This window comes from Pipistrellus kuhlii, unplaced genomic scaffold (assembly GCF_014108245.1).
Source record: "Pipistrellus kuhlii isolate mPipKuh1 unplaced genomic scaffold, mPipKuh1.p scaffold_m20_p_8, whole genome shotgun sequence".
Taxonomy (NCBI): Eukaryota; Metazoa; Chordata; class Mammalia; order Chiroptera; family Vespertilionidae; genus Pipistrellus; species Pipistrellus kuhlii.
The window spans coordinates 39,323,373-39,395,461 of NW_023425584.1; positions in this window are offsets into that span (position 1 = coordinate 39,323,373).

The following is a 72,089-nucleotide window of genomic DNA, read 5'->3' on the forward strand; positions in this document are numbered from 1 at the left end:
CACTAACCATCTGTTAAAATAAGGCAGACTGTATTTAAGACTATTATAATAGGAGTAAAAACTATTGCAACAGGGAGAGAGATTAAACTCAACTGAAAGGAACTTGAAGGCCTTCTTGGTCAGCAAGGCAATGAGCTTAATAACTTGATTTGCAGAAATAACGTGGTTGTAAGTATTTAGACATAGCATGTACTTTGGCGAAAGTAGAAAACTAGGTGGCATACATATGAGTAATAGCAGCAGCAACAACAGCAATAGTAATAGTAGCAGCAGCAGCAGCAGCAGTAGGAAGATATCTCTTTGATGATATCTAGAACTCATATTATATTAGAGATCATATCCTAAAAATCTATGTAATAATAAACTTCCATATATTATATTAGTCCTTTCCCAGTTGTTCAGGGTTATATATTATGCATTACACTGTAGGAGAATCCAACTCTTGGAAACTAACACACTTTATAAGAAGCCAAGTGGGAAAGTGACTATGGTGTGCATCCCACAAGTAAAGTAACAATTCAATTTTTACATGTTTTGGGAGCTTTTCACACATTTTTTTTTAATGTTCTAGATTTACAAGCAACAACATAGATTTTCAGAAATGTCAGACTACTCATATAAGTTCAAGTATGGAAGTTTAAATTTAAACTATTTAAAAAATAAAATTTATGGTTACATTTTGAGTCAAGTTATATTTAGATGTGAATTTTCCAACCTTCAGTGCAAGTGTAATGTAAAGGGTGAGTTACAGCACAGCAAGAAGAAGCTGGAAGCATGACCATGCTTCCCAGGGCTGTGGTGTGATGGAGGAATAGATTCTCATAATTGCTTTTGGTGAAAGTCAGTGGTCTGGCAATGCACAAACCAGAAGTTAGGATGGAAAGAAACAACAAATAGAAACTTAAAATGTCTGTAGTTAATTAATATCCTTTTGCTGGTCAATTTGTTGGATTTGTAGTTTTGCTTCAGTCTGCATAACTTAATGAGCTACATGTTTTACTACCGTTGGCAAAAACAAAGTTCAGATAGAGCTTTAAGAGCTCAAAAAAAAAGAAAGTAAATAAATAAAAGCTTTGCATCTAATTAAAATATGCCATAGGAGAAGCCTTCTTAAAAAAACCCCAATGATGTGAACTGTCATAAAATTGTGACTGTAGGTGGGGAGAGTGTGGTGGTGGTAGGTAAATCATGGTAATTTATCAAGTACAGCATTTATGTTCCTTGTTATTTTGCGAAATGATGAGTTTTAATTCCAGATGAAGTCTGAGCATCAGGTAGTCTGTCTCATTTTGTAGAAGTAAATGCTGCATAGGACTCGAACTATGTACATAATCTCACTGAATTGGCATTTTAGCTATTTTTAACCTTATTAAAAATGTCATAATGATCTGATTTCCACATAAATAATAATCTAAATATCAAGATATTAATATAATTATAGAAATATGTGTGCATGATTTCCTACCTGCATATAATATATATTAAGATATTTTATACAGTTCCTATGAAAAATTGATGTCACATCTCTTTAGTGATTCACATTATCTCTTTAATGACATAGATTACAACATTATATTCACTTATAATAAGTGGGGGAAAAAGTAAACTATGAAAACTCATTTAAAAATTATATAGCCATATTGAGCTGTGGGAAGTACTATTGGAGATAAGTTATCTTGATAATAGAATAGTGTTTCCATTTGGTTGCATGCATGTGCGTAAAACTGTGGGTCACTAAGGTAGAATCTGTGTATACAGGTAAATATTCATTGGGCTAAAATCAAAACACAAAGTAGAAAATCTAACATATCAAAATATCTCAGTGAGACTTAAATCCAGAATAACCTTCTATATTAAAAAAATAACTACAGATGTTCTCAATGTTAACTTAATGTCATGTTATATAGCTTTAGTGTTTGATGCCCTGATAGCTAAGTGATGACTTTTTCTCATCTCAATTTCTTGATTTGGTTCTTTTCTTTTTTTCTCCTCCTATTTCCTGTCTCCTCTTCTTATTCAAAGAGTGAACATAATATTATATCTGTGTATACTTCTGATTATAGGATTTTCCCAATTTTTATTTTATTTCATGTCTACTTAAATATCATTAAGAAGGGAAAGAAAATTCTCTTTCTGAAGGACAAGGGAAGAAGCATTATATTTTAAAGTTTTAACTGGTATTCAGCATATTTCCATTTTCATTTCAGCATTTATTATTCTCTGATACATAAACTTGTCAAATCTCAATATTGAACAATAGAGTGTACTGTGTTTTGGGGTTTAAACTGGCATCAAATAAGTAAGTGAAAAAACACACACAAATACATAAAAGGAATTTGTATTCCTTTTATGTATTTGGAATACACACACATAAAAGGAATGAGGAAGGGAGAAGAATTGCATTGGTAATGCATACACTCTCATTGTCATGGAAATAAATTAAGGGATCATTATTTGCTCAATTAAAAATACTTCACTAGTTTATGGATTCTATGCAATATTATTGGAGTTTTGGATAACATGCACATAAATTAGTACTGAATTATAGTTGCCCCATTTTCATGAATTATCTGTGAACTTTAATGATCTGAACTAGAATCCATCTATGAAAATGGTTTCACATCCTGTCTGTAGTACAACGTGTGCCTGGGCTTGCACGGACACATGTATGTATGTCTAGGAACATAGACCAAATCACTGACTGAGTGTAATTGATCCTAAATGTGCATGTGTTTTGCACAGTTTTATAAGATGAAGACATTGATTACATATTAAAAGTGGGTCATTATAAGAATGAAAACTAAGAAACAAAATAGTTAACCCAGAAAAAAAGCATTATTTTTAATAATGATTTAAGCATAATTTGTAAAAAGTAGAAAGTGTGAGCTCAGAGGTTTTAAATTTCAGTCCCTATGATACATTCCTGATATGAATCATTTTCTAAAATTAATTTATTAATTACAGCAGTTAAGTGTAATTACTCTACCTATTCAAGATTTTTATTATTACTTTTGAACAGCAAGATAAATTCAGTGGAGGGTAATTACCATAACAATAATTCAGCACGCATTTTCCGATCTGCTCGGTTTAACAATGTTCTCAGGAGTGCCAGCTTCCACATTAATCAGTCATTCAGGAACCCACCTGCCTGTTCGCTGAGGCCTTCTAGAAGCAATTTAAAGGATGATAATTTTTTCTAACGGGAGCTGGCGGAGGAGATGTCCTTGTCCTGATTTCTATTTTGGGTTTAATAAAAGCATTAAGTAAATTAAGGGGGGAAAAGGAGGAATGGAAAAACAAGGAAAAAAAGTTTAACAAATAAGCCCGCATGGCAAACACACTCACACACAAAATAAAAAATCAAACTTTCATGTTAGAAAAGACTCAGAAACCATGCATCTTCTCGAGCAAGAAGCCTCAAGTCAAGGCAGATACCTTTATTACACACCTTTACCCAAAAATGTTGGCGCGCCACTGCCAGCTTCCCGTGCAGTTAGCGCTGTGCTGGGCACCTGTGATCCCAGGTCAAAGCACAACATTGGCTGCGATCCCAGCACAGCAGATCCCGCTGGCTGTGTTTCAGGAGCAGTGTGAGATCCTCTGTATTCAGATCGCACCGATGCAATTCTGGACAGAGTTTTTAAACATTTGGAGATTGTAACTATCCCTGAGTCTGATGAAGTAATAGGCACTAATCCCACTAATCTTAATGTCCATATATATATATATATATATATATATATATATATATATACATATATATATATATATATTTTTTTTTTTTAAAGCAGATTATTTTACTGGTGCTTATGTACAAACTATAAGTTAAAACTTTATGCCTTAACCTGTCCGGCGTGGCTCAGTGGTTGAGCATAGACCTATGAACCAGGAAGTCAGGGTTCGATTCCTCATCAGGGCACATGCCTGGGTTGCAGGCTCAGTCCCCAGTGTGGGCATGCAGGATGTGGCCAATCAATGGTTCTCTCTCATTATAGATGTTTCTATCTCTCTCTTTTTCCCTTTCTCTCTGAAATCAATATATATATATATATATATATATATATATATATATATATATATATATATATATATAATTTAAAAAAACTTGATGCCCTGCAATTTCTAGAGATAATTTTTTCCTATCATTTTGCAAGCATATGACTGATTAAGACAACCAGAGAAGCAATTGACTTAAAAATTGTTAATATCTTTAATGAAATTATGATTCTGCTTTTCCATTGAATTTAAATTCAATTGGAAGAGTGAGGGCATTGCACACCTAGTTGTGCACAGCTGTTCTGGTTCCTCTCCCTGGCACCTGGATTGTATGAAACAGGCATAGAGCATGTGCTCAATTTTTACGACCTCTCTCCAGACACACTTGTCCATGCCAGCCTTTTTTTTATGATGCATTTGGCTGTTTTCTAATACCCAGGTTTTGTGCTTGTTGTGAATTGACTTGGATGAAATTTTGCCACTCATGTAAAGGAAATATAAAGACTACTTCAATGTTAAAATGATTGAGGGGATTTAGCGTACATGATACTTTCTTGAAATAAATACTTGACTTTTAAATCCAACCAAATAAATGATGAATAAAAATAAATAATTCAGGAGCTGAGTGCCTGAGTGTCAAAATCTCATTTTTGATGGGTACCGAGTCTATTTCTGTGTTGAACTAAAACTGAACAGAATGAATATATTAAATATTAAGAAATTAATATTGTAATTGTATTAAAACAAATTAAGTGCTTAGAGAGAAAATGAATGAAAATGAAAATGTCAGCACTAACATCTCTAAAATCTTCAGCAAGGAGTCATAATACTGTCTAAAGTTGGAAAAAAAAAGAAATAGAGGTTTGAAAGGAATGTATACATTTAGAAAATATGAGAATATCTAAACATGGGAGAAACATCATCAATATTAAAATACAAAAACATTCATAGAGAAGAATGTAAAATATAATAAGGACGTGACATGGTTATTAAATATCAAATTTACATGTCCAATATAAAATAAAATAAAATTGCATAATACTAAATAGGTCTGACAATAAATATAAATGTGATAACTGAAGAAAAGTATCATTTTTTAAATTAAATGCACTATATATTGATAATAATATCATACAGTACTGAAGAACTGAAAACAGTAAAATATTTCTCAATAGAAATAAATTAATGATTGTTAACCCATACATTGAATTTGTTAACATTTAATAAATAAATTCTCAGCCCAAATTGGCAGCATAAACTGCTCTTTCCTTCTTTTTTTCTTCCTCCCCTCACACCCTTCCTTCCTTTTCTCTTCCTTCATCCCACTTCAGGAACTGATAACTGATTGTATCACTGTACAGGATTCTCTGAGCAGGTTTCAGCAGTCTCCCTTTCTTTTTACTGAAATTCACTTCCATTCAAGAAAGCTTTGAATGCATCTCCCTTGGCTCTCGGGAGCCACAATGTCATTTCTGCGTCCCCTGCTCATGCTCCTTGAGGCTGAGAAAAGTTTCATTGGGCATAACTGAGTCTGACCTGCCAGATCCCAGGAGGCTTCCCTTTCTCCAACAGGCATTTCTTCAGGGCAAGCAGAGACGGAAAAAGTGAGTGGCCGGCACAACTGAAAGACAGTATATTCATATCCTTGCCAGGGATCATTCAATGCAACTGATGGGGCAACAGAATTGAGCTACCAGGGTTTTTGAAATGACCAGTTGCTGTCATAAAGGCAGCTGTGTGCAATGGTCACATGAAACACTCCTGAACCATATGATCCAGTCCACTAAAATTGCCTCTGTTCTAAACATCCTCCTATATTTTCTTAAAAACACACATACAGGAAGAACAGGAGGTCACTGATAAACCCTCTCTCTGGTCTGTCTCCCTGCCCACACTCCTCTGGCTTTTCCATGCTTTGGCCTCAAAGACTCAATGTATTTTTTCCTTGATTTGCTGAATTTTTTTCTCTTTTTATTGTAGTTTTTTTTTTTTTTTTTTTTCTTTAAATAAAGTACTTTATGTTCTCCCCTTTTATCTGTTTAGTGGTTGCTAATCTAGAGCAAAGTTCTTAACCTCACCATTACTGATATTTTGGCTGAATAATTCTTCATTGTGGGGAGTCTGACCTGTGCTTTGTAGAATTAAAGTAGATAAGTTGAGAGGGAGAAACAGAAAAATATTGTGAGCAGCAATATTACAAAATATTTACTTCTGTAAACTATTTTTCTTAGGAAACAAACAAATGGGGCATTTCAGATGTTGCTGAGGGATCTATTATATTCAATGCCATGGGTAAAAAGCTTATATAGTGAAAATTAAATAAATTTATAATATATAAATCAGGGGATTGTTTGTCAATCACAATCAGTAATTTCTAACCATGATTCAGATAAATTTCTTACAATATATACATTTGTCAAGATTTTTGTGAGCGAATATGAATATTTGAAATATCCATATTCACCCACAAAAATCTTGACAAATGTATATATACTAAGAAATATATCCTATATAATAAAAGTCTAATATGCAAATAGACCTATGTAATAAAAGTCTAATATGCAAATAGACCAAATGGCAGAACAACCAAACAGCCACCTATGACGTGCACAGACCACCAGGGGGTGTACGCAGAACATGGCGGGTGTCAGCTGCAGAGGGATGGTGGAGCAGGTGAGCAGGGGCACAGACCAAGGTGGAGTGCCGGTTGCTGTCATCAGGGAGAGCCTCTGGTGGTTACTGAAAGTTCTTTGCTCCCATGGGCTGTGGTCTCACCCGGTGCTTACACCTGCGGCTGGTACTGGCCCTGCTCATGCCAGTGTCTGAGCCACCACTCTCACCCACTACCAGGTACCAGTCCCAATCACTCAGCACTCACAGCGGGTATGAGTAGCAGCTGCTGGCCCTGATCACCCGTGAGGGCTTCTCCACCTGCCTTGGCTCCTGAGGGGAGATTGGGACAGCAGCTGCTGCTCACTGACTGCACCAGCCCCACTTACACCCCCTGCCAGCCCCAATTGCTTTGTGCCTTCAGCAGGTGTGAGTGGTAGCAGCAGGAGTGAGGCTGCTGACAGGTGACCAGAGGCTATGGTGGTAGGTGCCCAACAAGGGTTCAGAGGATGGGCCAAGACCTGCCCTGTGTCTACTGCAGCCTCATGGCCCACCGTTCCTTTCAAGGTGCATGAATTTGTGCACCGGGGCCCTAGTTTCTATGTAAGAACTAGGGGCCGGTGCACAAATTTGTGGACAGGTGGGGTCCAGCCACCTGCCCCCAATTGGGGTGGGTGGTGGACAATCAGGAGTGTGGCTGCCCAGGGGGAGTTATTAGTGTCAAAGATCTTTGCAGGGTGTATACACATTTGCTGTTTCCTTTCAGATGAGTTGAATCTTCTAAGGCACTTTAGGGTCAGGGACACTTACAGCTTCCATTTCTAAGCCTCTCCCTACACAGATGATGCAGTTTAGTTCCCTGCTGGCAAACCCTTTAAAGAGAGCTGTGGTATGATGTGGCTGCCCTCTTTGGTAGTAAGCAGTGGAGAGAGAACACAGGAAGATGGTGATTGTGCTGGGCACCCCTCCTGGACACCTGACTGATGGTCCAGACTGTAAGAGGGTTTTCCTCCTGATCATTGGCCATTCAGGTTCCTGGTCTAGAAGGCTGGAGAGTGTTTACAATCACTTCAGTGATTGGAGTGGGGAGAGTGATTGGAGTGGAGCCAGGAGGGGGGAGAGGCCTTGAGTGGTTGACTTGATAGTTATGCCTCCAGTTAGGTTGGTTAGACACAACAGTGCACAACATAGACACCAGTTGTTCTGGTCGTTGTGGTCATTCAAACTTTTGGTCACTTGGCTTTTATACACATAGATATGTCTCTGTAAAGTGCTAAAGAAAAGAAGCAAAGTAGGATTAAATTATAGTAGTTTACATTCTAAAAATGTATTCTACCTTTACTTTCGTGGTAATCCACCCAAGAATCTATGCTAATTATAAGGCACTAATTATTTTTCCCAAAGAAATGAAGCTGTTAAAATATTCAAAATGATTTCTTTTTTTTTTTTTTAAAGTTCCATTTGCACTGACATTTTACCAGGAGGAAATGACAGAAGCATGTGTTCTGGGCCATCAATCCTGGTTGTCTACAAAGGAATTAATCACCTCATTGGCCAGGCTGTTTGTCTTCTCATCATCTTTGAGGTTTAGATATTTAAAGACATTCTGCCTCGATGCTCTTCATGTAAATGAACCATATGTTAAAAGTTTACAATGTTGCCAAGGTGTTATGACATCTTCAAGGTAGAAAGTTTGGCTCATTATGCTTGTATTTAGCACTGAAGAAAAACTTACTCCAATTCCTTTGTGGGAGTGTTCAAAGTTCAAGAGTGAAAATACATGGATATTTTGTTACTGCCGCTTCTTTCTTTTTTTCTTTCTCTTTTTTTGTTTCTTTGTTTCTTTCTTCCTTCCTTCCTTCCTTCCTTCCTTCCTTCCTTCCTTCCTTCCTTCCTTCCTTCCTTCCTTCCTTTCTTTTTTTAAATATATTTTATTGATTTTTTACAGAGAGAAAAGGAGAGGGATAGAGAGTTAGAAACATCAATGAGAGAAAAACATCAACCAGCTGCCTCCTGCACACCCCCTACTAGGGATGTGCCCACAACCAAGGTACATGCCCTTGAATGGAATCGAACCTGGGGCCTTTCAGTCTGCAGGCCAATGCTCTACTGAGCCAAAGCGGTTTTGGCTGCAGCTTCTTTCTTACATATGATTTGTCAGAGCACAGATAGGGAAAAAATATTATATTGGGCTTTTCTCCTAGTTCTCAAGGGGATTATATCAAACCCATGCTCTCTGTATTGGGTTTTCCTTCTGAAAAAAATCTTATATCTCTCAGTGTCTATCATTCCATAAGTTGATATTTTTATTATTATCCAGTGATTGTTTTCATTCACAAACCGTTTTACACATGCTCTATTATTCATTTTTCATTTAAATGTCAAAATACTTTTATATGATTTCCAAAATAATGTGGGAGATTTTTTTTTTAATATGGTTTAATAGCACTACATATCTCAGGTTCGAACAGCAACCTATGACTGAAAATTAGCAACATTACATAATTATGTTAATTATAATTCCCTAAAAAAGGGTAGATATAAACTTCATAAGTTTTTCCCCCAAAATCTCCCAAACTCAAAAAATACATGTCCTCCCAAGTTAATTGCAACACTATTATAGTAGCCAGGAGATGGAAACAAGCTAAGTGTCCAAAGAGGATGAATGGATATAGAAACTGGAATTATTTGATAGGCAATGGAATATTATTTAGTCATAAAATATAAAACTTTGCCATTTTAAAGTAAATTGATAGACCTCAAGGGCATTTTGCTAAATGAAATAAAACAGAAGATGACAAATATTATACTATGTGACCTTTCCTGCATGTGAAATCTAAAACAGACAAAAACCCAAGCTGTTAGATGCAGAAAACAGATTGGTGGTGGTTGCTAGAGGTAGGTATTGGTGGTGGGGAATAGGTGAAGGAGGTCAAATGTAATAAATAAATAGATAAATAAACAAATAAAAAATAAATAATTTCATCAGAAGGTATCCTATATAATAAAAGCCTAATATGCAAATCTATTGAATAGCAAAATAACTGGTGGAAGGAAGGATTGCTCTGACTCACACTGATCACTGATCACCAGAGGGGCAGGCATTCAATGCAGGAACTGCCCCCAGCCCACAGGCTCCAGGCCTGTCAAGGCGGAGGCCAGTAGGGATGCCCCAGATCTCCCTGTTACTCACTCCACAGAGGGAGGCAATGAGTGGTGGTGGTGGCAGTGGGGGACAGGGCTGGCGAGCAGCCAGTCCAGACAAGCTGAGGTGGGTGCCAGCAGGGGCTGCCTGATCACTTTACTCGTTGCCCCACAGATCGGCCCTGATCGCCAGCTAGCCTAGGGACCCTACCTGTAAACGAATTTTGTACATCAGACCTCTAGTTTAATGTAAAGCAAAGATTCATTCCAAAGTTAAAGTTCATCTTTTAACATGAAATTGGAATAAAAATACATATACAAAAATTATATTTATATTATCTGTTTTTATATCATATATATGTATTGGAATCAAGGGTACATTGGTTTCACAAAATAATTTGAGATATATTTGCTGTCATTCTGAATTCTGAGGAGTTTATGGGATTGATATAACTTTCTTCCTTAAATTCTGAAGAGTTTATGGGATTGATGGAGCTAATCAATAAACACATGTGATATTGAAGTTTTCTTTTAGGGAAGGTTTTTAAATTATAAGTATCATTTCTCTAACCATCTATGTAATTCAGCTTCTGTTTTTGTTATCAGCTTTTATAATTTGCATCTACTAAGCAGTTAATACTTGTCATAAATGCTATAGAATTCATTCTATTATTCTTTATAAACCCATATTAACTTTTTAACATATGTGAAATAAGAAGTTATATTTCCTTATTCATGTCTAATTTTGTTAATCATTGTTGTCTCTATTTTATCATTAGTTTATCCAGATATTTTAGTAATTTTTAGATCTTTCTAAAGAACTAATTTGATTCCACTGATTTCTTCTCATGTTCATTTCTTATGCTATAGCTCTGCTTTTTAATCATTTTATTTGGTAGATCATCTTGTCAAATTTGATAGGATTTGGGACATTATCTATCCAAATACTGTATTCTCCTCTATCCTCTGAGACTTTTTATAAGACAATATTTAGGAGGTGAATGAGAAGAAATAATTAAAACAAAAACTCCTAGTTTTCTGGCAATCATAATTAGGAGGGGTTGAATCTGGCTGCTCTTAGAATATTTAGGGGTGAATAAATAGTTCCTGACCTAATGGAATGACAGTGGGAATAGAGAGCTGGGTCATCTAAAAAATAAATTAAAATGTGAGCATAATGATAGTGATGAATTTTGTTTGTTCAAGTGTATATGTATGTAGTTTTTGGTATAGTTACTGTGTGCTTTACATTATTTTTGTAAAGAAATAGTGGTATATATATATATATATATATATATATATATATATATATATATATATATAGTTAATTTTTCAGGAAGTGAAGTGTACATGCTTGAATTTAAAAAGTGTTTAAAGATGATGATGAAATGGATCAAACAAAGTTTCCTGGAATTTCTGTTTGTTTTGCTGGTCCATGAACTTAGATCACAATTTCCCTTATTTCTATATTATTTTACTCATGTTAATCTCTCCTAATATTTGCAATACAACAGTGTGAATGTTATGCTGAAAATTGCATAATGGTATCTAAGAATGAATAATATTTTGAGTATATGATATTTGGATAGCCAAATCAGAAGACCTATTTTATGAAAACACAAAATCTCTTCCATTACATAAATACAGTAAAGAAGAAAGATCTAATTCTAACAATAACAACAAAAAAAGATAAATGTATACATTGCAAACTTCATGCTAACATTTTTTAAAGAAGTTAACCTTGGAAGCATTATTCTCTTTGTCTCTGCTGTTGGTGGTTCTGTGTGATGGTCAGACTCTATCTTTATTTCTGCCCCTTTGTTTTCACCATGTAGATTCAAACACGCTTTTCAGCTTGACTAGATTTCTGAAGCATTTGTTTGTTTCTGGTGAGTTTATTGCTTAGAAAAAAGTTGAGACTTTCAAAAAGAAATGTAAACTTTTCCAGTCCAGCTTGACAGGTCTATTATATTTTAAATTTAGATTAAATGATTCATGAGTTTCCTGAGAATCTCAGAACTCAGCTACCTGTTTAGCAGAAACTCATCTTCAGGGTATCTATTTGTTAGAGAATGTTTTTATCAATGCAAGTAACATAGATGTCTCTGTATTGGGAAATTTCAAGTTATGAAAACAACTAGAGGCCCGGTGCATGAAATCATGCACCAGTGGGTTCCCTCTGGGTGGCCTACAAAAATCAGGCTCCAGTTTGCAGGTCCAGCCTTACAGCCTCACAGCTGCACCCGGCACCCAACCTTGGCCTGGCACTGCCCCCTCACAAGCTCCACCATCTTGCCTGCAGAGCTATCTATTGGGGCCAGGATCACTCAAAGCCTGGGAACTGGGCAGTGGCTCCATCTGCAGTCGCTGCTGCTGGTTGCTATCTGCAGGGCTCACAGAGCAGCAAGCGAGCCAGCCACCCTTTCCGACCGATGGTGCATTCCCCAGGAGAGGATGAGTGTGCGGGGAAGAAACAGCCTCAGACAGACATGAAGTGCAGCCGTTAGAGGGCATGGGCACCATGAAAACATGGGAATGAAGCCACATAGGGGCTCCGCAAGGGACAGGCAAAGGTAGGCTCACTGAGGGAAAGTGGGCGGATTGAGGAGAGCCAGGCAGACGCCTGAAGAAAGGCCTCAGGCAGAAGGGACAGCCCACAGAGGGGCAGCAGGAGGAGCAAGATGCCAAGTGGAAGGGGGTCAAGGCTGGGTCAGGGGGCACATCTGCAAAGATTGAGGGCCCGTGAGAACCCAGGCTGTAGGAGGGGACCCGCAGGCTTTTATGTCTGGAGCAGACTGAGGGGGAAGAGAAAGCAGGGAGACAGCAGGAGGTGACAGCACCCTCCCTGGGGTGGGATGCAGAGACAGTGGAAACAGGCATCCGAGGTGGCAGCTTTGGGGTGTGCTGGAGGGAAGCCAGAGGCTGAGGAAAGATGTGGGTGAGAGAGGTAAGGAGGCCCAATGCTCTGCTCTCCTCGGTCCCTGGGAAGACAGGGTCTCCAGCAGCTGCTGGCAGGGGGGATGGGGTCAGATCCCATCCGTTTTGAGGGTCTGACTGTAAAACTCAGACCTGAGTTTGAGCTCCACACGAGGGATGTGGAGTGTTCATGACCAGCCTTCCACACTGACATCCAGGAGGCTGGTCATTCTGTCTGGCTGCCCTAATCCCTCCACACACCCCCATGCCCCAAACTCTCTTCAGTGATGACAAGTAATTATTAGAAACAAGCAAATGGTTTTATTTTTGGTACAAAACAAATAAACAAACAAACAAACAAAAAACAAACAAAAACACACACACACACACACACACACACACACACAAGGAAAACACACAGAATGTATAGTATTATGGAAAGCAAACATTGAAAACTAGGAAAATGAAGTCCCCTTGTGGACACACAGATCAGCTGTGCCCAGAATCCAGGTCACATGTGACACAAAAGGGCTCAGGGTCCAATGCAGAGAGCTTGGCCCAGGTGGTCTGACTCCAATCCCTGACTCCAGTTTCCAGGAGAAAGAAATGCTCCTGAGACACTGGGACAGGGTGATCAGCATCCAGATTGCTGCCTCTAACTCCCATGCCAGGTCTGTGGTGCTCCCAGCTCTGCCCTTCCTTCCCCCTCCCACTCGCCTTCCCAGGTGAACCCCAGATGGCCCTTCCCATCCTCTGCCCTTCTCAGCTCCCTTGGCAGGTAGGGAGGGTAGGGGGTCATGTGGGGAATCTGAGGGCCTCAAGGAAGTGCTGCTTGTAAAGCCAGAGACAATGTCTGTTCACCCACGCCCCTGGCTGAACCCATTAACACAGAGGCCTCATGAGTACCTGTTTAGATCTGGTCTCCCTCCCTCCTCATGTCTCTGCCACTGTGTAACTTGCATGTTTTGGGCAAGTCAATCTCTGGAGTATTAATTCTCTCTCCTTTAAAATGAGAACAAGAGCCTGGTGGGCGTGGCTCAGTGGTTGAACGGTGACCTATGACTTAGGAGGTCAAGAATTGACTCCCTGTCAGGGCACATGCCCAGGTTGTGGTCTTGATCTCCAGAGTGGGGTACGCAGGAGGCAACCCCATGATTCTCTCTCATCATTGATGTTTCTATCTCTCTCTCTCCCTTTCTCTTCTTCTCTGAAATAAATGGAAGATATCCTATATAATAAAAGCTTAATATGCAAATTGAAGTTCCACCAGGGGTTCCACCGCTGGCTATGACATGCACTGACCCCAGGGGATGGCACAGAACATGGTGGGTGAGGAGGCACTGGCAGTGGGAGGCAGTGGAGGTACTGGTGGCCCCAGTGGGCTTCCAGGTGAGGAGGACCACAGCTGCCGGGACTGCAGGGGCCAGTTGGGCTCACCATGGGTTTGTGCAGGAGCCAGTATGCTGAGGCTGTCTGGGAGAAAGGATGGTGTCCACCCAGCTTCAGTGCATTACCGCTAAGTGGCCCAGAGGCCCACACTGTGCTCCAGTCTGTGGTGTCGGCTGTGTTTACCACATGTTTGTGAGGGGACTTGGGTGCTGTGAATCAGGTAGAGGCAGACACTTGGGGATCTGGGGGTCCAGGTGCTGCCCAGGGCTCAGAAGTCAGCTGGGACCTGCCCTTCCATGCCAGAAGCTCGCACTTCAATTGCCAGCCAGGCCTAGGGACCACACCCATGCACAAATTTCGTGCACCGGGCCTCTAGTGTGTATATGTATATAGCTTTGAAAGCTGTGCAAAAAGATTAGACTGCTTGGGAACAAAAGTGGAGATGAAACCATCACTTTGGTGGCTATTGAGCTCCAAGTGAATAGTGATTGTGAGTGCTGCATGTAACCTGGTTAGAAGATGATCTGGTTTATTAAGGTAAATGACAGTGACGATTTAGCATTAATAAGACCACACACAGTTACCTATCTGAAGAACTTGGAGATGATAGTAAAGTTGACTAAGGAAGAGATGCAGGAACAAAGATGGATTTGAAAGGGGTTGGGCATGGAGAATTCAAACTCACGAATTCAGTTTTAATAATAAGGTAAAGATTTACATCCATTTGTATTTTTCTTAATGTCACTGAGCAAATGAAAAGAAAAAATACCCACAATCACACCTTTCAAGTATACTGACTTTTCACTTAACCATCACAATCTGATTAAAACTTGCAAATAAATGCTTCTTAAAACTTTCTTTTTATGTCTTTACCTATGATAGATACTTTTTAAAACTGTGTAGCTGTCTTAAAATTAAAAAAAATGGCATAATGGAACCACATAGAAATAAATAAAGAGTAATTATTTGCAGAAGCATGTTTGTAGAAATTATGAAGTTCTAATTTTCAAAAGTCTGGGTTTTTATCATTTTGTTATTGTAGTAAGGTGGATATTGATTTTTCTGTTGTTATTTAAAGATATGCCATGAGATATCCTTTAGAGTTTATCTAGAAAGAAAAATTTCCCCATAATTCTAATTACCTGGTTAAATACTATAAGGCCAATTAAAATTCCAATATCTCTAAATGTGTGGAATTAAACTATGTCAAAGGCTTTAAGAGATTTTTTTTAAAGCATAGATTGTTGATCTTGTCACATTCTATGCATAATGTAGCAAGATTAAATTGCATATTTTTATCCAGTGGGGGGGAAAAGTTAAAAAGAAGAAAGTTTAAAATAGTCTTGTTATTCTCGTGTTTTTTTTTTGACTCTTGTTCCTCTAAGACATCTGAAGATATTTCGTTTCATTGTTCTCAGAGTAGCTCATGAATATTGCAGTTCCAAATGGTTGAATGTTCCTTGTTACTAGTCCATTTAAATCGAAGCACAACTATGATTTTTGTGTGTGTTGCTGGGAGACCTGGCGACTTAGGCATTTTTATTTCTTCCGTTTTAACAATGAAACCATCTACTGTAGGGACTATAATAGTTATGTTTATTTAAGGCTGCAGTAGAATGGATATAGCACATATTTTTCTTAATGTTTGATAATGAAATAGCTATTCAATTTTAAAAATCACATGGAATAATAGTTTTCAAACATTCAAAGCATTAGTGCACATATAAAGAGGATTGAGTTTGATGGTGCTCTGTTTCTTTCTGGAAGAGAGGGCCTTTGTGTTTCTTTACATAAGACTTTTCAGAAGGTTGTAAGGGCGTATGAAGTATCCCTAATTATTGCACTCATTTGGACTTCTGTGTGAAATACACTACAAATAGAAATGGCCCCAAAGCACTGGCTCTATGAATATGAACCTTTTGACCTGACTAAACATAATTTAATAAATAGTTATAACGTATACCTGTATACAGAAATCCTGGATCTCATATATCTTTATATAATTAAAATAACCTTGGGAAAATAAGAGAAAACAGATATCCTGCCATGATAATATGTTCAGAACAATGTGAAACTAATAGAAATCCTCTAAGGATTAAAAAATAATCATCTTCATATACATTTAAAGCTCAGGTTCAAAATGCCTGGCCAAGTGCATATTGCTTTCAAACATGACTTATTTTTAAATATGAAGAAGAAAAAAATTAAACAATGAACACTTCCATATAAATTTGGAGGTGGAATATAATGAGCAACATACACTGATGAACAAAAACAGATCCAGAAACAGAGAAGCATCTATGAGACCATCAAACCTCAGAGACAAGGCGGGGGAGGATGGGAGGAAGGGAGGAGATCAACCAAAGGACTTGTGTGCATGTATAGGAGCCTAACCTATGGACACAGACACTAGGAGGATTGGGGGGGGGGGGTAAGGGAGAGATAAGGATGATTATGTAATACCTTAATAAAGAAAAAAAGGAACTACCCTGTTTCCCCGAAAATAAGACAGTGTCTTATATTAATTTTTGCTCCCAAAGATGCGCTAGGTCTTATTTTCAGGGGATGTCTTATTTTTCCATGAAGAAGAATACAGTACACATTTATTGTTAAATGAAAATAAAGGAAATTTATTACCTGTATATGGTACAGTAGTACGGTAGTTGTCAACACAAACCAGGCAAACTGTGAATCCTACAGTATCAAGAATTTACTCATTTATTCAATGACAATCATGTCATCATCTTCTGGAACATCATCATAACAATCCAATTCCTGAATTTCCTGGTGAATTTCTTGTGACTTCATTTCTTTCAGAATCAGTGGACCAAATCTCTCATGGTTAGCCTAGCGAGGGTGCTTATTTTCAGGGTATGCCTTATATTTCACTCAGAAGGAAACCTGTAAGTAGGTCTTATTTTCGGAGGATGTCTTATTTTCGGGGAAACACGGTAGTAAAACACAAGAAACAAAACAGGATAACTTAAAATATCTGGAAATGATAAAAACATATAAATATATGATGAAGTTGACTGTGTAGCTATGAGATTTTCTTCTGAGCACAGTACTTTCCTGTGATTTATCTACATGTCATCTAGGTAGCATCAACAAGACACGCCTCCTATTTCTTAAGAATCAGAGAAATGCCATTATGTGAAACTTTTAGCCTCAGGCTATAAGATTAAAGGGAACTTACAGCAGTTACAACAGTAGTTTAGGGTTTAAAAATGACATTTCTTTTAAAAATTCATAGAGTACAAATTGTAATCTACTTTTATATAATGTATTATATTAGTTAGTTTGCAAGAGATCTGTGGGACTGAAAGAAAATTTATGAGGGGGAAAGCTTGTTGGCTCTGAGATGCCTCTGTGCAATGTTCTTAGTTTAGGGTTTTGGTCAGAGGACACTGATGTCATTTTGGTAGAAACTCATTATCACCTGCTGATGCAATATGTGCAGGAAGTTTATTGTAGGATATATCCATACTCTCTCATAGCCTAAAGCCAATGCTTGAGAAAAATTTGAAGGACAGAATTTTTAATTTAATTTTAAATCTCACATGACTTTTATGCATTCAATAATTGATCATTGCCGAGACCAGTTTGGCTCAGTGGATAGAGCGTCGGCCTGTGGACTGAAAGGTCCCAGGTTCGATTCCTGTCAAGGGCATATACCTTGGTTGCAGGCACATCCCCAGGAGGGGGTGTGCAAAAGGCATCTGATCGGTGACTCTCTCATTGGTGTTTCTAACTCTCTATCCCTCTCTCTTCCTCTCTGTAAAAAATCAATAAAATATATTAAAAAAAATAATTGGTCATTGCAGGGCCTCTCATAAATTTTAAAATTTTATAAATGCGCAAGGTAATATGTTATTACAAATTATAATAACTGATTGACTTAAGCTACCATTTTCCATAAAACTCAAAACACTGCAGAAAGTAAGTAATAAAAGTTATAACATCAGCTGATAAAAACACATGGAGCAAAATCATATCCCCTATGTGCTAAGGATAATACTCAAAGTATATACATATCTGACAAGACTCACCTAAAATAAGAAGATTTGCCCTAAGCAGTTTGGCTCAGTGAATAGAGTGTTGGCCTGTGGACTGAAGGGTACCAGGTTCAATTCCATTCAAGGGCATGTACCTTGGTTGCAGGCACATCCCAAATAGGAGGTGTGCAGGAGGCAGCTGATCAATGTTTCTATCTCATCAATGTTTCTCTCTATTCCTCTCCCTTCTTGTAAAGAAATCAATAAAAAATTAAAGATGATGAACTGGCTACTTGAGAGAAATATGAGAGTGGACCTGAAACCTGAAAACGCTAAATACCAAAGAATGATGTAATAGTTTCCCCCAGCACCCTTGCCTTATGTGATTCTTTTTTATGACGCTTCATTCAGAAAAACCACCTGCTGTTTGTCCCCAACTTGATCATATCTTTAGTTAGAAAATAGGTTGACTGGTATAATTCAAGAAAGTCTTCTGTTACTGAGGCAGTTTTTTCCAGACCCGATTTCCTCAGTGATGATTAGGTCAGTCTCAATGACCAGAAATTCATCTTGATATTGAGAATAATGCATACCTACTAAATTCTCAATTCTATTTTTTCAAAGCAAACATGTAAAAGTAATTAAATACCCGCCTAGTTAAAGAGAAGTATTATTTCACCCCTCTACTAAAACAGTTGGCCTAAAAATCAGTGCAATAATTTACACCCATCTCTGTCAAATAGCAGAGGACAATGCTGTTTTCAATCTATGCACAGATAAGCTCATTCTTGCAGGGAGAATTTTTAAAAATGTAAAGGCTTAAACCACAGCTGTGTACAGAGCATCAGTTCAAGGTTGTTACTGGCAATTACATCCACTGTCTCTGAAGAGTGTCCAGGCATGTGTGAAGAGTAGGATATTATTCTTCCCCCATTTCCTTTGCTAGCAACAACAGCAGGCTCCTTATTTTCAGATAATTATGGATTGCATGATGAAAGAAACAGGTACATTTTTTGATAGAAAATGAGATGAAGGTGCCAACAAAGTTTGGAAGGTTCTATAATGTGATGTGACTGCTGTCAGGAGCACAACTAGCTAAAATTAAAGAAACTGGCTACCCACAAAATGGGCAGAATGGATACAAAATAAAATAGATGCAAGGCTGAGGGCTTTCTAAAGTTTTGATTTTGTACTTGAATAAATACATTGCGCCAAGGATGTTAACCTGTGTGTCTCAAACAAATGATATGCAACTTGTCACAAAAAGACACTGAATACTTCGTATTATAAGTGATTTCAAAGAATAAAATTATTTCTTCTTTATAATAACCCCAGGCAGTCCAACCAGTGTGGGTCAGTGGTTAAGTGTCAACCTGTGAACCAGGAGGTCACAGTTTGATTCCAGGTCAGGTTACATGCCAGTAGGGGGCATGCAGGAGGCAGCTGATTCTCTCTCTTCCTCTCTGAAATCAATATATATATATATATATATATATATATATATATATATATATATATATATATATATATATATATACTGGAGGCCCAGTGCATGAAATTCATGCATGGGGAGGGTGGTTCCTCAACCCAGCCTGCACTCTCTCCATCTGGGACCCCTTGGGAGATGTCCGACTGCCAGTTCAGGTTTGTGAGATGGGGCCTAAACCAGCAATTGAACATCCCTCTTGCAATCCAGGACTGCTGTCTCCTAACCACTTACCTGTCTGCCTGCCTGATTGCCCCTTGTCATCTCTGCCTCCCTGCCTGATGCACTTAACCCTCTCTACCTGCCAGCTTGGTCACCCCCTAACCTCCTCTCCCTGCCAGCCTGATCAACTCTAACTGCCCATCCCTGCTGGCCTGATTGCCCTTAACTACTCTCCCTGCAGCCTGATTGCCCCTAACTTTCTCTGCCTTGGCTCCCACCACTATGGCTTTGCCCAGAAGGATGTCCGGAAGACATCAGTCTAATTATCATTTATCCTTTTATTATTATAGATTTATTCTTTATAACTCTAAACACTACATTCACACTCAGGGGTAATGTTCAATATTCTTAACAGATAGGGCAGCATATATATTAACACCAGGCAATAGCTGTTCTTGTTGTTATTATTATTCCTCAGAAGAAGCAGGACCTGGAGATGAAGTCACAATAAGGTGACTTCCGGTGAAAACCCAGGGCCACTCCATCTCTTCTTCTATCCAAGTGCTTTAGTGCTTTTTCCAAATACATTTTTAATATTTACTAGAATAATTTTATGTGTTAATGTTTGCAAAGTAAATTATTATAAAAATTCTCTGGAGTTTATGCACAAACAGAATTATAAAAGTATTTAAAGAAGAAAGACCATAGTAAGTACTGTTAAGTATAGTTAATAGTAAGTATTAAAGAGAATATGATTTTAAAATATTGATATTATAAATAATCATGGGAAGAGTAAACATAAAGGAAAAGTTTAAAGAGGGCTATGTGGTAAGTATAGAAAAGAAAGGGACAGCCAAAATGAGGTTATTGAAGCAATGAATTTTAAAAAATGTTCTTAGAGCCATCTAGCCACAAGGTTGTAAAAATGGAAGCACTGTGGAAAAGTACCAAATGAAAAGTGTGCAAAATTATAAGTAATATTTCTTAGAGTTAACTGCTTTGGGGCTTGTTTCCCTTTAGCTATTCTAGTCTGTTCTTTATAACTCTAAGCACTGCATTCACACTCGATAATATTCAATATTCTGAACAGCCAGGGCAGCAGAAGCCCATCCCCGTCAACAGGGGTGCTCACGGGTCCTGAAGTCACACCTGCATTTGTCTCCTGAGTACCAGCTCTGTTCATATCTGTTTCATTTTTCATAGGAAAGCATTTTCTAGACTCCCTATGAATAAGTATACTTAATTAATTTATAAATGACTTTTCCCCCCCTTTCCTGTCTCTCCTTCCATTTTATTTATGACCTTTCCCTCAGTTAACTTTAGAATTTATGAAGTTTGGACTGCATGGGTCAATTTAAAAAAAATCCACGTACATGTGGACTCACAGTTCAAACCTGTATTGTTCAATGGTTAGCTGTAGTTGGAATGGTAAAAGATGAATCTTTTTTGTTTCTGGCTTCCTTCATTCAACATTATGTTTGTAAAATTCAACCATGTGGCTACATGGCATAGCCGTTTATCCCAATTACTCTCTAGTATTCTAGTATGTAGCTACACTGAGTTTATTTATCTATTCATTCTATTGCAGATGGGCATCTGGGCTATTAGAAAAAAAAAGGATTAATCTTTTCCATATTGACTTCTTTTACTTAGTACCATGCATCTAAGGCTCCTCCATATCTTTTCATGGCTTTCATAACTCATTTCTTTTTAGTGCTGGATAACATTCCATTGTCTGAATATTCCACAGTTTATTTGTTTACTCACCTATTGAAGAACATCTTGGTCCCCTCCAATTTTTAGCAACTATGAATATATAAAGCAACTATAAATATTTGAGTGCAGGTTTTGTGTGGATATAAGTTTCCAACTCATTTGGATAAATACCCAAAAGCATGATGGATTGTTAAATCATTTGGGAAGAGTATGTTTATTTTTGCTAGAAACTGCCATCTGTCTTCCAAAGTGTCTGTGCCATTTTGCATTTCCACCACCAAGGAATGGAGAGTTCCTTTTGCGCCAGGTCCTCAGCAGCATTTGCTGTTGTCAATGTTTCAGATTTAGCCATTCTATTAAGTGTAGAGTAGTATCTCATTTTGCAATTCTCTAATGGCATGTGTTGTGGAATGACTTTTTCTTGTGCTTATTTCTCAGTTGTATATGCTGTTTGGTTAGGTGCCTGTTTGGACCTTTTGTACATTTTCTAATTGGGTTATTTGTGGTTTTTCTTTCATTGCTGAGAATTAAGGTATTTTGTTTTTTTTAAATATATATTTTGGATACCAGTCTTTTGTCAGATCTGTGCTCTGTAAATACTTACTCCTAGTCGGTACCTTGCCTTTTTGCAGAGCAGAAGAGTTAAGTTTTAATGGCACTCAATTTATAAATATTTTTCTTTCATAGATCCAGGTTTTGGTTTGTGTCAAAGTCATCACCAAATCTAAGATCACTTTGATATTCTTACATATAAGGGTTTTAAAAAATTATTGCTTTCTGGTTCTAAGAAATAATATCTTTTAATGTATCTCTGAGGATTCTCATTTCACAATTAGGTTTCTAAAGTTGTTCTCCCTAGTTGCCTCTGATTGCATCAGGGTTGGGTTTTCCACTTCAACCTTTGTCTCTTATGCTGCTCGTGTTCCAAACCAATGTGACCAATCCTAGCTGTTAATTAATTTTCTGGAATGAATGACTAGTTAGAATTTCATCATGCAGTCAAAGGGAACATTCTATGCTGCAATTTCCTGTACATATACCCCCCCCCCCAAAAAAAAAAATGCCTTCCCTCTGGGTAGAAAACTTCATGAGAATAAAAGCAGAGTGTGACAGCCTGCTGGTTTTATCTAGCTATATTCAGGCAGGGAGCTGGCTCTCAGACTTTATCTTCCCCCACATGTATGAATTCCTAGTAGTAGGTAAATATTAAATAATTGTGGAGCTGTGACTGGGTAGAAGAATCTTTCATTCATATTTATTTTTTCAGTCTCATACCTAGTTCTTCACCATAATACTTACCGCCAAACAAGGCATCTCAGCAGAGAGCATTCATCAATGTTTCATTGCTGCAGTCACCCCCTTTTCACCCCACTGCACCCAGGTCTCTATATGTAATTCCCCAGCCCTCTGTTATGACCCCCTGTAACTCTTCCATTTCCCCAGACTCCATACTGCACCACATTTTGGAATTTAGGAGGCCATTGTCAGTGTTCATGCCAGTATCTTTACCCAGAAGCATATGGGTGATGGAAAAATATTATTTAAAAAAATATATTTTTATTGATTGCAGAGAAGAAAGGAGAGGGAGAAAAGAGATAGAAATATCAACGATGAGAGAGAATCATTGATTGGCTGCCTCCTGCGTGCCCCCTATTGGTGACTGAGTCTACAACTTGGACATGTGCCCTTGACTGGAATTGAATCTAGGACCTTTCAGTCCAAAGACTGGCTAGGGCACAAAAAATATTCTTCTTAAAAAAAAAAATATATATATATATATATATATATATATATATATATATATATATACACACACACACACACATATATCAGATATATTTCAGAGAGGAAGAGAAAGAGGGGGAGAGAGAGAGAGAGAGAGAGAGAGAGAGAGAGAGAGAGAGAGAGAGAGAGAGAGAGATGGAAACATCAGTGATGAGATAGACTCATTGAGTGGCTTCCTCATGCATGTCCCACACTGGGGATCAAACCCGCAATCCCAGCATGTGCCCTGACTAGGAAATGAACCCATGACCTCCTGGTTTACAGGTCAATGCTCAACCACTGAGCCACGCCAGCTGGTCGAAATATATTCTTTATGTCTTAGAAGTTGCAAAGTTTCCCACATGAAAATAAATACACACAAAAAAAATGAGTGCCAACAAAATATTGCTGAATTGCCATAATCACTGTAGGATTTCATAGACTTTGGTTTTTATGTGACATTAAGATAGAAAGTGTTGAAACAAAGAATGACATAAAGGATACTGGGCAGTAGATTTTACTCTCAAACAAATATAACTAATGTCATAAATTATTTAAAATACTGCTGAGCCAACAGAAATGAAAATAGTTTCTTGAATCATATTTTTAAAATGTATTGTCAGGTAGAGAATAAAATGTAAAATAGTAAAGCCTAGGTAAAGGCTAGCTTGACAAAGTGTATTGATCTTTGTACATATAACTGAATCATTTAATTGCAATGCATTTTTAAAACTTCTAAAGCAGTCATGGAATTTTTATTTTCTAAATGGACACTAAACACTGCACACCTTAGGTTACATTGATTAATTAACACTATTATCTATGTACTAAATGCAGCATCAGCATTTTTACCAATCACTAGAGAGAAGTTAGCAATAGTACTTGTTCCTTTGTGAATGCCACACATTCTACTGCTGTTGTATGCTTCACTTGTTCTTTAATCTCACTTTCTGTTTCTGTGTAAAGGAAAAGTAAACCAAGGAGAGAAATTAATAAATAAGAAGGAGCATCTGTAAGAAAAATTTGCTGCAGATGTATTAGGTGTGAGGACATTATGACTGTGGCCTAAATGTCTAATAACCAACATGTCCACCATTGCAGAAGTTGCTAATTCAGGATGAGAGATATCTAAATGAGAAGCTCCCTCTCTCTTTCTCTCTCTCTCTCTCTCTCTCTCTCTCTCTCTCTCTCTCTCTCTCTCTCTCTCTCTCCTCTCTCTCTCTCTCTTTCTCTTGTTTTGCCTTGCCTCTTCCTCTCAGGCTTTCTCTCTCTGTAAGCAACATGCACATACACACAATCTGGGTTAAACATTTGGCATTATATCCATTTGCTGTTCCCTTTGACAAGTTGCTAAGCTCTTCGATGTTGTCTGTAACTAAAAGTAACAGTATCTTCCAGGAGACTTTTGGGAAGATTGAATAAACCTATAAAAATCAGAAATTATATAAGGAATATAGATGTAACTATTATTATTATCACAGAAAAGTATTTATCAAGTACTGGCAAATGGCCTAGTTTTAGCCTATATCATGCAGATGAAGCTATAAACAGAAGTAGACAAAAGTATCCCCCTCATAAAACTTACATGGCATTTGAGAAAGGAATATGTACAAACCTACAAGTAAAATAGATGTTGTGTCAGAAGCTGATAGTTTCTGTAGGAAAAAATAAATAAATAGGAAAAAAATAGGGGTATCCACATGTGTGTGTAGAGTACAGTTTTAAATAGGACAATCCCATTAAATAGACATCTTAGAACTGATATGACAAAAGTGTATCTAGTGAACTGAATATTCAGGGAGCAAGTGGCCCATTCAGTGGGATCAAAATGTCTCAGGCCCTGAGGCTTGATTTGATCCAAGAGGACAAAGAGAGCATGTATAGAAAATTAGATTATCCCAGGCTTTATTCTTTTACATTGAGTGGAATAAGAAGATAATTCTCGTGGAAGCTAGTATTAAGAGGATCCTTCTGACTATCTGTTGTGTGGACAATAGATTCTCAGAGGTGGGTGTGGCCACGGGCATAAACAGGAAACAGTAATCCAGAGGAGAGAAGAGAGTTGCTTGGATTCTTGTAGTGATGAAGATTGTGATGTGATGTAGTCAGATTCTGAAAAGAACTATGAAAACGGACTGCAGAGGATTTGCTGAGGTGTGTGGCTTGTGGGAGAAAGATAGATACAAGCCTTTTGGCCTAAGAACTGGAAGGAAGAAGCAGGTAGTTACTGAGATGTGAAAAACTATGAGAAGAGCAGGCTTGGGGCTGGGGGAAATCAAGAATTCCATTTTAGATAGCTGATGATGTGTCATTTTGGACACCCCAAAAGTGGGCTGCTTAGTCAGCTAAGCACTTAGATCCTTAAAAACTTGAGTGCAAGAAGAGGTGTGGAGTACGTAGGAATGTGCTGTCATGGGCATGGAGATAGTTTTTAACATCATGAGTATGGATGACATCACCAGAGTGAGAAGCCCTAAGTAACAAGGCCTTAATTCTGATTCCCTTAAATAATCCTATTAATATTACTGTTGAATGGAGATGAGACCACCCAAGAGGCAGAGACCCCTACCCGGGAAATAACTCCAACTAGCCAATTGCGGAGTCTAATTACAAATTTTATTGCAGATTCGAATCTGGGCTGCCGCCGTGGCAATGGCGCAGCCAGAAGCAGCAGCAGTTACAAAGCGGTCTCTCTCTTTTTAAGCATTCTTCAAACAAGCACATTCCAAACAAGGGGGGGTGGTGGTGGTGGTCTTAACCTTGTGATTGCATGCATCAGCCAGATGGCCTAATCTCCCTCCTTGGTTTGTTCTGCTATCTTAGCCTTGACTATCCCAGACTGCTGATTTGGCCTTCAGCCTTGACTAACCCAGACTGTTGATTTGGTCTTCAGGTCCAGGAGGGGGAGGGAGTAGTAACTTTCTACCCTCCAGGCAAGGTCAGTAATTTTTCACTCCTCAATTACCATAACTACTATTATCACTAGACTAGAGGCCTGGTATACAAAATTTGTGCATGGAGGGGGGTGTCCCTCAGCCCAGCTTACATCCTCTCACAATCTAAGAACCTTCAGTAGATGTCCCACTGCTGGTTTAGATCTGATCTCACAGGGATCTCTGTGGGTTTGGGCCTAAACCGAGAGTTGGATATCCCTCTCACAATCTGGACTGCTGGCTCCTAAGCGCTCGCCTGCCTGCCTGCCTGCCTGCCTGCCTGATCACCCCCTAACCACCTCTGCCTGGCTTCCTGATTTCCCCTAACCACTAGTTTGCCTGCCTGATCACCCCTAACTGCCTGCCTGATTGCCTCTAACCACCTCTGCCTCAGTCCCCAATGCAGCGGATTCGTCTGGAAGGTTGTTCAGCTGCCTGGTCTAATTAGCATATTACACTTTTATTATTATAGTTTGAATCCAAGACCTCTTTAAAACAGTGTTTTAGCCAAAAATAATGATTTTGGTAAACAAAATACCAGGTAGTATGGTAATATTAGTGGGGAGGTACTTGGAGGTCTTAATATCTTAATGTACTCCTGAAATTGTGCCACTTCAGATAACCCTCCTCTTCCTTCCTTTATTAGCTAAGTACTATCCTTTACAGCTGACCCAAAAGTGCCTTGGTAAAAAAAACACCTGTGTTTTCAAGAATAAGTCCTCCAAATTGCAGGCAAGATTTTCATAATAAAAAAATATTCAAAATAAATTCAAATTGCTCATTCTTAAAAAATATGTATGCTATACTAAAAGAAGTTGGAAAAGCAATTACTATAATATAAATTATATTTTTGCTTTTTATTAATATGAACTCTTTTAAAAAAGTGTTATATTTAATCTAAATAAAAGCTTGGAAATATGTACTTACACATGTAAATGTAACCATATTTTTATATAAGGCCAAAATACTACACTTGATTTTTCTGTGACTGTGTAGAATACCAGGATACCAGGCAGATATGTTCCCCTCTTTGCTCCAAGGATAACAAACAGTATCTCTCAGCTTCCATAGTTTGTTCTGAAAACAATTTGTATGTGTGTCTTGAGAACTGAGACTACAGATGATTGTGTCAGTGAATAGAAATGAGTGAAGTGGGTGTTTAAAGTGTCTCTGGTCCTGGGTGTTAGTAGTCATCTCACTTTCTTATACATTTAGAGAGAGGTAGGTGGAGAGTTACATCTATTTCTTCATCCCGCTTGTTTTATAGCACATGTGATTTGCTGGAATTGATGGTCTCCATTTACTGTTTAGCAGCTTACCTTTGTAAAACATTATGTTGAGACAGGAATACATTGCTGGCTAAGGTTTAATAAGCATGCTGTAGTTTTGAATTAGTATGAGAGTTTATGGCTTTATTTCCTTCTTCTTTGTGAAAATAGCTGTAGATTTCAACATTACCCATTCTCATCTAAAGTCCATGAAGGACACAGCACTGCCCCTGAAAGAGGGGATATGACAGCTCTCATCTGCTGGAAATGCTTCTCCTAAGCATTGCTTAGGACATTTACAAATCCTCGTGCCTGGCATCTTTTTTGCAGTATTATCCACGGATCATATTCAGGTAGCTGTCATTCTAAGTTTTCTCTCGTTAATGTGAGTCTTCAGCATAGTTGAAGTGGACAGCTTACTTTCTTGGCTACAAGAGTATGCAGTGCCTGCTATAGCTGCAGAGAAGATAGAAAAGGGGCTCAATGTGGGGGGCTCAAGGTGTCATGACTGAGAAAAAAATAGCATCGTGAATAATACCATGACATTAAAAGCCAAAGAAACTTACAGAGACATTAACCAGGGTCAGGAAATTTTCAAATTTTAAATTCTTCTTGTCTAGAGTAGGCTGGCTTGCACATTTCTAAAGGTGATACAGTGTGGAAAATGTGAAACTTTCGGGAAAGTCACATTCCACAGATCAAAAGGCTGCAGACAAATTTTAAAACTCCCTGCTAACGGAAGAGAATGGCTGTTTTAAAACAACATAGATCACTGATTTCATTCATCGTGCCTATGCAATGATTAAAACTCCAGCATAGGGGGTCAGAGAGCTTCTAGGTTGAGAGGGTCGGGAGGTTCAGGGAGAGTGGTGCACTTGGAGAGAATATGAAAACTCTGCTCCTCCTCCCCAGACCTTGCCCCATGAATCTCTTCTGTCTGGCTGTCCCTGAGTCTGTTTCAGGGCTAAAGGGGTCCATTTGCCCCCATGCATCAAAGTCCAATAGGACAGGAATAGAAATTTGCAGCAAAGAATATCAGGATTTATTTTTAGGAAGTAAGATAGGTGAGTTCATGCTCAACAACCTGGCTCCCTGATGGCTTCCAGGGGATGGATAATGTTGGGGGGAAATCATTAATCACAGGGACTAAAGGAGTTAGGGTCGTGGTGAAGGTCATGTTCTCTACTGATTGGCTGATTCTAGGGTAGGAGGGTGTTGATCATTTGGTTCTGATGTCAGTCATGGCACCATTTCATCTGGTTTTGTTCCTTTTCTGGGCCTGGAGCTGAAACACAACTGAGGCCTAGATGTCATCTTTAGTTTAAATGAAACTCTGTCTCTGGGGTCAAAGACCGAAGCTTTGTTCCTAAGGTTTTTGATGCTGATCAGAACCTCCTTATCCTTAGGCTTAATGATTAAGGGAGTGGTTGTGCAATGGAGAAGAAGGCAGGTGAGTTGGGGGGCTGAATGAGACCAGTATGAATCAAAAGGAAAGAAAAGAGAAAAGGTTATATTTAAAAAATGACGTTTCTAAGTGGTAACATATTCTCTTCTGATAAACTGATGGTCTAGGACAGTGGTGGGCAGAGTCATTAGTCAACAGAGCCAAATATCAACAGTACAATGATTGAAATTTCTTTTGAGAGCCAGATTTTTTAAACTTCTTCTAATGCCATTTCTTCAAAATAGACTCACCCAGGCCATGGTATTTTGTGAAAGAGCCACACTCAATGGGCCAGAGAGTCGCATGTGGCTCATGAGCCACATTTTGCCAACCACGGGTCTAGGAAGCAAAAATTTTCAGTAAGTTCTGTATGCCACTTTGGCAAAGTAATCAAAGGCAAAGGTCACTGGAAGCACCAATCTATAGCTAGTTGGTTAGAAACACAAACAATAACCTGGGCTTTCAACTGGCATCTGAAGTGAGGGGTGGGGCAATCTTGTAGGACTGAGCCCTTAATCTGTGGGAGCTGATGTTGTCAGAATGGAGTTGAACAGTAGCATACCCAGCTGGAGAACTGCTGATTGAAACAGATGATCAGAATTGTAGTTGATGATTAGAACCCTTGAGACCCTAAGGCTTAAGAGGAAAAGGAGATTGGAGTTTCTACATTCCAGTACAGCAACAATTGCTTCATTATTCAGAACTGCTGACTCACATAACTGAAATGCATGACACAGCAGCTGGATCTGCAGTTTTCTCCCTTTCCTGAGTCATTCCTACCTAACTCCCTGCCTTCCTGTGACTCCTGGCTTGCTCAGCCAGCTACAGTTGTCTAAGCTAGTGCTCTGTAATAAACCTCTTATTTTCCACTATATCTGTATCTATCTTCATATCTACTAGTAAGTCTGTTATCTCCTATTTATTCAACTTCCTCAGGTTGAATAGTGACTAAAATACAGTTTTTGTGGGGTTTTATTTTTTATCCTAATTTTCTTCCCATAGGTTCCTATGCTCTTGAATGCATTTCCTAATTCCTATTCATGTTCTTGTTCCCTATGGAGCTTCACACACACACACACACACACACACACACACACACACATCTAATATTTTTCTTCCTGCCCTACTTTATTTTAGTTCTTCCCTCTTCTTTGTTTCTTCCTTCTTTTCTTTACTTTTCTCTTTCCCTCCTTGCTTCTGTTTCTCTTGCTTCTCTTATGTTATATAATTGACTAATTTTTCTTGTCATCAGTACACCATACCATAAAGTAAACTTTCAGATAATACTTTGACTCAGTAGATGCCGAGTGGAGAATGGAAAATTAAGCTTAAAAATGTGTGATATATTTTGTAGGAAAACAGAGGGACTAGAGTGGATATGTAAGATGACATTTTAGGTGTTTCTAAGTCATAAAATAAATAAGGATATATTTTAGTGTACCCTCTTTGGCCAGAATGACAACAAAAATTTGTAAAGGGAATGGAGGGATATAAAGCCTGAAAATAGTTGGATTGAAAAAAACTTTGGATATGAAAGAGTCAATGGTGTGCATTTAAAACTCTCATTTCATTTTAGTCTCTGTAGCTATTTAGGAAGACTGCATTTCCCAGGCTCTACTTCTAAGATTCTGGGATTAGATTCAATCCAAATAATTTTATGTAGCAATATATATACACTGAGTGGTCACATTATTATGATCTCTGAATGCATAAAAATCTGGCCACTTGATAGATGATAGATAGATAGATAGATAGATAGATAGATAGATATTAGAGACCCGGTGCATGAATTCATGCATGGGTGGGGTCCAGCCAGCTTGGCCAGGGGAAAGGGTCATAGGTGGTTGGCTGGCCTGCCTACTGGTCAAATTCCTGGTTGAGGGGATAATTTGCATGTTTTTATTATATAGGATATAGACTGAGTGGCCAGAATATTATATGTTCAGAGATCATAATAATTTGGCTACACAAAATAATATAAAATACTCACATATGCTATACAAAAATAATAAAAAAACACTTCCTATCCTAAGCAGTTAAAGACAATTGTGCTTTTTTCATGCTTCTCTTCTACTTCTATTGTGACCTTGAAGGTCTGTAATTAACTGTTAAACAGTTAGTTACTGTTAAACAGTTAGTTACAGATGAAGGCATGTACCAGACACATGTTGGATTTATATGATCAAAAATAGACATTTAGGCAATGTTTATTTTATGGAAAAGATTGAGGGAAATTTTTAAAAACAATACTAATTTGACTAATGATCCATAAAAAGATATTGCATGTTATCATGTGTAACAAATTAGAGGCAATTAACGGGTGCTAAGGAGAAATATAGCATGAGCCACTGCATGATCTTTGGATCCTTCTGAATTCCTAAAAGAAGTCATGGAGATTCTCTTTCTTTACCTTCTACTGATTCAAGAGCATCATCACATCTTAGTCAAGAACTGCTGGTGTGCAGGAGGCTTTGTAAGGGCATCAGATTGAAAATATGGAGCTCTGATAGAAAGCTATTGCAGGAGTCTGATTGAGAAATGGCAGTATTTGGAATTATAGCTGTAGAAGTAAAGAGAGGAAAGGGAACTATGGAGAAATATCTGGGGACAGAATTGGAGAGTTTTTCTTAGTTAAAGTGACTTGGAAATCTAAGACAAGTATTCTTCCTGGTTTATACAAGAATAGTCTAACAAGGCAATTTAACATGTCCTCATTTTCACCATTTAACAGGTACATTTAACAACCCTATTTGTGTTCATGCATGGATACAAATCATACCCCATGATTTTTCAGTAGTGATTCTCCAGCCCAGGCATAGAAGGTCCTCAGGGTATAAGAGGAGGGCTGGACAGGTAGGGCCAGGGTGGCTCTATCTCTGCTTTTATCTGACTCACATCTCTAGCACCTGTTTTATACATTGAGGCTCCAAGCATATTTTTTCTTCCTCTGCTTTCTCTGTAATTTAGGATAATTGTTTCCAGTCTATAGTATTTGCTTCGGTGGTGAAAATGAGGAGAAATTGCTCTGTGCTGGAGGATGTTTTGCCTGGCAGTATTCACCAACCAGTTTCTCTGAACTCTTTGTTTCTGTGTTTGCTTTCACACTTCCCAGGCATTTTTCTGTTCTTTTTTTTTGAATACCTAAGAATAAAAGGGTTCTATTTTTCCACTTAATGCTCACAATCCGAGGATCAACCCGCATCATAGCCCAGTCCAACTTGTGAAGTTACATATCTCAAGGGACTCATCAAAACTTCACACACAGAAGGACCATTAGAATGTAACCAACCCTAACAAACTGAAATGCTAGGGCACCTGGGATAGGCCGGCCAATAGGGCCCCCTACAGAGGTTAACACAAACAAGCACAGATACAAAGAAACTGCTGTTTGGTTGAATGTTCTTATTGACAGCACATAAAACAGTGTCTGTTCCATAGTAAGTCTTAAACTAATGCTTCCTATATCAACATTCATTGAGCCAAGGCACTGTGGTAGGGTATGGAGATTCAAAAGCAATATGAAGAACTCAAGTGCTCATCACTTCTGTGAAGATTGAAATATAATAATTGTTATAAAGAAATAATACATGCTACAGAAACTGTCTAGAGCTAGCATATAAACTTCCCCAGATATGAAGATACTTTATTCAAAACCTGAAGGTTGAATTGGAGTTCACAAGACAAAATGGGCACTGGGAAATGCCAGTCTAAGCTGATGGAGCGAGTGTGAGAAATTGTAGGGTGTTTAAAAGGAAATGAGCACTGCTTATAACTTTTATTGTCCAGCAGGGAAACCCTGAACCAACATAGCCTTATAGTAAAGCACTGGAGGAAATTAGGTAGATTTTAAAAATGTTTTTACACATTTTAAAACCTCAACAGTCTCTATCCCACGTCAGGAGAGTGAAGTCTCTGAATGCCTTTGAATACCGCTGGAAATGTTGGGGCTAATTATAAAGCAGCATGAAGGGCTGTACTGTCTGGAAGTCATCTCCACTGTGTCCGCACAGGCCCAGATTTGGACCTTGATGTCTAGTTGTGTGATTGCTATTTCAGGTGTCTTTTAGGGACTACGATATCCCCAGTTGTCATTCTATCAAAAGTCTGGCCAGATGGCCATGTCAGCGTTTTCAAGGGTTGAAGGGAGTAAATGGGGAAGACAGACTATCATACTGTGACCACATAAGAATGAATGGACTCTAATTAGTAACATTTATATTAACAGCTAAGGAACATCTACAGTGATTTAGGTATTAAATGTAAAAAAAATATGCCAACTTTGTATATAGAAGTTAACTATTCGGGAAAATCTGCTCAGACCTACTCAAAATCAGGAGCAGAGAATTCTGACTGTTGAACGACCCATTTATAATTAAACATTCTATCCAATAAAGCCATCACTTTCACCAAATATTTGAATGCATTGTTTTCATTAAAAATTTAATATGATTTTTGTGATATGTACAATATTTAATGTCATTAATATTACAAATTATTTCAATGTTTCTATGACTTATATGATTTAATTAATTATTTACAACAATGTTAGCAACTAGATATTCTACTGGCATTTGACATATATTAAAAATTTTTAAATAATTGAATAAGGTTACTTAGGAAATGGTAAGACTAGAAATACTGCATTATTTTATTTTCAAATACAATATTTTATTCACTTTTTCCATAAAATTTTATCAAATGGAGTAAGATTTGAAATATGGTTCCTTCTCAATTAAGATTTTAAGAAATTACTGCATTTTAAAGAGTGTCATTTTTGCTTTATTTGAGATTACTGAGGTTAATTCCAGTGTTCCACTATCATAATTTTCTCTAACTTATGTACTTACATAATTAGTAAAAAGAGTTAGATAAAATATTATTTTGAAGCCAATATATACAATGTCCAAATATTTACATTTAAATATTTAACCTGCAATTGATTTTCAGCAGCAACAAATAGTCACTTTTAGTAGCAATTTGTGGACTCTGTGTATAGTACTTAATAGACTTTCTGCTTGAAATAAAACAACAGGACAGATAAGGCTTAAGGGAAAAGGTAAATTGAAATGGGAGTTGTATTTTGGTATTGTTAAGACTCAAGATAATAAAAACTTAACACATAATTTAAATAAAAATCTTCAGATAGTTAAAAAAAAAAAAAAAAACTTCAACCTGCTAATCAAATATCTCATGATAGTTAGTGAGCCTGACAGAATAGTTGCCTTCTGAGTCATAAATTACATGCTTTAAATTTAGCCACAGGCTCAGAATTGAAAGTAAACGTTCTTATGAGCAAATCACTAGTAATACCAAGCATTTGCAAACGAGGGGCATTGTGTGGAAAGAGCTATTCAAAGATGCTCACATCATGGTTGAGTTCCTGTAGATCTCTGCACACTCCCCAGCTTCTACCCAGTCAGAGGTGCAATGAGCATATGCCTTCAATTGAGGAAACATTTTAAAGAGTCACTAATTATGTTTAAATTTTTCATTATGCTTAAAGTGCCGTTAAAATGGAAAGACTGGAAATGGAGCTGTAATCCTAAGGTTGAAAGCCATGACTGTTTTGTCACCTTTGAAACTTCATGAGAATTTTAAGGAAAGGTTGAATAAATTCTCTAAGGAGAGTGTGTATATCCACGGGATCGATGATTTCAACCATTTCTTTCAGCATTTACAATTTTATGTTAACTTTTTAATTTGGTTTATTTGATTATGGTTTTTTTTTAAATCTCTTAGATAGGTATAAAAGCCACAAATTGTTGTTTTCATTTTCATTCTTGTGTTATGTTCCTAAACCTGAGTGTGAATTGCCTTCCTGATCTTTGAAGTCTCAAGTGATTACCTCTTCCATTTATCCTTAGCGCAAGTGGCCATGGGTCTCATATTCTTACAAACCCCCCATATGTACTAACATGATAAAGTTAGTGATTTTCTACTATCACTGTGCCTCAGGTTAATTTGATTGTTCATCCAGCCAGAAGAATTTAGGAAGGTAGAAATAAATTATTTTTCTTCCCAGATAAACATTAGAGTTTTAAATTGTGAATATATGATTTTAATTATTTGATTGTATATTTGATATTATAATTTTTGGCTAGGGTATTTATAAAATATCTTGTAACTAGAGGCTCAATGTATGAAATTGTACACTGGAGAGGGGGGCGTCCCTCAGCCCAGTCTGTGCCCTCTTGCAATCTAGGACTTCTTGGGGGATGTCTGCTTAAGCCAGCAGTCAGACATACCTTTTACAGTCCTGGGCTCTCAGTCCAGGACCCTTCGCTCTCCACTGTCCTCTTGCAGCAAAGCAGGAGAAACTCCTGCCATGCCTCTACCCTTGCCAGCTGTGAGTCTGGCTCTGGCTGAGTGGTGCTCCCTTTGTGGAAATTCACTGACCACCAGTGGGCAGCTCCCGTGTTGAGTGTCTGCCCCCTGGTGGTAAGTGCTCATCATAGCAAGTGGTCATTCCTCTGGTCATTCTACCATTTGATCGATTTGCATATTAGGGTTTTATTATATAGGATATTTGACCAGAATAGGTTAATATATCAACACAAAGTAGTTGATTTTGAACTATGATTCAGTATGTGTCTTGATCCCTCTGTTGCCAGTGGAAATGGGGTTCTTGTGGTATCATGAGGAAAGCAGTCTGGGAGATCTACTTGGGGAGTTGGGAGCTTGGTGATATTTATTTGAGTGGAAATAGGAGACTATCCCTGGGTTTCTGATGTCTCATCCCCATCTATCCTGCCATTGAAAAGATCCAGTCTAGTCTTCATTAAGCCCAAAACAAAAACCAAAGTCCAAAAGTTCTGTGCCATTGGTACCGTTCATATTAAAGCTTAGTTCATTCCAGTCTTTGTGACCATTTGGCTAGCTTAGCTTGTTTTCCCAGCTCTGCTTTGCCTTGGCCTGGTCCTGTGTCAGGCCGCAATTGGAGCCCTTGCTGTCTGTTATAGACCCCAGGCAGCTGCTAAGCAGTCTCATTCCACATCCAGGTAGGTTAGTGTTATTTCTGGCTGCAATCCTGTAATCCATTGTTGTGCTGCTATACTGAGGTGCCTGCTTGGAGTCTGGATTTGAAGTTCCACATGGCTGCTATAGAAAGAAAACACACAAACAAACTGGGTGAAAACCATTTTACCAGGCATGTGTGTACACACGTGTGTGTGTGTGTGTGTGTGCATGTGCGTGTGTGTGTGTGTGTGTGTGTGTGTGTGTGTGTATGTGTGTATGAGAAAGAGAGAGAGAGAGAGAGGTTTTGTTAGCTAGAATTATATTATTTTGGGTCTGGGAATGACCAGATGCTTTTTAAAAAATAACCAATCAACTCCCCAAGTCTTACAAGGATTGTGTTGGGTATAACCAATCAACTCCCCAAGTCTTACAAGGATTGTGTTGGGTTTGCCTTCTAAGCAATCCATTCTTTCTCCCAAGCTATACTGAGAGGCTTCTACTGGCCCTGTTTTGACGCCTCCAGGGCCCAGGTGCTTATATTCCTCTTTATTGTGACTCCCTGAAGACTGTGTGAAGCTTTAAATTCCTGGTGAAACAAACAGGTTTATGCTCCTGGTTGATTATGTTTAATAATGTCTGATTTTTAAAATATTTTTTGATTTTTTTACAGAGAGGAAGGGAGAGAGATAGAGAGCTAGAAACATCGACGAGAGAGAAACATTGACCAGCTGCCTCTTGCACACCCCCTACCGGGGATGTGCCTGCAACCAATGTACATGCCCTTGACCGGAATCGAACCTGGGACCTTTCAGTCCGCAGACCGACGCTCTACTGTTGAGCCAAACTGGCTTTGGCTAATGTCCGATTCTTTTTGCCCCTTTACTTTATCAATATCTATGCTAACACCTCCATGTCTATTTATATTATGTGCCATGAAATAAGAATAAGGAAACAAATAACTAACTTGAGATGAGCTTCCTTCGGGTTACAATGATCATATGACTTTCTAAGATCGGCTGTGAAAGAAATACGTATTCTCATCCCTTGTGTTTCTCACATTTGCTATTCAGGTGTTTTTTGTTTGTTTGTTTTGTGTGTGTGTGTGTGTGTGTGTGTGTGTGTGTGTGTGTGTTCTATTTTTAATTTCAGCACCATGCCAAATTGTTTTAGACTTTAGTTTCTTTTGTCTCTAAAACCCCTCTTGATATTGTAGTGACCGAGCAACATCCCTGCTTTTTTCCTATAGGCTTGAGTTTGTATTTTCTGGAGCACAGTAAAAGGCAGGAATAGGATTAAAAGAATATATTAGTTAGTGCTCACACAAGTTGCAATAAAAAGACCTCAAAATATAGTAGCAAAAATTATATCAAAATTTATTCATTTTCACATGAAAGTACAGAAGCATTCATTCCAGAGTGTAAGGAGACACCCATCTCTGTGTTCAAGGTTCTATTTCACAGGCAATTATTTTGACTTACCTCCTGGCCTCTGGGGGTGGGGGTGGGGGGAAGGTTGGGAAAGCACAAATACATTCCACTGATGTCAAACCTAGATGTGGACATCACTTCTCCTACCCCATTGGTGAGAAAATTAATGGTTCTGTTAACAATGGGCTGCAGAAGAGGCTGGGGAGTGTATTATCTCACTATGTCCAGTTCTATTATTATGCAGGGGAGGCACACATATTCATAGGAAATTATGGGTCTCTGATCTTAAAGCTAAAACAATCAGAACAACAAGGAACTTGTGGTGATTTGAATCAGCATGTCTACAACAATCTATGTATTTTCACACCAATACTGCCTACCATCCACCGGAAAGGGTATGGCACAAGAGGAAGTTAAGATGAACAATAGAGGAAGAACACCTGAGTAGGACTTGGTCTGATTATCTGACTATTCAGGAGAGCCTGGGGAAACTTCCAGATTAGCCTAAATTATTTAACTTGGCCAAAACTAGTTTGGCTCAGTGGATAGAGCGTCGGCCTGCGGACTGAAAGGTCCCAGATTTGATTCCGGTCAAGGATATTTACCTTGGTTGTGGGCATATCCCCAGTAGGGAATGTGCAAGAAGCAGCTGATCAATGTTTCTCTCTCATGAATGTTTCTAGCTTTCTATCCCTCTCTCTTCCTCTCTGTAAAAAATAAAAAAATAATTAAAAAAAATATATATATTTTTTATTTTTTTTAAATTATTTAACTTGGAATTATATGAGTTAAACACACACACACACACTAGAACAGGGTCATTAGACTTCTGGGTTCATGGGTCTCTGTCTGACTGTGGCTTTCATGAGCCACCAGAGACTTGGCGCTTCAAATTGAGACTGATTATTGTGCAAAAGACAAAACTATGATACACTTGAGTAAAGATAGTTTGCTCTTCTTTTAAGCTGTTCTCTGCATTGGAGAAACAGAGCTTTAAGCAAGTGTGGTAAAAGTAAGACAGAATGATGATATTCTAATATTTAAAATGAGCATAATTTTTTTAAGTCTAAGAACATATACTATTCATTAACATTATGGCTATGTTATCCACTGAAGAATCTTTTTTTCCAGTGTCCTTACCATCATTTTATCATAAAATATTGAAGTTAATCAGACCTTCAGACCTTGAGAATTTCAATATGAAATGTCATACTTGTCCCTTAAATCTGAGGAAACCTCAGATTTAGTCATTTAATTAAAACTAAAATGATGCTCAATCATCCCTTTACTTTATCTATTTTAGGAACTATTATGACTTAAAATTCTTCTGGTGTTCTCAAATATTTGTATTTATGATTCTGTCAATGAAATATCAAAATAAACCATTTAGTTAGAAGATAAAATAAGCTTCAGGAAGTTATTGAAAGGTGATGAACAAATTGTTTAATTTTCTACAAATTATTTCAAGTTCTCTGGCATAGACCTATATGCACACACTTAAAGCTCTATCTCTCTGATATCTGATAAAAGGTAACTGGAACATGCTTTTAGATTTTTCTCAAATAACCTGCTCCAGAAAAATCATGTAAAATCATGTGTGTGTGTGTGTGTGTGTGTGTGTGTGTGTGTGAGAGAGAGAGAGAGAGAGAGAGAGAGAGAGAGAGAGAGAGAGAGAGAGAAAGCATTCCGATTAACAACATCCATAGAGACAGGTGAATTGCAGCAGGGGACTGGAATGGAAGAGAGTTTTAAAATTCTGGTCTTGAAACCACATTATCTTGAAATGGCCCTGCTTGCCTTCGCCACAGATATCTCTAGCGATGTCCTAATTATTGGCCCTGATGGCCTGAATCGCTAATGGGACAGTTGTAGGAAAAGGTGGGAAGTTCGTCACTCCATGTTCACCTCCTCTAAACCCAAGCACCAGTAATATGCCTCTTAGATAGAAAAGTTTTCCTGAGTGCCTTTTTTTTCCCTAAGAGTAATTTTATGTAATAAATGCCTAATTGTCTCCCAGGAACCATTAACACATTCTTCCTTTTAATAAGAGAGCCACCTGAATTTTAGCGGGACACATTTCTACCTGAATAGATACTGCATTTCCTAGCTTCCTTTGCATCTAGCTGTGGCCACATGACGCAGTTCTGGTCAGTGTAATATAGTGGAAATGATGCTTAAAACTTGTAGATTATATCATTACATAGGAAAAGTTATTGTCTTTCCCATGTCTCTCTTTCTTGCTGGCATGGAAACAACAGTACACATATTAGCCAACTTGGACTGAGGGCTACCTTTTATAGTTAGTGTCAGTGCATTTGTGGTGAAGAAACAATGCACTAGCATAGATAACTCTCCTCAAACTATTAAGTGAGAAAGAAACAAAATTTTCTTGTACATAATTTATTGTACCTTTAGGTCTCCTTGCTACAGAAATTTAATGTAAGACCCTAAGTAATTCAGGATAAAAAGATGAGTCAGGGACCAGAGGAGTGATCAGATAGAACAGTAGAAAATGCCATGAGATTCCTGAGATTTTTCAACTTGGGACTTATTCCCTACATGTCTCTTAGTTCACTAGGAAAGACAAAACAAGGACCTTAATCAAGTAATACAATTACCACAAAGGTAGGTGATATCACCAGGGGACCATGAACACTCAAGATAAAATAATCATATCTGAGAAGTAAACCCACAAAGAAAAATGACAACTGTAACACATAGTGTTGCATTTTTTAACTGAGAATAAGTACTTAAGTTAATTATAATATGTAAATCTCATGGAAGTTTTTTATGAAAGAATATTTACAATTCAACAAAAAAAACAGAAAAGGTAATAAAATAGAAATTTTACTTATGATGGATGAGATAAAATGGTGATCATTAAGAATGGGTAAATGACCTGGGAAATCATATTCACAGAATTTTACAGAAGACAACAGGAAAGGATGAGGTAAACATTATGAAACTGGGGGATAGAAGTAGAGCTTGAGCATTTAGACATAGAATACCAGAATGAGAACAAATGTGTGAAGAAATAATGAAAATAAACTTAAAATTATAAAGCTTAAAATCTCATAGTGAAACAACTTATAGAATGTCAAAACAAACTTCCTAGTTAAAGGAAATATATACCTACACATATTTATATTAAAATTTAAGTTTGTCAAAGAAAAAGGAGCAAATTTTAGAAACTTCTAGAAAATTCTAGATGTTTGTACAATTTTCCAAATAGAGAGAAATAGCTAAAGGTAACCATTCACTCTATGAAGATAGTATAATATTAAAACAGATAAAGTAAATACAAGAAAAATTATAGATTCATTACTCTTATGATTACAGATGAGAATGCCTTAGAGAAAACAATACTTAACTGAATACAACAATATATTAAAATTAATGCATCAGTCCCAGCTGGTTTGACTCAGTGGATAGGGTGTTGACCTGTGGATTGAAGGGTCCCAGGTTTGATGCTTCTCTCTCTCTCTTCCTTCCACTTCCTCTCTGAAATCAATAAAAATATAAAAAATAAAATTAAATCAACACATCATATATAAAATTTATCCCAAAACATCTTTGCTGATTTAACATTTAAAAAGTGCTGCTAATGGACTAAAGAATAGTAAAAGCATATCTCACAGATGTAAATAAAGCATTTGATAAAGATCAATACTTTAAAAAATAATATAAAGAGTCTGATCGCTGGTTCTCTTTCTCTGGGTCTGTTTGTGTTGCTCATTATTTCTTCTAGATGTGTGAGATCATGTGATCCAAGAAATACCCTTGTAAGAACCTAAACTGCAACAAGCCATAATGGTTATGCTGAGAAGCACATGAATCAGTCTGTAGTGAGTTCCTTTCTGGGCCAACAGTTCTTTTGCGTCCCAATTTCAATGCCAGATAGTTCCTTATGTGTACATGCCAGCCATGATATTTCAGATCTGGTTGGTGGACAAATGGATGTAATACAGGTCCGCCTGTCTCTGGTTTGGTCCTGGGCATCCTTCAGCAACCCGCAGCTGCTGTCTGCTGGTATGCTGAGGCGTCATCACCATCTTCCATCTCTGAATTGTGTCTCTTCTGTCTTCATGGCTGGAGCACTTCTGTCTATTGCTCTCTGTTACAGAATTTCAGATGGTCTCGGAGTTGTTTTCTGAAAATATACAAACATATTCTCCACCAAAAGTTAATAAAGGCATATTTTCTTTAAATTTTTTTTTGGATTCTTTTCCATTTTTCCCCCCCAAATGATTTTCCCCTGGCTTGTTTTGTCACCATGTGTGTATTTTCATGGGTATCTTGCTATTAGCATTTCGAATGAAGGTTAATTTTCTAAAGCACAAATTTTTTAGATGTAAATTATTATCAGGATATATTTCCTTACATAATATTCTTCCATTGTCACCCCCTTTTTTACTTTAAATAATAGGAAACTTTTGAATAAGGACAATTATATGAGACCATAATCGATAAAATAATAATAATTAAAAAATAATGTAAAGGAGGAAAGTTTCATACAATGGTAAGGGTTATGTGTCAAATACCTACACAGACATATTTAATTTAAGAACAAAAGAAAGACAGGGATTTCAATAGCCACTAGCTTAACTGAATGCTCTAATTATGGTATAAGAATAATGGAAGGATGACAGGATAGGTGTGGAGATGAAAAAGGAGAGACAGACAGAAATATGGAGAGACAGAAAAAGAGATAGTGGAGAAAAATGAGAAATTAGAGTGCAAGGATTAAAAGGTATACACTGAAAATGTCATGATTGACAAATGATATAATCACCTACATAAAAAAATAGCATCAAAAGTTATTATATTTGAGTTGAGTAAGTGTTCTAGTCTCAAGATGAGTATATAAAAATCAGAAACAGTTTTCTACATTGACAGTAATCTACTATAATATAAAATAAAATACTATATGTCTCAAAAACTATGAAATTTATGGGCACTGGTATTGAAAGCAAGGCTTTCATCCAATACCAGGATGTGAGGAATACAAGAAGGTGGCCTGGTTGATTCTAACAATACTGGGCAGATCCTAGACAGAAAAGAACAGCTTCAAGGTGTTAACTCTCAAGTAAACTCAAGGTCAAGAAACGAGGGAAATATTCCATCTCCTTTTAGCCACAGTATTTATGTCCTTGAAAATCTAATTTGTAGTTTTTCCTTGGCATATTCCTGAAATACAGCATATGTTAAATTCAAAGCCTCATCAAGTCTTCTATATAAAAATAAAGACATTGATTATTGTAAAGTGGGATTTCAAAATTCAGAATGGACCCACTTGGCATAATTGAAGAAAATCTGTTCTAAGGTGACTTTCTGTGTCTAATCAAACAAGTAGCTATGAAATTTGTGTGCTAAAATATATTTCAAGACCTGCCTAATTCAGAAAGCTACTAAATAAAATATAAACATAATTTTTAAAGTGCTTCTACATTTCCTTTATGCTTCCTAATTTTATTAGTTTTAGGTTTTTGTATTCACACTATTAATGAGGACAGCCTATATAATAAAAGCATAGTATACAAATTGTCCCTGACCGGAAGTTCTTCTGGGTGTTTGACGTGGGGGAGAAGGGACAGAGGGGGTAGGAAGGATGAAGCCAGGAAAAGGGGGGAGTACCTGGCAGATTGCCAGCTGCTAGGGACCCTACCAGTGCACAAATTTCATGCACTGAGCTTCTAGTATCTGTATAAACTTTTACTTAGGAACTTTACTTTTAATTGCACAATCATTTATTTTAAAATGTACTTCAGATATTAAAATGTCATATTAACAAATACAGGGATATTTGAGTAATAAAGTAAGCATCTGAAATGCCAAGTTAATATAAATGATTTATTAATTAATCTAAAGTAATGCAGACGTGAAAAAGTTCTGTGATCAGAGCTTTTCACCAGCATATAGTTACCACAAAACAAATTATAGTAAGATTATTTCATAATTTCTTAGTGTGGAGGCAAGAACATTGATTGGAAATCAGGATTTAATAAATAAATCTCAGAAATTCAGTTATATTTAATACTAGTATAAACACTTCCTGTATTCCAAGCATTAACTTTTAACCCCAAATCCAATTTTCAGAAGTCCACTCAGAGGGTCCTTTTCAAGCACATTTCTAATTGTGTCATATCCATGCTTAAAATTCTTTAATAATTTTCTATTGTTCTTAAGATGATAGCTAAAACTCATCTTATCACTTAGTAGTTCTTACCTGATCTGAATTATGCTAATCCATCTACACTCATTTTTCATGGTGTGGCCTTGCTCTAAACTGCAACTCTGCTAATATTACACTTCCTTTGGTACCATAGGTCCCAACCTCCACTGATACCTAGAAGAAGGTAATAAGGTATATGAAAATGATTATAGAGTTTTTAATTTATATATTTTGTTTCATTTTTTAATTTGATAATACCCACTAGTGTGTATACATAAAAATACAATGATACAGATACACTTACACAATTCAGAACTGTATTGCCTAAACAGACATAACTCCACAAATTTGAGATGACATAAGATGCATTAGGTCAAGCCAGAGAATAAACATAGAATATACTTTCAGAGGATCAATTTACCTCAAAGCTTTTGAGGAAAATATTTTATTGTCTCAAAAATGATGGATATATTATAGTGCATAGTGAAAGGTCTCATGAATTTTTAAGAGAAATTCAAGCATTAAAACAACAACCACAGACTAACTTCACATTCCATTCAGAGATTCTCCAATGTTCCTTTGCTGTAAGGAGCAGATCTATGGAATTATGAGAAGCATCACTGCAAACTATTATTATGGTTTTATACTGCTCATTATTGTCAATGATTTCATTGATTATATTGGAGAGTGTGCTGATGAAAAAGTTTAGTTTTACTTAATTGGTGGAATTATACACTTACTCAGCCTGACGAAGAGTAGCCCCCACTACATGGCTCTCCAATATTTCTCTGGCCTAATCTTGCATGATTCCAATAAATTTATGCAAAGTTTTGATGATATTTAACTCCTGGATGCTCCAATATAACCTTCGATGATTATAAATCTGAATGTAAATAATAGGTCTTACATGTCTTATTTTTATTACTTTACTCATGCCAAAATGAGTAAATCGATATATTTTTTTTAAGCTTTGAGAGATAAAGGCAGGTTCTCAATGCCATAAATCAAGATGGTCAGACCAGATCTAGAATCCAGGTCTTATGGATGTCATTTACCATTTCTATTCGATTCCCTGTCACCCTGTTATCATTGGGGTGTCCTCTGTGTCTATACCTGCTACTAGTGGAAGTGGAATTCTAGGGTGCCACTAGGAAAATAATTTCCTGAGGCCGCCCCTGGAAGGGTGAGGTGCCGTGGAAAGCTTTATTGATAATGTGGAATTAAGGGGGTTACTTCCCAAGGCCCATCTCCCTCTGTCTTGCCATGTAGAAAATCCAATCTTGTCTTTAGCAGGTCCAGAATTAAAGCTACTGTACAGTTTCTGCTCCATATTAAAGTCCAGTGTAGTCCAACATCTGGCTAGCTTAGCTTGTGTTTCCAGCTACAGCCCATTATGTGTGAAGTCCAAATGGCCATGAGCCATGTGGCTGCTTAAGTCCACGTGGTGGGCTAGTGAAAGGGAGAGTGCAGGTCACAGAGCAAGAAAGAAAGTGAGAAATAGAAAAAGAGGGAAAGTTTCTTTATCTGGGGATTATAACTGGCAGCTTAACTAATGAACCTTAGGATCGTGTGTGCTTGCAGTGGGTCCATCCTTCTAGCCCAGTGGTTGGCAAACTCATTAGTCAACAGAGACAAATATCAACAGTACAACGATTGAAATTTCTCTTGAGAGCCAAAAACCAACTTCTGCGCATGGACCAAGGCGTTTCAATCGCACTGCACGTGTGCGCCCGCATGTGGTATTTTGTGGAAGAGCCACACTCAAGGGGCCAAAGAGCTGCATGTGACTCCCACAAGCCTCAGTTTGTTGGAAGGGAGGGGTGTTAACCCCCTGGCCTTCTTTTTTTATCTTTTCATATTATTAATATTAATAGTTAATTATGAAGATAATACCACTCATTAAAAAGCTCTTCCTCTCCTTAACCTGTCCTTTCCTGTCCTGTTTTAATCCTACCATATTTCAAAACAGTTATCCTTAAACCTTTTTTTTTAATCAGTTAGATTCTGATGGATATTGTAATGAATTTCATTGATTTTTCATTATGTAAAGGTAATAGCTACCTTAAATTTCGGCTCTTCAAAGTATTGTTCATTTGTATAATTTTAGAAGTGCAATTACTTTTTAAATTTATTAATATTTTGATTATAATCATGTAATGTTCTCAACAGTATGAATGAATGCCAGTTAGGCAAATTGATCATTTAGGAGAAAAATGCCTTCTCCAATCACTCTGATTTCAGATGAGTTCTATAAGCTTTTCAAAACTGAAGAGTGTTCAAAAAATTAGTGCAGCCTTTAATTATTACATAGAACTCCAATTATTTGCCATTTTTCCTTTCCTGAGGAAACAGAAGGCTGTTCAAATAAGAATGTAATAGAAATTAGACAAATCCAACATTTTTAATAGGCATTTTTTCACTTAGATTAGTCATAATATTAAATTACTTCTAACAAGCTCTGCTGATAAAGATACACCCAATTTAAGTACAGAAAGTGGCACTAAAGGGAGCACTGAATGATAGAAATTGTTTTAGAGACTGGAAACCAAGTAGTTTTATTTTCATTGTCAACTATGGTTTCTTTATTGCAAATCAAAGGAATTACTGGGTTGCTTTAATTGGTAGAATGCAGTCATTATCAAAAGTTTCCTTTCCAAGGGCATTACATGTGATTGAAAAATGACTAATAGGTAATGTGTGGATTTTTAATTAGGTGGCTTCTGCCATTCCTCAGACTCCACAAAAGGAAATTTAAATAAAAGAACTTTAATGAAGAAAACGTTTTTCTTAGAGGCCTGTGATTTATTCCTCCTCCACTCTTCCCATGGTTCCTATTCACCCCTACAGTTAATTAGAGGTACTTCAAATTTAATTGCCTTTTCAGAAATTGTGCAACTCATCACTGAAATATTTTGGTCCTGCACCCTAACTTCTCTGTACTTACTATTATTGATGACCTCTTTGACCTCCGTGTGGTTCTCTTTCTATGTGCTGGTTCAATGGCAGCATCGTTTGACCTCTTGAAGGGCCTTTCACCTAGCTGAGTTAAAATTTACAACTAATTGGCGAGCCTCAATCCCTCATGGCTAATTAGCCTTGCTCATGGGTTGGCATGCCATGGTATGTCTATAGTACTAATTATGAAATGAAGGGATGTGATATACATATCTGTGGAGTAATTTTAAATCTTTCCTTCATATCAGATATCCAAATCATTATCCCTGGGAACAGAGAACTCATGTCCCACTGCTCTTTGTTATTAATTATGAATGAATGATTAAGATTTATTTTTCACTTAATGGGATGTGGACTCTGGATGTGATACGATGTTACAAAATTGAAACTAGGATTGAATTCTGTTACTTGATTAACCTGACAGATAAAGGGATGAATTAAGTTCCCTGCACTTTTGGGGGAATCACTAGCAAAAGAGGGTATTGACAGCATCAGGTTCTAAAACACACTCACCTCAACATCCATAAGGCAGGGAGAGGTGTAGTAGCTATAGAGGTAAGATAATTCTGAACTTGCTTCTTTCACAGGATCATTGGAGTCTTAAATAACCGACCAAATATTTATGTTGTTCATATATCACCATATGCACCAATGCCAGCAAGTGGTTGTTTTTGTAGTTCTCTCAAGTAATCCATGGAATTATTTGCACATGAGGAAGCAACCTATTAATTTTGATTGTTCTTATATGTTCTTTTACTGTTTGAGTAGCTTTAGACAATAATAAAAGGGAGGGAAAACAGAGTTTCAAATTGTATAATTTTTTTTCAAAATATTATGAATATATTATAAATGTAGAAAATATTATAGGACATTAACGTTGGTAAGGACCTAACTTAACACATGTGAGGGATATTTTAGAACTCTACAAGAGATTTTTTTGAAACAATGCTAAACACTTCAGATATTTATTTCAAAAATATGCATTTAAATTGGTCTTATTCTCTAAAATAATTTATACTTAAACTGTTGGGAGACACATTTACTACCACATAAGCCCACTGTGTTTAGTCATGTATGTTACTACTACACAGTTTTCTCTGCATATAGTTTCTCATATATGGCTGCACACTGACAAAATCTGGGAATTTGAAATGACTGTGATTAATGGGTAGAGATTTAATGTATAAAGGAGGAAGTATTTAAGAACAGATTGGTGTAAGCAAAAAGATATCTAAGAATCAATAGGAAATTCTAGAAATCAAAACACTAACAGAAAGCCTTTGTTGGACTCATACTGGACACAGCCAAGGAAAGAATGAGTCACCTGCCAGCATGGCTCAGTGGCTGAATGTCAACCTGTGAACCAACAGGTCATGGTTTGATCACAATAGGGGGTGTGCAGGAGTCAGCCAATTAATGGTTCTCTCTCATACTTGATGTTTGTATCTCTCTCTCCCTTCCTCTTCATTTCTGAAATCAATAAAAATATATTTAAAAAAAAAAGAATGAGTAAACTTAAAGATATGCCAAATGGAAGAGCATTTATCATAGTATGATTTACATCTTTTCACTGCACTCTATATTAATTTAAGGTTATTGTGCTTAAGAACATCATGGTTTTTCTTTGCCCAATTAATTTGGGAAAATATTAATATTTATTTTGGGAAAGTTTTTACTTGTCATTGTTTTTCTTGTTATTTGGGTGTCTATACAGACCAAAAGGCCTGACCTGGACCCATGACGAACAGTGCAGGGCACGTTAAGAAACACAGGTCAGAAACACAGGCTTTTCAACCTTAATTGGGGCCCCTCATTTTCATGGATTTTACTCCAGGAATAAGGAAGTGAACAGCCAAGAAAAATCACCTCATATTTCTGAGAGGGAAAGGGGAAATACATTTGAAACACACCTATAGTGTAATCCATACCAAAGAGAAACATACTGCACCTGGGCATTTCCCCAACTCCAAGCCTCTGTCCTTCCATTCTCACCAACAGTGGTAAGGGAGGCAGAAACACTTGTGAGGTCACAGCTCAGGGATGCAGGCCCACTGTAGGACTGAAATGTAATCAGAATGTTGTAGAGTGCTTCCCTGCCCCTCCCCATGCCCCACGCCCTAGGCGCCCCCCTCCGCCCCCCCTCCCTCCCACCCCCCAATTCCCTGACCTCACAGGACTCCAGTGTAGTAACAATGGATTGAAGCTGAGAGAACTGCAAGGCACTCCTAAGGAGAATTTTTTAGGAACCACCCCCCAAAAAACAAAATGAGAACATTATAGGAATTTAATCTCTTGTACCTACAACAAGAGCGAAGATTAAACACAGCTGATCTCTTAGCCAGATATACTTAAAATCTCACATTAAGGACTTTTTCCTTATTTCCTATTGCCTGATGAGTAATGCTGGTGTTCAGTTAAAGATTACAGGACACATTAAGAGTAATGAAAAAAATACAGAAACAAGGCCAAGCATCAGAACCAGATTCAAATCTGATGCAAATTTTGGAATGATCAGACAGGGAATGTAAAATAGCTATGGTTAATGTGTTAAGAGCTACAGAGAAAAAAAGTAAGCAATATTATACTAGAACATTATAAGAGATGGGGGCAAGAATTTGTAATACCTGGTAAAAGATGCCTGCAGGCCCTAATCAGTTTGGTTCAGTGGATAGAGCATCGGCCTGTGGACTCAAGGGTCCCAGGTTTGATTCCAGCCAAGGGCATGTACCTTAATTAAGATCACATCCCCAGTAGGGGGTGTGCAGGAGGCAGCTAATCGATGTTTCTCTCTCATCTATGTTTCTAACTCTCTATCCTTCTCCCTTCCTCAGTGTAAAAAAAAAAAAAATCAATAAAATATATTTTTAAAAAAGATGCCTGCAATACAGTATAGTGTTATTTAAAAGTGAATTTTTTCTTAGTTGTAAATGTATATTGCTACTCTTAAGACAAGCATTGAAAAGTAAAAATAGACAATGGAGGAAAATAGGGGACATATGCAATATTTTCAACAATAAAGATTTAAAAAATAAGTAAAAATAGTTGTTTTAAAAGCATTTTCTGGCAAACAAAGTATGTATTCCATTTTTGATATTTGCTATTAATTGGTAATAGAAAATTAAAGATAGTAATAATTTTTAATTCATAGAATCATTTCATATATTAAATAATTATCTCTCTGTACATTTACATTAAATGTATTCATATATAGATATATACACATATACACATTCTTAGTTCTTATTCTCTGCAGAACTAATATACAGCCTTGACAGGCAGTGACTAGTAATCTTCCTTTTTTAAGTCTTGATGGTGTTCTTGGACTGCAGGAGTTTAAATCTTAGAAGTTCCTATTACTTACTACAGTAAAATTTCATCTTAATTAGATGGATACATATATAAATACTAATGCATATATAATAAAATTACAAATTACCATGGGATTTAAGAAACAAGCGTAATGAAGTGTTAAATGTAATAAAAACAAACTTCCCAAATGTTACTCTGTATATTTTAAGTGATTCCCACCAATTTTGAAAATATGGTCCTGTTAGTTGTTTCCTGCATTTCCCACACATAAGGCATGGCTGATCACCATTGCGCTAAGTGTCAATGGTGATGGGACCTGTGTTTTACCTGCTCCATAACGCTTGCATTTCTATTTTGCTATCAGTAGGTAACATAATACCAAAAAGTCAGAATCTTTGAAAAAAAAATCGTGCCTTTATTTTGGCTAAATGATAAGTGAATACTTCTGAGAGATAAATTAATGCCTCTGTTGGTCTTTCATCTCCAGAGATGTCATGAGCCTGCAGGAGGTTGTGATAAGTGCAGCATGCGCTCCTTCAGCTCTCACATCAGTGGTGTTATCAGCTGCGAGGCTGGACTCAGCAGGGACTTCAATCTTCTGAGAGTCTTCATCAGTTTCCTCCTTTTTCTTTGCTCAGCTCCCTGCCCTGCACACCCTTCTAATTGTGTCTTATTTCCACTGTCTCCATGCAGACTTGCTTTTCCACAGTGTTCAACTCACCAAGTATTTCAAGCTATCTTTTGTTTTCAATTTTTTAAATGAAAAATGGAATAGTAGTCTATGCTTAGACCTATCTCTCTATATAAAAGCGTAAGTGACCATTATGGCTGAACAATCAGAATGATGAGAATGACAGGTCTACTGGTCGCTATGATGCATACTGACCACAGGGGGAAGATGCTCAGTGCAGGAGCTGCTCCCTGAATGTCAGTGCACTCCCACAGTCAACTTCCCATGGCCCCTCCCCCCAGTCAGCCCTCTGATTGCCCCTATCTGGGGGGCCAGCCAGCCAACCTCCCATAACCCCTCTCTCCCCAGGCCAGTCAACCTCCACAGACCCTCCCCCAGCTGGTCAACCTCCTGTGGTCCCTGCCCCACTCCTTGAGCTGACCTCCCATGGCCCTTCCCCCTCCTGGCCCCCCAACCTCTTGGGGTCCTTCACCCTAGGCAGCCAACCCCTCAATAAGCCTCGATCACTGGCCAGACTGAGGGATCCCACCAATGCACAAATTAGTGCACTGGGACTCTGGTTAAACACATTTAAAAATATTTAGGTTATTTTCATACAACTGATAACAAAAGAAGAGGAGGGAGCAAAAGTAAACCCTTTCTCTTCTCCAAATCTAGAGACTTTGCTTGGACTAGAGGACATTAAATCCTCAAACTCCATCTGTGATATTTTTTTATAGTCATTACAGGTAATATCCCATGTGAGTCCTCTGTGACTCCAGGTTAACTTAAAAATAAAGGGAGAAAACAATTGTAAAGATTTTGGTGAAGGTTGATTTAGATGAACCTGAGCATACATGGGGAGATAATTCTAGTGTAGTATTTTTTTGTGTTCTGCTTATGCATGACCTGAAAGGTACTCAACAATTATCTCTTTACCAAAAATGTAAAGGTCACCTCAGTTGTGGGTCAGAGTAATTCCTACCCGACTTTTTCATCCTCCTTAAGAAGCTGGGCGGCACTGATTCTGAACATTGATCTTGGTTCGTGAGTGTGGTCTTTCCTGGCTGGGTTTGCTGCAGCCCTTAGCCTGGGGATATTCAGAGAAGCTGGGTGAAGGGCTATGAGAGGGCTAATATTTGGTGTTCTGTTCCTTAGATTATGAGAAGAGTTGTAAGAAATAAGCCACTTTAATTTTCTTGTTAACCACAGGAGTGAGTAGAGAGCCTGAGACAGGGATTCATGTGCTTATGCTTTGTGGAAAAATCTGTTCTTTTAGAATATTCGGGAAGGTGCAGAGAGAAAAAATCTAGGAAAGTACAGGGCAAAATAAGATATCTGGCAAAGCTGTGCTTTTGTGTCATTCACAGGTAGTTTCTGGGATATAAATAGCACGACCAATTTTTCTCCCCTGGAACAAGATGGCTGGCTTCAATCTTCATATCATTCAGTTGTCTGCCACCAAAGGGAGAATGACTCCCACATTTGTCAGGGCCTGCAGCTTCCGTCCACCAGATTCAGCGCTCTGGGGAAGACTGCAACATTTACTCATCAGTCCCAGGATTCACAGCAGCAAAAAGTATCTCTGGGCCATGCCCTAACCATTTGTTCTATCAAGGGAACATGCTTAATAGGATAAAGTGTATTAAAAATTTTAGCCAAACACCATAATTAATGAGAAAATAATATGTTTTCACTTTGAGATCAGAAATGGATCAGGAATGCACCTATCATCGTATCTTCCGTATTGTATAAGAATTTTTAGGTAAACAAAGGAAAAATTAACTTTCATTTTTGTTGTAGTTTGGTATAAGTTTGTTACAAGCATGGGATCAAAAATTGTTTTCTAGAGTACACTTCAGAAAAATTATACTCTAAAGTATTATATTAATAAAATACATATTTTATTAGAAGGATTACTACAAATTTTCTTAATAATAATTAAAAATAAACAGATTTAATTTGACTTTTGATAATTTATAATAAGAAAATGAAAATATCCCAGGAATCTAAAATATACAGGGTGGGCAAAAGTAAGTTTATAGTAATTTATATGGAAAATAATATAATCATTAATAAATACTAATTCAAGAATAAACTATTGTGCATACTCACAACTGTAAATCTACTTTTTTATATCTTCAAAAGTTTTAAATGCTCATCAGAAAAGACAAAAGTCTGAATTAAAATATATTATGTCTATTATTTATTATGGATTAATTCAAACAAATCTATTTAAAATAGTTTTATTTTAATGCAGTCTTATTAGATTTATATACTATAGCAAAATGATTTTACTATAATTTAAAAAAACCTGTGGACATCTGAGAAGGAAGCACTTCTCAATCAAATTTATCCTGAAATATATCAACCTCTTTTTTCATTTTTAGCTTCCTTTATAAACCATGCTTTGTGCATATAATACTATACTGAGCCCCCACACTGAAATGAATATTGGATTTAATGTAGATTTATCTTTAAAAGTTTCCACTAAGCAGAAGGGCATCCAGAAAATCCAGAAAATTAAATTTAAAATAATACATTAAATGTCTCAGGCCACTGAAACATGATTTATTAGAAGTCTGATTTACATAATATATTCAAATAATAAAAATAGCTGATTAAATAAATTTTCAAAATTCTTTTTCTAGTTGTATTAATGTGTATCCACACATGTATTATATGTATATCCACACGTGTGTAAATGTACTTATACATAACTGCATATAAAAACATAGATCTATGTATATGACATACACATATACAAAGGGGAAAGTTTGGATTTTGTTTCCAGTTATTTACCTCAAAATTTACTAACATATAAAATAATTCAGTGTGGCCGAAACCGGTTTGGCTCAGTGGTAGAGCGTCGGTCTGCGGACTGAAAGGTCCCAGGTTCAATTCCGGTCAGGGGCATGTACGTTGGTTGCGGGCACTTCCCCGGCAGGGGGTGTGCAGGAGGCAGCTGGTAGATGTTTCTCTCTCATTGACATTTCTAGCTCTCTATCTCTCTCCCTCTCTGTAAAAAAACCAATAAAATATATTTAAAAAATAAATAAATAAAATAAAATAAAATAATTCAGTGTGAACAGTTTAGGCAGAGAAAAACTGATGAAGATACAATAAACTACAGTAGTTGTTTCCTATTATTGTTGTAACAAATCACCACAAAATTTCATGGTTTAAAACAATACCCATTAACTTTCTTACATTTCTGTAGATCACAAGTGAGAAATCTCTTTCAGAGGACTAAAATGAAGTCTGTTGCAGGTCTATTCCCTCAGGAGCCATTAGGGTCTAATTAATTCCCTCTCCTTTTCTGTCTTCTAGACTACCTCTATTCCCTGGCATCTGTCCCTGTCCTTCATTTAAAATCCATCGGTATAACATTTTTCTCTCCTGCTTCCAGTCATTCCCTCTCTCCTCCTTTCCTTCTCTCCCTTCATCTTTCCCTTCTTTTCTTCCATCCCTCTCTTTTTTTCTCTTCCTCCCTCTAGTTTTTCCTTCCATTATCATATCACCTTCTATGTCAATGATCATCCTGCCTTCCTCCTATAAAAATGCTTGTGATTACATTGGTTCCATCTACAATATAACCTAGCAGAACCTCCCTATATCAAAATCTTTAACTTAATCACACCTGCACAATCTTTTGGAAATGTATGATAATGCATTCACAGGTGTTGGAGCTTAGGACATAAATATCTTTGAGGGGCTATTATTCAGTTTACCACAGCTATATTATAAATATATAAAAAAATAGTGTCAAATGTGAGATATAGAAAGTTAACTATCAGCCCTATGAGAAAGAGTAACTTTCAAATGATAATGCAAGAAATAAATAAAATGCATATGTAAAATAAATATGTAATAGAATATTTTAAAATATATTTTTATTGATTTCAGAGAGGAAGCGAGAAGGAAATAAAAACATCAATGATGAGAGAGAATCATTGATCAGCTGCCTCTTGCACACCCCATACTGTGGATCAAGTCTGCAACTTGGGTTTATGCCCTGTCAGAAATTGAACCATTGACCATGCCGGCTGGGCTGTACTAGAATATGAAAATCAAAATTATATTTCAATCAAGTGGATAGTAAAATTGAAAATTGTGCAGCTCAATTATGCGTTATAAAAGTAGGCTGGCTAATTGCAAAGAGCATTTTATTCTGCAGACTTGTACGGAAATTACTATGAACTTTTATAATGTGTGATAGCAGTTTCTTTTTAAAATGATGAGGAACCTCTTATAGAAGTTAACCTTTAAATAACTAATGTTCATTCTGTTTGAATAATTTTTTGATTATAGTATCTAGAGTGAGTAGTATGTATTTTAGCTTACCATAACTGTTATTCCTTTATAAGACAACATAGCTGCTCAGAAATGTCATTTCTGGGGGGGGGGAAATTGACTTTAGCAAATATTTAAGAAATAATATTTCTTTTAAGTATTGTAATTCCTTTAAACCTCTGACTTTTATAGTACCAAATGGGGGAAGAGCAAATGCATTTATCTTTTTGTTATTACTATATTATTAAAATGATATTTAAATGAAGTAATGTTATAAATCTTTAATTACCCAAGCAATATGGATTATATCAGTAAATACTCTTTTACATGGGATTAAAATAATCTAAGTAAAATATTACTCTTCTGCCCCCTGTACTGTGCTCCAACAAGAGCTGAATTTTCACTGGGGCCACATGGTCTAGGGATGGCAGAGAACAAAGCGTGGAGGTGACCTCCAGAAGGAAGCAAGTGGAAAATTACAGGGACCTTTAAGGCTCTTTTGGAGAGGAGGAGGGGTGGTGGCCAGGTGGCATCAGGAGGCCTCCAGTGAGAAACAGAATTTTTACTGAAGTGGGAAAAGCATAGGGACGGGGGAGTGTTGGAAGACAAAGTTCCTTAAAGAAATGTTAGGAAGGCAAAAAACATCCAACCAGGATTTCCTTCGAGAGTAAAAGGAAGAGTGGATTTGAGAATGAACCATGAGGACTAACATTTATTTATTGCCTCCTGTGTACTAAATAGTGGCTGATATATTTTGCAAAAGTTCTTTTAGTTATTTAGTGCGTGGGTTTATTAATTCACATTCTTATTTAAATATTAACAAGTTCTCATGGAAAAAAAATGGTAGACTGAGGATTTTCAGTTTAGCACTCTCCAATTTCAAAGGCATTATTTTAGTTAGGCTCCTGGCTCCCTAATTTTAAGAATTATGGAATGTCTTTACTTTTCTATCCAGTGTTCTGAGTAATTGTTTGAAAAATCTCCTTTACATATAGCACAAAAAGAACACACTTTTATTATATCCTAGAGGTCCTGTGCACAAATTCATGCATAGTTGGGGTTTGGCCTCCTGCTCTGACTGGGGCTGATTAGGAAAGGGGATGGTCAGGGGGAGGGGACACAGAAGGCTGGGGAGCAATCAGAGCTTCGATCTGGCCCATTGGCCGCCACAGTATGTGTCATAGCCACCGGACATTTCGGTCCTTCTGGTCACTCCACTGTTCGGTCTCTGGACTTTTATATATATATAGATAAGTGTACTAATTTACATTAACCAATGTAAACTTAAGTCCTCAGAGCCATCTAAGTTCATATCATTTTTTTTTTTTTTTTCCCCCCGCGGGGAGGAGGGGGTTGTTTCTAATATCTTATTCTAGGTTGATGACTTAAATCACACTTTATTTATTTATTTTTTAAAATCCATTGTTCTTGCTCCACTAACTTCAGGGGGAAATAATGCTTGCTGGGAGGAATATGACATCAATTTATTTACTAAACTTGGGTAGCACTTCTGTGGTAAAATTTGTCTTGACTATTTTCCCCAAAGGGCCAGTGCAGGTTTCTATTAAAGCATGCATTAGACTGCATTGCAAACTAATGTATTGTAAACGTTTCTGTAACATTTTCTATTATACTATTAGTTTTTTGGTTTTTTTTTTTTTACTATGTTTTTTACTTTTATTTATTTTAGAATAAGAGGAAGAAAGAGGGAGAGGGAGGGAAAGCAGCATTAATGGACTGCCTCCTGCAGGCCCCCTACTAGGGATCCAGCAGGCAACCCCAGCCCTCTGCCCTGATCAGAATTGAACTGGTGACCCCTTGGTGCATGGACCAATGCTCAACCAACTAAGCCACACTAGCCAGGGCTAAACATTTATTTAGGGCATATTTTGAGGGCATTCATTTTGTTCTGTTCTCAGTGTCAAGCCTGGCATCTGACACACAGTACATATGCCATACAATTTTTTTTTTTGCTATAAAAAATAAATTACAATTCATTTGAGTGATGCCACATGTTTCCCACTTAGAAATTTTTGGTAGAAATATGCTGAAGGTAAGAGTTAAGGAAAATCATAAAAGGAAACTAATTCCTGAAAGCTAATTCTTATTTAGTTACAGTTTTGCACATAGCTTCCCTGCCCCCAAATTTAAATACATGAGCAATAATCTGTCTTATAGTCATAATATGGTGTGGTGAATTTGTACATTAGAATGCTTTGTTTCAGTAGTTTGTGAAACAAATCTAATATTTAGTAGCCATATTACTAATGAAATGTATTAATGTACAATATTTTAAATGGCTCATGAAATATTTATGACTTGGTAGATTTTCTTACCTGCTGCTCTTTACAAATATGCTGATGGTTTGCAGTGCTAGGAAGCATCTCTACATCTCTTTACACAGGGAGCCAGATGGCCCTCCACCATGACCTTTGCCCAATGCTATTAGCATCCAAGGGAGCTGAGAAGCTCTGGCTCATTATCCACAACCAGATGTTTTCTACTTCTCTGTCACTATTGCTAAGTGGCAGTTAATGTCTAGCACAATGGGTATTTGCTTGAACCTACGATCCATGAAATGTTGTCTCTTAAAATACAAATACCACCCACTAGCAGAAACTTCTCCCTCTGCACTTATAATTCAATCATTCTTCTTTATTAGAAATCATGCTAGAATCTTAGAATTTTTTATGTAATATTTTTCTCTCTTTCCCAGCTAGCAGTAAGTAAGGATATTCTAGCCTAAGAGAAACATAAGGGTTACACACTTAAATAATCCAGAAATTAATTGCGAATATGTATGGTTTCTGGTAAATTGTCAATGTAATAACTCTATAACCACACACACTTCTAATAACCTTTCACTTTCCTGAAAGCCTGATGCTAAGAAACGAGTCCTTTACTGGAAAGCTCTGTGACAGCTCTAGACAGTTTTAATAGTTTCCTCTGAATTTGGCTAATGCAAGTCAGTCTTGCAGAATCAGATCTATTTTGGGTAAGCTGATATAACTGAAATCATAGATAGATTTAAATATGGAAGAACAGAGTATACTGATCAAATCAGGGCACAGAGCGTTGTGCATATTTATCTTATTTTGGTCAAGGTAAGTGATATATAAAATGTGTCTGATGTGATTTTTCCCAGGGTTGTCTTTTAATTTTGAAGGATCTTCACAGTATCCACTCGTCTCCAATGCCAGAAACAGCAGAAAAAAGGCTGAATGCCTGTTACTATTGATACTGAAAGTTCATATATTAGGACTCACAACATGGAGGCTACTCCAGTGTCTTAGCCCCCATCAAACTAAACCAAATTCCGCTGCACTTTTGGGAAACACCTGTCAAGAAAATGTGACACACAGGAATCACCATCTTCCAACTCAGTATTAGCTAGCTTATCTTACTCTACAAAATAGGACCTGCTGGCAAAAAATGAATTTACTTCCTCCTAGCCAAGCACGCCCTAATTCATGTTGCCTCTTACAGTGCTCTGTGAAACTAGCTGTTGCCCAAGTCCATGGACTGTTTTCCCTTGAATAAGGACATCAAAGTAGTTACTACATTGTTTTAGCTTTGTCATTTGACACTATTATAAACTTCATCAAAAAATTGTTTCAAGTTTTATTAATTGGGAAGATGTATCACAAAACTAGTTTGTCTTGTTTTTAAAAATTGCATTGTTTAGCGGGTTAGAAGACAGTTGATATGCCAACATTTGTTTATTAATCCTGATTTAACATATTTTATATGCCAGACATTCTATAATAAACTGTGCATGCATGGTAACTATTAGAGGTAGAAAGTCTTTTGTTAAGTAGCAACAATTTAAAGTGATCTATATGAAAGATCTAACTGGTTTTATTGAACAATTCATGAATCGGGCAACATCCAATCCAGCAATAGGAAGGAGCTCCCCTGAGCTACAGAAAAGGAGAGCATTTAAAGGCAGAGGCATTACAGCTGAGAAATAGGGAAATTATTAGCAAAGATTACATTGTCTCAGGCAAGGTCACCCTCCTAAGAGGATCAGAAGGGGACCAGGAAATTCCAGATTGGTTGGTTAAAAGTCACATTCCCCAGGAAGATTGAAGCTGTAATTAAGTTAGGTGTTAAGTTTCAATTCCCTGACATGGGATTTTTAACACAAATGACTTCGTTTTGAACCTGTTGTGTCTTTTATAACTGTTATGGAGAATTGGGAAACCCCGTGTTTTGATGAACAGAAACACTCCCTGGCTTTCATTCTTCTCTCTAAGGATGGAAACTACCATCATCAGTTACTAAATTTATTTTCATTTCAATTGACTATCTGATGAATATCTCAAATCAAATTTTGACTGCATCATAAGATTTCATCACTTCTTTTCCCTTGGGGATTATTTGTAATAATACTTTTAAATTTAATTTTTCATTTAATAATATAGATGGATTAAAGGAGAACCCTTAGATAGGGCTGTCAATATTCCATAGCAAGTGCATTTAATAAAGTGTAGCTCAGCTTTAAACCAGGGCTAATGGCTTATTGAGCAAATACTGAGACTGAATTTTATACTCTATTGAATTCCTAAACTGTGAGACTGTGCAAAATACAACTGATAACCGTATGCATAGACACTGCCCTCAGTGTGATTTGTTCCATTGTAGCCTTGCTTGAAATGCTATTTGAACAAACACACTCTTGATTTTTTTAAGATGGGATTCTTCTTTGCATTAAAAATAATGTTGATATCATAAAACATTTTTTATTATACTTTTAGGCAAAACATTTGTGGGTGTGTGGTGTTTTTATGTTTTTGTTTTGTATATGTTAAAACCATGATCATCTTTAAGCAAAGTTAACTATGTGTATGCACCCAGATATTCTAGAACCAGAGGCAGAGATGAAGTTTGGGGTATTCATAGGTGATGAGAGTGAGCAGAGAAGTAGCAAGGAAACATATGAAGTGATGTGGTGCTTGACTTTACGTGCTTGGCTACTGCTTTGGTGTGAACTGCAAAAAGGCACAGAGAGCTAGCTGTTCCTCAGGTTTGTATTCTGAGCATGTGAGCTGATCTGGACAGTTTGTAAGGAGAAAATACACCTTGAAGTATTCCATAGAGGAGAAAAATGAGCTGGGGGTAGTATACCAGCCACTGTTCTCTCTGATTTCTAATTTGCATTAATCAGAGTACAAAATGGGAAGCTAACATTTCAGATTGCATCTTCTTGTGCTTCAGAGGTTGAATAAACAGCCAAATTGCATACCTCCAGTAGGACACTTTATGCAACTCTAGAGGTGGGTGGGCGATTTGTCTCATGTAGGCACTAAGGAAGGAAAAAGGAGGAGGTAGGTGGTACAGGGAATCTGAGAATATGCACAGTGCACAATAAACACCCTTCCTTGCTCTTTCCATAGAACTTAATTCTAATGGCTAAAGGTTAGATACATACTACAGGTCACAGTTGTTAATATGCCTCTTTCTCACACTAGACTTCAGGGTCCTTGGAAACCTCTACCATTCTTATTGTTGCTGCATCCATGTTAAGCATATTGTGTAAAACATATCGATAATAGGTTCAGAGTAAATGATTGTTGAATTAACTGTTGGTTATTTGAGGTCTAGAGCAAACAGAGATGTAATTCTCGCACAAGGAATAGTTGAAGTAGCAGTGGACTCTTCCGTGGCTATCCAGATTGAAAACAGAGGAGAGAACGTTGATTCCTCGAGCCTTAGGGCAGGTTTTGGGGTCAGTTTGGGCCAGTCTAAAGGACTTTTGATGATTAAGATATTTCCTCTCTTCTGTTTTATTCAGGTTGGACACCCAGTGGAACATAGGGAGTGACATTGTCAAAAGCCTATTTATCACCACTTGTGAATTTAGGTAGCATTTTGCAGTGCTCTTGAAAGTAAGGAAACTATTCAGACTCAATTCTGGGTTTCACTGACCTAGGCTAACATCAGAGTCCTCTAATTAGAATTGTATAAACCATCTATTTGTGAACATCTAGCCAACCAAGTGACATCTTATTTCTAGCACATGAACACTATACAATAGATTCAGTGATGAACATATAAAAAATAGTGTGTAGTATTCCTGTATTCTGTACTAAGTCTCCTTTTTATCTGTAAATCATCCATACAAATAAAAGCTAGTAAGGATGGGCCTATTTCAGAACATAGGTCGGATAAAGAGGAATGAATAGGAGCAAGGAGTAATTTTTAAAAAAACATATTATTTATGACTTTACTCTTTATCCACCTATTGATAGCTTGACTTACCTATCTCATAAATTTCTCAAATTTAACCTGTTAGCTACTTGCAGCCAAACCTAATTGTAATTCATATAAACCTTGATATAATATGAAAGATAGAATTTCCTAATTGGAGACAAAATTTGAAATTTAACATATTGTAAAAATAAAATATCACATTGTCTCTAGTCTTTCTAACTTTATCATAGGTAGATAAGACTTCAACACAACCCATACTGCTGTTTTATGAAGACAGAGCTTCTTTTCTTTTTGAAATTACCATTTTCTGCCTGGTTTGTTGTAAAAAACAAATGAAAAGGTATTTTGTGAAATGTTGATAGAAAAATTTCCTACGTCAGCCCTTTCTACTGTGAAGTAATAGTTTTACCCAAAAATCGAATTATCTGTGAGTGGGTGAGGCCGAGACATAGAGGACATGACAAGAAAATCACCATCCACATGGTACATGATATCATTTTATAACAGGAGGAGAAGTTTCTTGGATTTAACTTATTGCCCAAGCTAGAGATGTAAAGATCTCTTGTTGGAAATTGAAAGTGCTGAGTAGACTTTAATGAGGAAAAAAAAAATCTAATTTTATTGGTATTCTTTTCCAGGGGGAAAAATGAAAAGAATGAAACCACTCATATTATAAAAAATAACCTCGAAAATAAAACTTATTCTGAGTTGGAAGAATGATATTTTTTAGACAAAAACTCTAATTTTAAAATTAGTATAACTTGCCTTGATTGAACAATTCATATTTCACCTTCATATACAACTAACTCTAAGACAAGATATTTTTCTTTAGAATATCCTTTATTTATTTTCACATAATTTCAAATATTAATTGTTCTCTACCTAGCAATTCTTAAATAGTGGTGTTAGTATTAGGAAAAGTCACAGGTTAGAGGGTAAGACTGTCAATTAAATTTTATAGAATAATAAATGTATTATTTATAAAGAATGGGATTTTTGTTTTTATACTTCTTTAAAAGAAAGCTGGGCGAAAAGATTCCTTCAGGTAAATAGATATGAAATTGACAAATAATTAAAGCAATACCTAATTCAATTAAATTTGAATTTAAAATTATAGCACAAAAACATAATCTTTATTTAACTCAGTTATTTGTTTCCCTAAATGCTAAAAATAAATAAATAAATAACAGAAAGTTACACTTATTTTGATTTTATTGCCAGGCTAGGAAGTATATTGTAGGTGATAAATTGTTGTCCATAAAGACTGCAATTACACTACTCTCCCAAAATTATAAAAGTAAATAAGATAACTGAATATTACTACTAAATTATATGAAAAATGAAATGCTGCCATGACCTTGAGGTTGTCATGCTAAGCTAAATAAGTCAAATAGAAAAAGTTGAGAACTGTATGATTTCACTCATATGTGGAATATAAAACTGTAAGCAATAAATGAACAAACAAACAAAAAAACAAACCCAAAACTCATAGACACAGATAATGGTATGGGGTTATCAGTGGGAATACCGGTGGGGAGATTGTAAAGAATAAAGGGAGTTAAATATATGGTGATACAAGTTTTGACTTTGGGTGGTGGACACACAATGAAATATACAAATCTTATATAAAAAATATGTACTTAAAAAATTTCACCTGAATAGATCTAACAGAAAAGTAAATGCATGCCCATACACATGAATTAATTGTTCTTTGAACTTACTTACAAAAGACAAAATTGCATGCAAAATTTCTGATAGAAAAATGCATTAAATACCAATAATTAAGTTATTTGAATCAATTGGTTAATATTTGGCTGAAATTCATATTTTAAGACTGTTGGACAAATTTACTTTAAAAAAGTGACTTTTTTTCAATTGTTTCACTGTTGCATAATCTATAATAACCTATATTGTGTATATATACTATATAATTAAATAATTATCCAATAATTAAAACAAATCTTATAATTTTATTAGTTTTTCCTAGTACAATGACTTTTTGATTGTAAAAATAAGAAAATAGAGTTGAAACATTTAATAATGCATAGCTGCAGTAATGCATTTCCTTTTATTGTTCTTTGTGCACATAATATTCTGTCTAATAATAATAATAATAATAATAATATACTTGATGTAGTTCAACACCACAGCCTAAATTAGGCTTGATCTTGTGTTCCTATAATTGCCAATAGTTACATCTTCCCCAAACCTTGATTTCTTGATGACTTAACACATATTTCTCTGGCCCTTCTATTTTGAAATTGAATACTGTCTTTTGTTTTCATACTCTTCTCTAAATTCTGTTAACACTGAAAAACTTTACCTATTTGACTTGCTGTTTGATTATAAATGACTTCATGAAAATCATCTTCTTGTCAAATAGCATATGCCAAGAGCACCTGTCCCTGCCCAATGGCATCATTAGCCTAAAAGAGCCTGTGTCTGGAGCAGAATAACAATGTGGAACAAGGTAGAAATATATTAGACAGATCGTAGGGACTGGATGTTGCAGGTTCTTTTTATTACTTTAATGACTTTTGCTTTTCCTTACTGTGAATGAGCCATTGGCGGATTTAACCAGTGGTTTCTTACTTGACTCCAAGGTAGAAAAAGAGAAAGCGTGTTATTGGTATGAATTTTAATAGGATCATTCTAGTTGCCATGTTAAATTGAATTATAGGTGAGCAAGGATGGAGACAGAAGACAAGGTAGAGATGATGGTGATAGGAAAAAGCTATTAACTTTATCTCTGTTAATTCACTTCTAGAACTATTAAATACTTAATATAATAGCATACTGAAGTGCTAGATGGTTCTAACTAACCCTCCAAGAATCCCCTCTTCAGTATAATGCATTATAGACTCTTATTTGTCGTCTCTACTAAAATATTTCATTTGCTATAGCTTAAGTTAAATAACAATAAAATAAACTTAATTTAAAGAATTATACATTTTTTAATATATAAGCAGGTGTTGTTTTTTGTTTCCATTGTTTTTGGCCTGTAATATTTTTGTTTATTTGCTTTCATTATTTGGCTAATAATAGTGATGTCTAATATGTAAACAGATGTAGGTAGATGCATGTGTTGGTTGGATGGCATGCGCTTGACAATGAGTTTGACAATATTTATTCATGATACTCATGTCACTGTTCTTTTTAAATGTATAAATTGAGCTAGCTGGCCACATGGTCTCTTCTAAGCTCGAGGGATCATATGTCTAAAATTCAAGACAATTGCTTTTTGAAGAACATTTTTTTTTGTGATAACCTTCAAGTGCTAGTGAAATATTTTCTTTCTTAAATTGTTTTAAGGAACTTCTCAATACAAACAACTTTCTGCAAGTGATTTTAGCTTTTTACAAATTTAACTGTATAATTTTATGTTCATCACATTAGAGGAAATTAAGTTTAAAATTTTTAAGAAAACTTACCATAAGAAGTTGATACATTTTTTTTTTACCCAGTTGCTTTTTTCTGATAATATACAAATCTTTCTTATCACAAGCATTAAATTCACAGTTCAACTAGAAGCCAATCTAATGTTACCAAACAATTATGGTAGCCTTCAGATGGCCCTAAATGATTCTTGCCTCTGGATATTCCTTCCCTTGGTTGTGGACTGAACTCAATAACTTACTTCTAAGAAATATAATATTGCAAAACTGATAGAATGTCACCCCAGGATTAGGTTACACATCGAATGTGGCTTCCTACATGTGCTACCTTGCCAGTTCCTCCTAAGGAAGGCCAGCTAGCACATTGTGAACTGGCCTCAGCAGAGTCTCACATGGCGGGGATATGAAGGTAACTTCTATCCACTTGCCAGCAAGAAACTAAGGTCCACAGTTAATAGCCCAGAAGGAACTGAATCCTACTAACACCCATATTGGAAGTTCATAGTCAAGAGGATTTTTTAGATGGCCACAGTCCCAGCCAAAATACTGACCACAGGCTTGTCACTACACTGAGCAGGAGGACCCACATAAACTGCAAAGGTTTGAGGTACGTTCTTTGCATAGCAATTTACAGCATTGCATTCTCCAATTTGCCAGGTGATTTATCACATTTAAAATTCCTTCTCCATCTAAGATATACCTGGTTATAGAATAACAGGAGGCTCCAAAGATTGTCTAAACATGTTTTAAAACTATTATTTTAAAAATAGAAATATTTTGCATAATTTCTAATTTCATCTGAGTATAAAAAAGTTAAATAAACACAGATGTAAAATTATCCTGAACATTGTTTATTATTATAGGGTCATTATTAGGCAGGTCAATCTTGTTGTAACAAATAAATACAACACCAGAGAATATAATAAAATGTAGAGGTCATCAGGGTCATTGATTACTTTATTACAGTTAAAGTGCTTGGTAGCAGGTAATTTAGTTTCAAATTATACCATTATCCTGATGTTAGTATCTTGTCCCCTTTGTGGAAAGAGCTTCTCTACTTACTAAATATAATTGTTAATTTAAAATAACCTCAATTTCCACACCGGAAGCTCTATTTTGAAAAATGTTTCCCTCTCGAGTGGCATGCGTAATCTGCCAAACACTTTCTAAATTTGTGCCCCTCAGGACAATAAACCTCCTTCTTTGCTGCCTGGTTGTGCACCACCAGCATCTCTGAAGTTGCTATTTGGCTAATAGCTCTATTACCTTTCATGCTGAGTCCAAAGCTTTACCTCCCTCAATCTTTACTTTTGCCAACTGGAAAATTTCCCATCATGTCAAGGAAAACCCGCTGTGCCTTGTGCGTAGGAAAGGGGCCCTCTCTTGCTGACTGACAGCTATTCAATAGAGAAAAGAGCCACAGAGAGATGCCGATACACGTATTAAGTGCAATGAAGAGAATAAGCTTTGTATTTCAAAATGTCACTTTTCTTAGAGTTCAGTGGGAGTGAGTAGATATAATAAGGTAATTTCTGGAGAGAACCATACTGTAGTTCATTGTATAAATAATTGATTTGATCAGCTGAAATTATTGTGCCTAGTCCTGAATGACCTTTCAGATGAATTGCTGGGTTTTCACTACAAAAGCAACCGGAGCTTATGGTAAGATGTCAAAATAAAATCCATATACAGCAGTTTTCTATAAAAAGAAAGGGTATTTACATGGCGTTATTTCCTTAGAATAACTAAAATATCAGTTGTTTCCCTACAAGTAGACAGCATATTTGGGGTTTTATTTGTGCATTCAAGGTCAAACACTTAACTGAATTATTTTAACCATGTCTTGTATATGAATGTTTTGGAGAGTATTTTAAAAAAAATAAAATAGAGAAGCAAAAACATAAATGTGTTTACACAACAGGGAAGGGATTTCTTTTCATGAGATGAAGACATTATAATATCTTAAGAGAGTACTTTTCTATTAGGAAATTAACAAACACATTTGAAATTTTAGATAATTATAGTGTTTAATATCTCACCATGGTCTCATTCCTTTCGTTCTTTATGTCCCAGTCCTTATTATAATACATCACTGATATCTGTTCAAATAGATTGCATATTCTCCTTCTGCTCAAAATTTTTACCTAGTTAATCACATTATGTCTTTTCATCTGTTTTATTAGCGCATTGGCTTATTTCAAATTATAGAATAGTATTGCTCATTCCTAAATATTGTTCAAATAGTACAGACATATAGATAATATAAAAATTAGATATTCCTACTTCCTGTAATTTTTATCCCATAAGTGTACTCTTCATGTAGAACTGGAACCATTTGTTGTGCATTTCCCCAGTCCTTTGTGGAAAGAAGCTATGCTCACCACCATACTGCCAACACTTTCAGACACTTTGAGTGCATACTTAAGCATAAGTTCATATCTTCCATTTTCATATATATTCAAAAATATATTCATGCAAATATATTCAGTAATATATATTCATAGCTACCTATCTACATTTAAAAATATACATTAATTTTAACAGAAAAAAAGATTATTCTGTGCATATTTTTCAGAAAGATCACATAACACTTAAATACCTCTCAAACAGGATAGGTTTCTATTTTTATAATATTATTTTTAATTTAAAAAGTTATATATGAACAAAGTAAAATTTCTTACACTATAGACTGAAAATATAACTTGACTACCTCTGTATTTCTGCGCTATTTATCAGAAATTACTTTCTAATAAAAAAAAACCCACCTAATTCTTTCTTGTAGTTGCTCAGTATTTAATGGGGGGTTATAGTGACTTTGGTGACATGTTCAGGATTTTTTTTTTCTATTTTCTAATTTGCTTTGAAATTCCCTTTCTAGGAGTTTTCATTAATTTTTAAAATAATTATTTCCACACCCTGGAGTACTCAGATCCCAGAGTTAAAATCAGGCAGTGAAAGGTGCAGTTAGTTAGAACCGAAGTGCCTGACATTAGTAGACAGAAGGTAGACTGGGCTATTGAATGGTTGGGACTTCTTACCACATGACTCAATCCAATATAAATCTGCTCCCCACCATCCTGATTATGTACAATTATTCTTCTATTTTATTCAATAAGATAGTGTTTGCTTACCCTTTGGGGCTCCAGAAGCTCTAAGGATTGGGTATGATTATAGCACAAATTTTGGCAAAATATGGGTAAAATCAAGAATAGAATTATCCAGCGTTGGAGTTCCTGGAAGGTTTCATGGTTGTATATCTAGCATAATCTGTGAGGGGAGAAAATATTTATATGGCAGGTCTAATTTTTTAACTCCATCAGTAAATGACTCTACCATTTGAGTTTGAGAAAGGGAATGTATAATATCCTGTGTAGGTTACCATTATTTATAATTCCTCACTGCAAGGGAAGGCACAATCTGAACTTGAGCTCTTTTCTGAGATTTGATTCTGTTTTCAGTAACTTGTTCTTTAATTTCTCCACAACTGTGAGCCACTCCTGCTTAATCCATCACCCTCCTTTTATACCACCAGGACCTATCTATACTGTGACCAGGGTTTGACCTCAGAGAATCAAGTCCTTTTCTAATTGCAGAGCTCCAAATAGGCTGCCATCACTTCAGAGGGCTCCCCATTGGGTCAATGCCTATTACCTGGCCTACATTGTTGGATCTTTAGCGTTCAGTCATGAGGACAAATTTTAATCCATGCTGCCAACTCCATCTTCCTACCACCTCCCTGGCCCACTAAAAAACAAACAAACAAACAAATAAACCCACATAGAACTACACACATTTCCTGTGAAATATTAGCCCTAAAAAGTTAAGGCCATTGTATACAGGCACTGCCTGGTGGAGCTTCATTAATATATTAGGTGCTCTATAAATATTTGTTGGTTAAATGAAGAGAATGAATGGTGGAAGTGGGGAATAAGAAAGGAAGACACCCAGATGTTGGAGCATGTAATTGAAACAATAAGAGGCTGAACATGCAAATAAACCATGGCCAGAGAATCTGTGACAACAGAATTCTGACCCAGAAGTCCAGGAGCTCAACAGCCTCTGGGACTAAGTGCCCAGAAAAGCCAGAATTTTGTCAATAGCTGCCAAATTTTTTATTTTTTTTATCCCCACTTATTTAACTCAGAAACACACACACACACACACACACACACACACACACACAGAAAGCTAAGTGTGTATTTTCCCGCTGGACCAGAACCTTTAACCAGAACATTCTTGACGTTTTCCCTTCTTCCAACTGTAGTTTTTTTTCTCCCTGCCTTTGAATCTCTGCCCAGCTCAGCTGAGGGAGCTGACTCCCTCGCTGTAGCACTGAAGACATAGGTCATGTTTATTCCAGTTTGGTTCCCCCTTTTTATTTTCATAACAGTTATTAATGTAGAGAGTAAATTTTTAGGAATGTAAAGTATGGGAATGACTTACGTTGATTCACCAGATAAGAATCATATATGTTGTAATCAGAGGATAAGCTAGCAAAAATTTGTTCTTAAATTCCACATTGTGGAAATCGTGGTGACTAATTGGTAGCATGCAAATGTTTGAGACATTGTTATTTTTAACATTTACAAAGTAATATTATTAAACATTAAAACTTCATTTCTCTTATTAATACTTTTCTAGATTATTGTTTTATGTGTAAGGTTAAATAATTAAGTCCTGTTGTTTCAAAAGCTCTATTCAAAGATTATTATTACAGCACTAGAGGCCCAATGCATGAAATCTGTAGGCCTTCCTTCCCCCAGCTGCCAACACCAGCTTCCCTCTGGCACCCAGGACCCAGGTTTCCCTTGCAGCCCTGGCTTTGTCCAGAAGGATGGGAGGACGTCTGGAAGATCGTCAGGTCTAAGTAGCATATTATACTTTTATTTTATATATATAATATATATATATAATTATGTTTAATTTTTATAAATGTGTTTGCTTTATAAAGCAAATAAAATTAATACACTCCCAATATAGTAGGTTGCTAATAATTTTTATAAATTTACTCAACAAACTTTTCCACATGGATGCTTTTCAGGAAACTCACACTTTAATAAGGAAGCCAAGATAAATGCCCACAAGATAGTTTACAATTTTTAAAATTCGAAGTCATATGACACTCTCTGTGAGGACAGTTAAAGAAGGACTCATGGATGATGTGGCATTTAACCTGTTTTCTTACCATTAAGCATTTTTCCGCTGGTTAATGGAGCCTTAGTGGAAGGAAATAACAAAAAAGAAGCATATAACCAGCAACAAAAAACCCAAAGATAGGAAATAGGTGTTCTGCAGAACGCTAAGTGGATGAGTGCAGAGTAGTTAAAAGGCAGTTTCCCTAGAATATAGGTCTCATAAAGGGAAAAGTGCAGATAAAAGCCTGAAGCATAGGTTAGATTCAGATTGTAAAGGTAAGCACTTATTAGGAATTACTGTCACAGACTGTACAGGCAGGTATTGCAGAGTGGATCACTCAACTCTATTCTATGGTAAGATGCACACCTTCTGGTCAGAGGTCACAAAGCTAAAGACTGCATTTCCCAGACTCATTTAGTTTGGTTTCAAATTCAGCCTAGCTTTCCCTCAGCAGAAATAATCATATGCAGTTGGAGGTTTGTTGGTGCACAGTGTCTGGAGTATCAAGGGGGGATGGGTACCTGGCACCCTGCATGGAGGGCAGGAAGAGACCTGATAAAGAGGCAGACCACTCCACAGAGCGGCAGGTGGTGGTCTTAAAAAGTATGATAACGTGGTAGGCTTGTTGTGGGCAGATCTCAAGTCTCCACAGCACACCTCTCTCTCTCAGGGTTGCATTTGCCTCCGTCTAGATGTCCTTAGGCATCACATCCTCTTGATGACCTTCACCAACACCCACCCCACATGACTGGCTCTTACCAGCTTCTTTCCCTCTCCCACAGTGTGCCCTGAGTGTCAGCATGAGGTTTCAGCAGCATGGAGGCCGCTTCTTTGGCTGCTCTGTGTTTGCACTGGAGGCAGATACCACAGCAAATAGGCCCTACTGATGGATCTTTCAAATGTATTAAAGCCTGGAGCACTTCTTTAGCCCACCAGGCCACGGTGGTTACTTGTTAGTAAATTAATCTGTCTGTAGGTTATAGGGGAGATGGTACCTTCATTAACATCATGTTCCTTTCTCCAGTCTTGCATATCAGGACCCTTCAAATGTGAACCCCCTATTACTATCTATTCAATGAGAGTACCTATACAAGGTACTCAGTGTCTCTAATCCCCTAGTGATTGTAACCTGGTTTGCATGCCAGTGGGAGAGCCTGGTATCAGTACAAACCAGGGCATATTTGGAATTCTCACTTGCAGGGTGGGGCCAGGATAACCAGCCTGTCAGTCCTTCACTTGTTGGGAACTCTGGTGGATGGCCCCAGGCTCCTTTTGGTTGTGGCCTTGGGCATTGTTTAGTGCACACAGTGCATGCTATTCCTACATTAGCAAGTCGAGATATCTCAAGGGCTATCTAGCATCCTTGGCAATATGCAATCTCCTCCAGGTACTATGGTGGCCCCTCCTTTTGTGCACTCAATCTGCTGTACCTACTGAGGAGTCTCATACCTGGGCTAGGGCATCAGCTTCCTGATCACCAGGGACTCTCAATGCCTCATGAGCCTGCACCTGGAAAATGGTGAAATCTGTTTTAGGAGCTTGCAGGAAAATCGAAATGTCTTTCTACAAGATCCCGATCCCACAAGGATGGGTGTTCATCCATACGTTGGCTTCTCATTGTCCAAGCCATAGGGTCATTTCTTATAGGACAGCCCAACTATCAGTGCAAAGGTGAATAGCCATGGCTCTTGAGTAACCATGAGCCAGACTAGCCAAAAACACTCTTAAGTTCAGCTCACTGGCTGATGTGGTTCCTTCCTGTTTACATCCACATGGTGTCAGTGTTGGGCTGAGTAGTGACTGTAGTGCATGCAGATGAATTGCCCAGGTTAGACCTGTCTATACACCAGGCATTAGCAGGAATTTCCCCTGCTCCTTCTCTATGAGTTACAGGGATTGCCACAGAAATAGGAGTGGGGCATTTGGAGAAGCTACATACCCTACAAGGCCTAGTCGTGCTCCCATTTTAGAGATAGTGGGCTGGTGGACAGGGTGCTCCTCTGCGGCTGATAGGCATGCCACTTGGTCGCAGTGGGAGTTTGAGTCTGGCAGAGGTGAACATATTCTCACTCTACCTGGTGACACCAGGATACACTGTTCCTTCATCAGAAGCTCTGTGTACACTGGTAGGAGCTGTTGCTTTATGGGGGGTATATAGAGTTTCTGCCCTCCCCCTTCCCCCTTTCAGAACTGAGACCAAAATCCTTGAGGTACTCTCTCTCAGTTGTCTCTGCCAAGTGCCCAACTTAAACCTTCCAGAGTCACAGACACATTGAACTCAAATGGCAGATCTTCATGGGAGATGCCTGGAACTTCAGTCTGCTTCACTAGCACACTTTTGCCTTTTCAAAGGTGGTTTGCTGCTCTGACCCCAGTCCCACAGAGAGACAGAGGCACTGTGCCCCATGGGGAATAAAAATTCTCCAAAACCCCAAAATGCCTACAAAGACTTATATCTCTGTTATATTCTTGGGGGCTGGGATAGACTTGTACCTTGTCCACAAGCATATAAGATACACACATAGAGGTTGATGGCCAATCTGGACTTTTTCTCAAAGATGCCTCTTTTCCAAGACTTTTGGTCTCCTGGCTGGCTCACCAATTGTTGGTTCAGTCTTGGTAGTTCCCTAGGGTGAGATTTGTAATTTACCCATGTGCATAAAGGGCAAGGAAAGACTGAAGAAAAAAAGGCAGACAACTCCAGATTGGTAGGTGGAAGTTGTAAACAGCAATGGGACT